The 60,948-nt window shown below is 51.4% G+C and overlaps 2 protein-coding genes and 1 long non-coding RNA gene across 13 annotated transcripts; 2 read left to right on the top strand and 1 right to left on the bottom strand.

The window, feature by feature from the left end:
• The first annotated feature begins 14,541 nt into the window (after positions 1 to 14,541).
• On the top strand, positions 14,542 to 48,789 carry RILPL1 (Rab interacting lysosomal protein like 1). 10 transcript variants are annotated; one of them, XR_014020874.1, is made up of 9 exons: positions 14,543 to 15,307; positions 22,925 to 23,075; positions 30,358 to 30,476; positions 31,055 to 31,276; positions 38,671 to 38,843; positions 40,565 to 40,657; positions 42,379 to 42,430; positions 42,730 to 42,863; positions 42,947 to 46,149. XR_014020874.1 is itself a non-coding variant. In XM_081284547.1 (9 exons), the coding sequence occupies exons 1-8, from the start codon at positions 14,999 to 15,001 to the stop codon at positions 46,431 to 46,433; spliced, it is 1,158 nt and encodes a 385-aa protein (XP_081140673.1). In that variant the 5' UTR covers positions 14,543 to 14,998; the 3' UTR covers positions 46,434 to 46,454; positions 48,299 to 48,414. The 10 variants fall into 10 exon arrangements, 9 of the variants coding, with proteins under 9 accessions (XP_081140668.1, XP_081140670.1, XP_081140669.1 ...); XM_081284547.1 differs by lacking the exons at positions 42,379 to 42,430; positions 42,730 to 42,863 and adding exons at positions 46,431 to 46,454; positions 48,299 to 48,414 and having other exon boundaries at positions 46,060 to 46,147; XM_081284542.1 differs by lacking the exons at positions 42,379 to 42,430; positions 42,730 to 42,863; positions 42,947 to 46,149 and adding exons at positions 46,431 to 46,454; positions 48,299 to 48,789 and having other exon boundaries at positions 14,542 to 15,307.
• On the top strand, positions 32,785 to 38,664 carry LOC308643972. The gene is made up of 3 exons (XR_014020875.1): positions 32,785 to 32,986; positions 33,163 to 33,726; positions 36,678 to 38,664. It is a non-coding gene; the product is annotated as an uncharacterized lncRNA (long non-coding RNA).
• A 3,102-nt stretch (positions 48,790 to 51,891) lies between the features above and the next one.
• On the bottom strand, positions 51,892 to 57,172 carry SNRNP35 (small nuclear ribonucleoprotein U11/U12 subunit 35). 2 transcript variants are annotated; one of them, XM_081284551.1, is made up of 2 exons: positions 55,265 to 55,416; positions 51,892 to 52,698 (listed from the first exon to the last, which is right to left on the bottom strand). In XM_081284551.1, the coding sequence occupies exon 2, from the start codon at positions 52,693 to 52,695 to the stop codon at positions 51,961 to 51,963; it is 735 nt and encodes a 244-aa protein (XP_081140677.1). In that variant the 5' UTR covers positions 52,696 to 52,698; positions 55,265 to 55,416; the 3' UTR covers positions 51,892 to 51,960. The 2 variants fall into 2 exon arrangements, with proteins under 2 accessions (XP_081140677.1, XP_081140678.1); XM_081284552.1 differs by lacking the exon at positions 55,265 to 55,416 and adding an exon at positions 56,873 to 57,172 and having other exon boundaries at positions 51,912 to 52,698.
• Between the last annotated feature and the right edge of the window lie 3,776 nt (positions 57,173 to 60,948).

Here is a 60,948-nt window from a genome sequence, read left to right as displayed (position 1 = left end):
TATTTTTGTTGTTTGTTTTAAGCAGCTTTGTTCAGCTACAGTTCACATCCCCAATGATTCATGGATTAAAAGTGCAATTGAGGGATTTTAGTATGTTCACAGATACATACAGGCTCACCACTAATTCTGAATATTTTCATCATCCTAAACAGAAACTCCCCTAGCAGGTATTCCCTATTTCTTTCCCACTCTCACTTCAGCCCAAGATAAGAACAGATGCACTCTCTGTCCTGGGGCATTTTGCATAAATAGGATGCAAAATAAATGATCCTTTGTGTCCACTCAGTCACTCAACATCAGTTCTCACCGCCCATCAACAGATAAGCAGAAAGAGGTCTATCCAACACAGCAGAATATTCTCATGGAGAGGGAAATCTCACAGAAGTCGATGGTACATGAGAAGTCTAGCTTCAACCCTCTAGAATAAAAATACTTCAAGGGTAGAGTCTCTTATTCCCTGTGTCCAGAAAGTGCCTGGCCCTTGGTACATCCTCAGCAAACACTTAATCAATGCTTAGGACTCACCTGAGAGGCGGTTGCGAGAACTGCTGAGATAATGGCTGAAAAGCATCTATCACGACACCTGGCACATAGAACAGTTTAGTTGATGTCAGCTGATATTGATTGGGCTGCTACAGCATTTAATGTGTTGGGTTATTTAACAGACATCCATTCATTTACCCTTCAGGACAACACATGACCCTGGGACTATGGGGTTCCCGTGTTACAGATGAGGAAACAAGGCACGGAGCAGTGAGCCAGGCAAGGAGGGTGTCCTTGCAAGGAGCCATCCAGAGCCACCTGTGAGGCCCAGGCCATCTCCTCTCATCAGCTCCTGTGCATTGTATTCTCCCTCACCCCAGGTGCCTAACACATTAGGCACTAGTTACAGCCTGAGTCTCAGCTGCTGATGAAAGCTAGGTCTGAAAGACTGCTCAAATCTGGGAACCCTGGGGACAATTCTAAGAGTACTCACAGAGATTACCTCACCTGATGATGCATTCACTAGTAAGTAGAATAAAACCTGAATTACCTGACTCCATGAGTACTTTGTACGTGTTGCAGAAAACATTTAACCCATTGTGTTCCTGAGCCCCATATATAGGACACCTATAAAATTTAAATTGAGAGTTGGGTGCAATGGCATACACCTGTATTCTCAGCAACTCAGGAGGCTGAGGCAGGAGGATTGCATGTTTGAAGCCAGCCTTAGCAACTCCGGGAGGCTCTAAGCAACTTAGTGAGACCCTGTCTGAAAAAATTTAAAAAAAAAAAGAAAAAGAAAAATGAAAAACTGAGTGTTGCTCAATTGAAATTTTTACAAACGTCCTATATATGGGACAAGGGGACATAAAAGGGGCATTAAAATAGTAAAATTATTCACCAGCCCAGTTCTAGAAGGGAGGAATACAGTGATGAACAGGACAGACCAGGACCTGTCCTCCGAGTTTAGTCTAACAATAAATGGTGAGAAGGAATTTGTCAGTTAACACCTTTGGTTGTAGATTTGACCTAAGCTAGGGTACATAAAAAGGACCATAGAGGCTGGAGGTACTGAAAATTCAAGGCATAGACCTTCAACCATCTCCCTACCCTGCTTCCCTCCGGATGCCCTTGAGTCTCAAGGTCCCTGGGATGGCCAGAGGGCTGCCGGCAGGTCTTATTTTCAGTCTCAAGTTCAAGAACAGACCTGAAGAAAGGGCGCAGAAAAATGCCCTTGGCTTTAATTGGGTCAAACGCCCCAGGACCACTCACTGCGCGAGGAGGAACCTGCTGTTCTGATTGGTGGCCCGGGGTTACGCCCCCTCACCTGAGGCAGCAGGACTTGGAGCAAAGCCCAGACTAGGTGCTCTGAGGACCATCGAGGTTCCTTTAAACAGGTGAACGGTTATTTCTGGCAGCGACAACAGAGGACCTTTACAGGGATTAATAAATCGTCACAGATGGAGCACCAACCATTATGTCCCTTACTATGAGAGCAAAGTCCAGAGCGCGTCGTGACAGTCCACAGTCTGAGATCTGGAGAAGCTTCCTTAGAGAAAGGGACCTTTCTGTCCAGAGGATTAGATGAGGTTAGGAAGGTGAAGGTTAGGAGGAGGAAAGGAACGCTCCAGATTCTCAGAACTGAGGGGAGGAGAAGGTTATTAAAATAACCTTCTGTTATTTTAATTGACCCTTTCATTGAGCTATGACTTAGATGCAAAACAGCACATAGATTTTAAGGTACGGTGCTGTGAATTCTTATGTATGCACAGGTCCCTGAATCTGCCACCCAGACTAAGGCATAAAAGACTTGCCGCTGCAGACCTTTGACACCCAAATGCCCCCTGCTGCACTATGTAAGCTGGGTTCAGACACAACAGGACCCCTTGTCTGGTTGATTTGCTTCAATCAGCTTCACTGAGGTTGACCTCACATCACAAAATGTGCCCTTTGGAAGTGTAGGGGTTAATGCATTTTAGCCAGTATGTCCCAGTGGGGTGGCCACACTGTCAATCGGGATAGTTTCCTTGTGCTTCTCTGCAGTCTCCCCTTCAATTTCCTGCTTCACTTTCTGACCCCAGAAGCTTTCTTAGTTTCGTCTGTTGAAATTTTTTGAACAGGATGCACTGTTCACTGGTAGAGTGTGTGTGTAGTATGTGTTAGGTTTCTGGGTTCAATCCCCCCCAAAAAAATCATAACAATGTGTGCTTGTTGGCGGGGGGATGGTACTAGGGATTGAACCCAGGGGCCTTAACCACTGAGCCACATCCCCAGCCATTTTTTTTTTTTTAAATAGAGAGGAGAGAGAGAGAGAGAGAGAGAATTTTTTAATATTTATTTTTTAGTTATCGGCGGACACACAACATCTTTGTTTGTATGTGGTGCTGAGGATCGAACCCGGGCCCCACGCATGCCAGGCGAGCACGCTACCGCTTGAGCCACATCCCCAGCCCCATCCCCAGCCATTTTTGTATTTTATTTAGAGACAGGGTCTCACTGAGTTGCTTAGGGCCCCACCAATTTGCTGAGACTGACTTTGAACTCGAGATCCTCCTGCCTCAGCCTCCTGAACTGCTGGAACTACAGGCAATGTGTGCTTCTTTATATCTGGCTGATTTCTTACAGCTGTACACCTGTGACAAACACTCATGCTGTTGCGTCTAGGAATCGTCTGCGGTCTTTCATCGCTGCATGACATTTCATTGTGAATTTATGATTCATTCTACTGATGACAGACATTCAGTTTATTTCCTGTTTTGGAAGATTTTGAGTAAAGCTGCTCGTGAGCATTTTCTGGTTCCTGTTGGATTTGAACCTTGGAGTGAAATTGCTGGGTCACGGGGTGGGGGGCAGGGGGGAAGTGCACAATTAGACTTGGTTGACACCACTGTTTTCCCAAAGTGGCTTTTCCAGTTGCTTTCCTGTCTGAACAGTGGGGGGGCTTCTGACCTTGTCGAGTCTGAACACTGGAAAAGGGCTCTCAAGGTTGAAATGTGGAGAGCAAAAGATGATGAGGCTGAAGAGGAAGGAGAAGCTAGATTTGTCCCCAGCCCCAGTCCCCAAAGAGCAACAGAAACCACGGAAAACTACGGGAAGGATCTGTCTGAAATCTACATGGTCAAAATTGCATCTACCACTTGAGCCACAACACCAGCCCCTTCCCCTACTTTTCATGAAGTTGAAAAAAAATGAAAATTAAGTGTCAAAATCAAGTGTCCGTTTGCACAGTCATTGTTTAAAAAATCTCAAACCAAGAAACAGCTTGAATGTCTATTAAAGGAAAAATGGTGGGTAAATTGGTAGACCAAAAAACTGTCAATCATAAAAGAATGAGAGAGAAAAAAATGAGGCAGATATTGGCTGATTGGCTGATGGGCTTTTACCCCTCCCTTTCTTTCTTAAGAGTGAGATAGGTTTACCTACACTGAGCTGGAGAAATGATTACAGGGTATATTAAGTGAAAAAAGCAAATAGTGTACTAATATGAGTGTTATGTTCCCATCTTTAAAATAAACATATGTGCTGGGCACAGTGGAGCATGCCTGTAATCACAGCAGCTTGGGAGGCTAAGGCAGGAGGATCCTGAGTTCAAAGCCAGCCTCAGCAAAAGCGAGGCACTAAACAACTCAGTGAGACCCTGTCTCTAAATAAAATACAAAATAGGGCTGGGGATGTGGCTCAGTGGTCAGGTACATGACATCATCGCTGCATGACATTTTGTTGTGTGAATCTATTGATTCATTCTACTGATAACAGACATTCAATTTATTTCTTGTTTTGAAAATTTTTGAGTAAGCTGCTCGTGAGCATTTTCTGGTTCCTTGGTTCCCTCCCCAAAAAATAGATAAATAAAATAAACGTATGTTAGCCAGGCACGATGGCACACACCTGTAGCCCCAGCAGCTCAGGGAACTGAGGCAGGAGGATGGCAGTTTCAAGGCCAGCTTCAGCAACTTAGTAAGTCCCTGTCTCAAAATAAAAAAATAAATAAATAAAAAGGGCTGGGGATGTAGCTTGATGGTACAGTGCCCCTGGGCTCAATCCCCAGCAGTGAGTAAAATAAAATGAAATGAAAGATAAATATGTACACACATATATACATACCAATAATGGTAAATATGAATAATCTCAGAAAAAAAAAAAGGTGAGGCGTGGACCATGCTGTCCATAGTAGTAACCTGGGAGTGGACAGAAGATGGGCCCTCCTAAATTAACATTTTAAAAAATATTTGGGGGCTGGGGATGTGGCTCAAGTGGTAGGTAGCGCGCTCGCCTGGCATGCGTGCGGCCCGGGTTCGATCCTCAGCACCACATACCAACAAAGATGTTGTGTCCGCTGAGAACTAAAAAATAAATATTAAAAATTCTCTCTCTCTCTCCTCTCTCTCCTCTTTCACTCTCTCTTTAAAAAAAAAAAAAAAAATTTGGATTGTGGGAAGGGCAGGCCCAGATCCATTCATTCCGGGGACCTCCCCAGGCCCAGAGCTCAGAGACCAGCCTTGCTTTCTGGCAAGACCAGCATTGGCACAGCTGTTCCCAGGGTCCCAAATCCCTGCCCACTGCCTCAGCGTCTTTGCCCGGGCAGCAGCCCCAGGACTAGAGAGGGTCCACTTGGAAATGGGGAGGCCAGTGCCCCATGGGAAGGGCTGATAGGACTAGCAGGAGCAGGCAGGACAATGTCTCACCTTCCCTCACACGGCCTGCCCACTCCCTCCAAGGACCTCTCTCTCCACTGGAGACCTGTTTTTAAATTCCCTGGTTTCATACAGCCACCCCGAGACATCCCACAGACAGTGCAACCAGCTGGGGTTTGTGCCTGAAGCAGGTCTCACTTGTTTTCTATGTCACCATCACTGCCCTGGCAATACCTTTGCCTCTATTGTTGTTGTTGTTGTTGTTTTCTTTCTTTTCTTTTGTACTTGGGATGGAACCCAGGGGTGCTTAACCACTGCTCCATGTCCTCAGCCCTTTATATATATATATATATATTTTTTTTTTTTTTTCAGACACAGTCTCACCAAATTGTTGAGGCTTGCTTTGAACTCACGATCCTCCTGCCTCAACCTCCAGAGCTGCTGGAATGACATTAAATTTTAAAAAAAAAAATTTATTGTACTTAACAGCTCAGCCAAAGGATCTCCTGAAGCAGGAAAATGGAACTAGGTTGCTACAGCTGTATGGAAACTCCATACAGACGTAGGGTGTGCATGTAATCTCTCTGCAGGAAGAAAGGAGCCCTGTGACTCAGAGTAGAGCATATACTGTAGGGGTCAAATCCTGTTGCTGTCAGGGGCGATAGGGCATGCCCATAATCCCAGCAGTGACATGGAAGGCTGAGGCAGGAGAATTGCAAGTTTGAGATCAGCCTGGGCAATGTATCGAGACTGTATGTCAAAATAAAAACTAGAAAGAGCTGGAGATGTAGCTCTGTGCACAGCACCTCTGGGTTCAGTCCCTGTGAACCCACCCCTCAAAAAATACTGTTTAAGGTGTGATCTTTTGTTTCCCAAGATGAGTTTTTTTAAATTTTTTTTTCAGTTGTGAATGGACAACTGTTTAATTTTTTTATTTATATGCGGTGCTGAGGATCAAACCCAGTGCCTCACACCTGCGAGGCAAGCACTTCCCCCACTGAGCTACAACCCCAGCCCCACCCAAGATGGATTTGGGGAAATCAGATAGCTTCTCTGATGAGATGTCCCCAGGTGGCAGGGGGTGTGATAACCAAGCAGAAGTCAGTGCAGATGACCAGGAGTCTTGAGTGACATTTCTTCCATTTAAAGTGATGATGTCAACATGACCCATGGCCCCCGACCACGTTGAATAGGAGGAGCGGGAGATGGAGGAGAAAAGGCAAATCCAAAGCAGTGACTGTGGAAAGCAGAGGCAGTGCGGGTGGATGGGTGTGTAAGCTGTGAGGCTGTTTCATATTCTCAGCCCCTGGGATCTGTCCACGGGACCAGCCAGGGCAGCAGACGGAGGAGTGCTGGGCAAGCTCACTGCCAGCTGCCCCCGGGTGCCCCCAGTTTCCTCTCCAGCCCTGGTGCGGTTTCCCAGGCCCTGTGGCCTCATTTTCCAGGAAGCAGTGACTCCTCCTTCCACAGAATCACTGCTTCTGTCTGCCATGTGCCCAGCCCTGGCTCACAGGGTGAGGAACAGCATGTCAGCTGCCTGCAGCTCTTCCTGCTACCCTCACTATGGGGACCCCCAGAACGAGTCCCAGATCCGCCTCCCAACACTCTGAGAAAATTAAATCTGCCATGTGGATGCTCTCTCTGCCTAAGACGGGGTTCTGGGATTGACAGGCAAGGTTTTATAGAGGACTTAAAGGACCAGCAGTGCCTGGTTTCTGTTCTCTAGTTAAACTGGGCTAACTGGGCTGCACGAAATAGCCACAGAAGAGACACAAATACCTTTTTCTTTGGGGTTGCTGTGACGGCTCCTCTGACCTTAAGGGTCTGCAGAAAGAGAGCGAGAGCACGCGCTGACCCCTTTTATTGAGGAGAAGCTATTCAAATGAGCAAGGGGTCAGGTTTCAGGGGGCTGAGTCTATCTTCATGATGTCCACTGTCAGCAGGTTGACTGACACCTGGGTAGGCCACACCCAAGGGCACAGTAAGAGGAGGGGACACACACAAGGCACTTCCATGGAAGATTCTATCCTAAATGGGGCAAGGGGTTATATTACAAAGGAACAGGTGAGCATAGCTTCACCCATAGGGCTGTACAAGACACACCCATTTCTGTGACTGAGCACCTCAGCACCCAGCTGGGGAGTGTAACTCAGTCACCCGTGAGGTTGGCCTCCCACACAGCAGGGTGCCCGGTGCTTAGAGAGTGGGGAAACAGTGCTAAGCACTTCACATATTTTAACTCACTCAATCCCCACAAAAATCCTGGGGAGAGGTGTTGATTGAGATGATTCCCATTTTATGAATGAAACAAATTGAAACACAGAAGGATTCTCTGACTTGGCCCAAGGGGAGCTTCTGATTCTCTTTCCTGTCATTGCCCCCTCCCATGGCCCCAGACTGTGGACTTGCACACACAGAGTGGGTTCTGCCCTGAGCCTCAGGCCTGCCATCTGTGGCCTCTCCCCTTCTTTCTGTGCCACCAGGCCTCCCTCCGGCAAGAAGCCGTCCCTGACCATGCCACACAGGTTGGTGTAAGACTGGACGTGGTGTTGGCTTGCAGGGTTGGTCATTGTCTGTGTATCACTTCTGTATTCTGGGGAGAGTCAAACCTGGCTTATGTCTGGCAATGATTTACATTCCTCTGTATATTGTCCTATATCCTCTTGTGACATTTTCTTTTCTAAACAGCTATGTGTTTTACCATATATATATATATATATATATATATATATATATATATATATATGTTTGTTTATTTAGTTAGTTGTAGATGAACACACAGTATCTTTATGTATTTCTATTTGGTGCTGAGGATTGAAACCAGTGCCTCACACATGTGAGGCAAGTACTTTACCACTGAGCTACAGCCTCAGCCCAGGTGTGTGTTTTACTTTAAAAAATTTTAAAAGATGTCTGGCACTTTCTCCCTCTCTCACTCTCGCGCTCTCCCTCTCTCTCTTTTTATTTTTATTTTTCTTTCTTTTTGGTACTGGCGATTTAACTCAGGGGCACTCCACCACTGAGCCACATCCCCAGCCCAATTTGTATTTTATTTAGAGACAGGGTCTCACTGAGTTGCTGAGCCGCTCATATTTGCTGAGGCTGGCTGTGAGCTCACATCCTCCTGCTTCAGCCTCTGGAGCCACTGGGATTATAAGTGTGTGCCACTGTGCCTGGCTCATTTTTTTTTTTTTTTTAATTTTGAGACAAGATCTCACTAAATTGCTGAGGCTGGACTCAAATTTGTGATCCTCTGGCCTCAGCCTCCAGAGTTGCAGGTATTACAGGCCTAAGCTTATTAAAAATACTGTTTATTAAAGAGGTGATCTTTGGGCTGGGATTGTGGCTCAGTGGTAGAGCACTTTCCTAGCATGTGTAAAGCCCTGGGTTTGATCCTCAGCATCACATAAAAATAAATAAATAAAAATAAAGATTATTGTGTCCAACAACAACTAAATACTTAAAAAAATAAAAAGGCGATCTTTAATCATTTAAGTAGCAGCTTCATACAGAAGGGCATAGTGGCCCATGCCCATAATCTCAGCAACTCTGGACACTAGGGCTGAGGCAGAGAATCAAGTGTTCGAGGTCAGCCTGGGCAACTCAGTGAGACCCTCCATCTCAAAAAAGAAGAAAGTAGCACCTTCAAGATTGTTGCCATATCCAGGTTCCATGTCTCCTATTATTTATGTAACATATGAATTTAAGTTGATTCACTTTCTCGCTTAATTTCCTTTTTTAAAATGCTAGGCAAATGGGGCTGGGGTTGTGGCTCAGCAGTAGAGCGCTCACCTTACACATGCGAGACCCTGGGTTCGATTTTCAGCACCACATACAAAAATAAACAAGTAAAATAAAGTTATTGGGTCCAACTACAACTAAAAAAATAAATATTAAAAAAATGCTAGGCAAATAAGAAGCACAGTGCCATGCCACTTCACAGCCACAGAGATGGTTACAGTCCAGAGGACAGACAATGCAAGAGCTGGTGAGACATGGAGAAGTTGGGATGTTTGGGCATCACTGGGGGGAGGGAGAAGGCGCAGCCCCTCTGTAAAGCAGTCTGGCAGGTCCCCAAAAGGTTAAGTAGAGACGTTAATTCCCATGTGACCAGAGATTTAGTCCTGGGCCCAGTGTCCCTTCTAAGAGAAATGAAAATGTCCACCCACACAAAACTGCCATGGTCACACAAACATCCACCATGATTCATAATAGCCAAAAGGGGGAAGATGGTGGGAACGCCCACCCACTGATGAACCGCTAACAAGATGTGGTATAGTCCTGCCATAGAATATTCTTCAACCATAAAAAGGAATAAAGTACTGAGACCGGCTACAACGTGGATGACCTTTAAAGACAGGATGCTCAGCCAAAGAAGCCACACATGTTAACTCCACGTGTTGTATGACTCCGTGCCCAGGACACGTTCAAAATAGCATTCCACAGAGACGGGAAGCAGGTTAGTAGTTACCTAGGGTCCGGAGCAGGGGAGAATGGAAAGTGAGGATTCATGATCACTATCAAGGTTTTCTTTTGAAGCAGGGGTGGGGGGGGTAATGAAAATCAGAAACCAGAGAGAAATGTTGTCTGTGCATCCTGGTAAAACAACAGGAATCATCTAACAAGAATCATCTAACCTCCCTTTTAGGAGGTTAGGGGGCTGGAGCTGTGGCTCAGGGATAAACCACTTGCCTGGTACCTGCGAGGCCCTGGTTTCGGTCCTCAGCACCACAGATAAATAAATAAAATAAAAGATCCATTGACAACTAAAAAATATCCTTAAAAAATTATATAAAAAAGGAGGAGGTTAGCATCACTCCTGATTTATATTGAAATAAGAAAACATAAAACGGGGGCCTGGGGCTGCAGTTTAGCAGTAGAACGCTCTCCTGGCACATTCCAGACCCTGGGTTCGATCCTCAGCACCACATAAAAATAAATAAGTGAAATAAAGGTATTGCGTCCAACTACAACTAAAAAAATAAATAAATAAATATTTTTTAAAAAGCATAATTATGGATTCCTCCTCCAAAAGAAGAGAAAAAAAGAAATGGTAGAACACAAGACCACCAAATAAATTTAATTAAAATCCAATCAAAGCTGAACAAGGTGGCTCATGCCTATAATCCCCAGTGAGTTAGGAGGCTGAGGCAGGAGGATCGCAAATTCCAGGCCAGCCTCAGCAACGTAGCCAGGCTCTATCTCAAAATTTTTAAAAATAAATAAATAAATAAAAATGGCTGGGGGTGTAACTCAGTGATAGAGCGACCCTGAGTTCCATCTCCAGGAACAGAGAGACAGAGACAGAGACACACTAAGGGCAAAGAGAGACTAATTATAATAAGTAGATATTATTTGGATTTTTTTCATGGGAATTGAATTCAGGGATGCTCTACCACTGAGCTCATTCCCTAGCCCTTTTTATTTTTTATTTTTTTGTATTTTGAGACAGGGTCCCACTAAATTGTTGAGGGCCTCACTAAATTGCTGAGGCTGGCCTTGAATTTTCAATCTTCCTGCCTCAGCCTCCTGAGTGGCTAGGATGACAGGTGTGAGCCACCACACTCAGCTCACATCTGTCTACAGTTCTGAGATACACGTCTACATTTGTATCTACATCCAGAGAATCCCTCCAGATTTCTTTTCTTTTCTTCTCTTTTCTCTCTCTCTCTCTCTCTCTCTCTCTCTCTTTCTTTCTTTTTTGTATCAGGGATTGAACCCAGGGGCACATACCCACTGAACCACATCCCCAGCTCTTTTAATTTCTGATTTTTTATTTTTATTTTTTTTAGAGACAGGTTCTCACCAAGTTGCTTAGGGCCTCACTAAGTTGCTGAGGCTGGCTTTGAACTTGTGATCCTCCTACATCAGCCTCCTCTACCAAGGATGTGCGCCACAACACCCAACAACTCCTACAGATTTCGAGAATAATAATATTAGATTTTCATAGCATTTTGTATGGCTGGTACGGATGTGATTTATTTAATAATAACATTTACCCTCTCAATAGGTACATCCCACTGTATAGGAGGGAAAGGTGAGGTGCTGAGAGGTCACATCACCTGCCCTAGGTCACATACCTGGTCAGTGGCAGTGCTAACCGGAATGTGAATAGTGGCTCTGGAGTTTCCCAGCTGGGCCCAACAGCTTCTGTCTACTTTTTTTAAATTTCTTTTTATTTTTTTTTTAATTTTTATTAGTTATTGATGGACCTTTATTTGTTTGTTTGTTTATATGTGGTGCTGAGAATTGAACCCAGTACCTCACACAGACTAGGCAAGTGCTCAACACTGAGCCCCAGCCCCAGCCCAGCTTCTGTGTACATCTAATTCTTCTCTAAGAACTCAGGTCACCATCTGGGGTCATCTCTAACTCTTACCTCCCCATCTTTTTATTTGTGGGAGGGCAGGTACCAGGGATTGAACTCAGGGGCACCTCCCCAGCCCTATTTTGTATTTTATATAGAGTTTGCACCCGGCTTGCCTCCCCTTGGTTTGCACCCCCTGGTTCTTTTCCTGCTCCCATCCTGAGGGACAGGCTGCCGGCTGGCACAGCGGCTCCTGAATCCTTGTCCTGTCCCAGCCGACTCAGTGATCTTTGCTGCCTTGAGGCAAAGCTGCCCCGACTCAGGTGCTCAGGACTCTTCCACTGACCCCGGGCAAAACTGGGTTCAGTTCCCAGTGCTGTGGGACAGGTTACTGGATCTGCTGTAGTGACGGACCATGAGCATCTCCTCCCCTTAACAGGGGGTAACCTTCTTATAATGCCTGGAACCTGTGACGCGGTGGCCTTGTTTGACAAAAGGCCTTGGCAGATGGATGGATGAAGGACCTTGAGATGAGAAGCTCATCTGGCTACCCAGGTGGGCCCTGAAGCCAGTGGCTGGTACCTGGCAGGAGCCAGAGGAGACATGCAGAGGAAGGTCAAGTGGGAAGAGGCAGAGTGATGTGGCCACAGAACCCCCAAGCGCCTGGAGCCGCCAGAACTCCAAGGACTCGGGGGAGGGGGCACCGCTGCAGCCTTGGTGGGGAATGTGGCCTTGATGACCCTTCATTTTTTGGAGAGGCACCAGGGATTGAACTCAGGGGCACTCGATCACTGAGCCACTTCCCAGCCCTATTCTGTATTTTATTTAGAGACAGGGTCTCACTGAGTTGCTTAGAGCCTCGCTTTTGCTGAGGCTGGCTTTGAACTTGCAATCCTCCTGCCTCAGCCTCTAGAGCCTCAGGGATCACAGGCGTGCACCACCATGACTGGGGGATACTTCCATTTTTTTGACTGGTTACCAGAACTGCGAGAGAATAAGTTTCTAAGACGTGAACTTTGAGGCAACTTGTTGCTGTGGAGATAGCTTCCCCTTACCTCCTGGCCTTGGCCTTGGGCAGTGCCATGCCCACCTTGCCCGGGTTGCTCTGAACACAGGTGGCACCGGCTTGGTGGGGCTGGAGGAAGGAGGGGTGTTCTGCACACCCCCAGCCCACACCCCTCAGGCCTACCCTGACTTGCAAGCAGCCTGGCCTCAGTGAGCTGCTAACTGCTGGGAGCCTGAGCTTCCTCACTGGTACACAGGGGTCATAACCCCTCCTCTAGGGTGCTTTAAGGCAGCAGTTCCTTAGCTCTCTGGTGTCAGGACTCCTTTATGCTCCTGAGAACTGTTGAAGAGGCTGGAGGGGCGCTCAGAGGTCCTGTGCCAAACAAACAAACAAAAAATCAAACTGAAGGCCCTAAAAAGCTTTTGTTAGGTAGATTATACATAAAGTTTAATATATATATATATATATATATATATATATATATGTATATATATATATATGTATGTGTATATATATATGTGTGTGTGTGTGTGTAATATATATACATTTGTTCAAGGGATTGAATCCAGGGGCACTCTACCACTGCGCTACATCCCGGCCCTTTTGATTTTGTATTTTGACAGGGTCTCACTAAATTGCTGAGGCTGGCCTCAAGCTTGTGATCCTCCTGCCTCAGCCTCCTGATTTGCTGTGATTATAGGCAGGCTCCACCATGTCCAGCATGTTTTATGTTTTCTACAAGACTGTACCAGGTCCAGCTCATCAGGAGGGCACTGGACCCTTGGGTCTGCTCTGGCATCCTGTCTGCTGGGCTCTGTTTGGTATTTATCTACATGAAGAACATCCAGCCTCAGGAAGTTATCTGCTGGGAAAAGGGACAACTTCATTGAGACCTTTGGCTACTGTGGACCCCTGGCAGGCCTCGAGCCACAATGAGAACCCATAGAATAAGGATTTAACAAGGTGACATCTGTATAGCACAGAATAATGCTTGGCACATGGTAAATATTATATATATATATATATATATATATATATATATATATGTATATATATATATATGTATGTATATATATACGCATATATATTATTTAGCACTACATATTTTTTTAGCTAAATGTAAAGCAAATACTCAATAAGTTTTAAACTTTAAAACATTATCTTTTTTTTTTTTTTTTTACATTTTTCAGTGCTGGGGATTGAACTAGGGTCTCGCACATACTTGTGATCTTGAGCCACACCCCCCCACACACCTTTTAAAATCTTTTTCCTAATAAATATGTGCCAGGTTGGGGTGGGCTTTATGGCTATAGGGTCTTGAGATTTCTGTTCTCAAGGACTAAGGACCCCTCGGCCTGAGCGTGAGGGCTAATCTGTAGCCAGAGTGTCACAACTCCGGATTCTGAGAGCAATTTACATGGGGGCCGGATGGCGGGATTCCACGGGCCCTTATATAACCAAGCGTGTTCAGAAAGGGCTCTCCCGGTGGGTTGGGGTCTGATGGACAAGTGTACTTAGCAAGGCCCAAAGGAGAGGCGACTTGGGACAAGAAATCTCTGCTCTCAGATTCAAACCCCGGCCTCTCCTTCACGGTGGAGTGGTGTCTCTGTCACCAGGAGCCGCTAATGGTGTGGATCGGCGGGCGGGGCAGCCCCGTGGCCTTGGGGACAGAGGACCCAGCGCTCCACTGCCCCTCTCCGGGGTCAGTCGACTGGAGCGCGGAACGGCGCCGCCGGGTCCTGCTGGCGACGGAGCAGCGGGAGGGTCTGCGGCCGGGGTCCGCACTTTCTTTCCCGGCTGAGCCGCATCCCGGAGCCCACCTTCTGACTCCGCCGCTCCTCCCCAAGGCGGACGTCCCCCGCCCTCCAGCAGCGAGTCGGGCCCGAGACAGGCGGCGCCCGCCACCCGCTCTCCTCCGGGCCAGCCTCGACCCCTCCCGGCGGCGGGTGGAGGAGAAGCCAGGGCCGCGCCGGAGAAGCGAGCGGCGCGTCCGGGCGCGGGGGCTGCGGCGGGGCTGCCGGGGGGGGGCGGCTTAGCGCGGGGAGGTTCGGGGAGGCTCGGCGCCGGAGGCGCGGGGAGGCGCGGGCCCGCGGCGCGCCCGGGGCGCAGGAGGGCGGCGCGCCCCTCGCCAGGCCGGGGCCGGGGCGGGGCTCGCGGCATCCCGAGGGGAGCGGCCACCCGGCAGCGCCCGCGCCGCCAAAGTTTCCCGGAGGGGCCGCGCCGCCCTTCCTCCGGGCGCGGGCGGGGGCGCGCCGCGGGACCCGCGCCTCCATTGCCCAACTCGCTTCCCAACTTGGGAGGCGCCGGCCTGCGCACGCGCGCGCCTTCCTCCTCCTCGTCCTCGTCCTCCTCCCGCGGGAGCCGGCCGCGCGGCGCCCAGACCCGCCGCCGGGCGCTGACCTCGGGCTCGCGCGGCCCCCGCCCGCGCCCGCCGCGCCCCCGGGGCGCCCTGGCCGCTGGCCCCTGCGCGCGGCCGGCTCGGCGCGGGGTGGGCCCGGCCGGCGCTGCCCGCGATCGCCGCAAGTTTGCGAGTTGCACTAGTTGGCGGGCGGAGAGGCCCGAACGGCCATGGAGGAGGAGCGGGGGTCGCCGCTGGCGGCCGAGTCGGCGCTGGAGAAGAACGTGGCCGAGCTGACCGTCATGGACGTGTACGACATCGCGTCGCTCGTGGGCCATGAGTTCGAGAGGGTCATTGACCAGCACGGCTGCGAGGCCATCGCGCGCCTCATGCCCAAGGTCGTGAGGGTCCTGGAGATCCTGGAGGTGCTGGTCAGTCGCCACCACGTCGCGCCCGAGCTGGACGAGCTGCGCCTCGAGCTGGACCGCCTGCGCCTGGAGAGGATGGACCGCATCGAGAAGGAGCGCAAGCATCAGAAGGTGGGCAGTGGCCTCAGTCTGCCCACCTGGGCAGTGGGGCTCTGGGACCCAAGGACCCTTCAGCCTCGGGCAACTGCAGGTGGCCGTGGATGTGTATGTGTGACAGAGACTAGAGTAAGGAAAGGCAGTTTCCTTTCATTCTTAGTCTGAAGGGTCTGCCAGGAGCGTCCAGGGCTGAGGTTATGGCAGGAAACTTCCAGTCCGTCCTGGATGAGGGAGGGAGGCCCCTGACCCTCTCTGCCCAGTCATGGGCAGTCGGCATGTACCACCAGTAGGTTAAGAGCACTTCTCTAGAGTCAGACCTGAGTTCCAGTGCCACCTTCACCTGCTTAATACCTCTGTGACCTTGGGTAAGTTGCTGAACTTCTCTGTGCTTTGTTGCCTCATCTGTCAAATAATAATCAAAATAGAATCCACCATTCTTATTAAATGTGATGATGTAGATAAAGTGCTTGGATATTATTCTCTTCCACAAATTAATAAGTCCCCTGCCCTTCAGTGTGACCCTAGAAGACCTTACACCAGTCATACCAGGCCCTTTTTTTGTTCTACCTCAAGTTCCCCCAGAGCAGAGATGTGTGACCTCTTAACCACTAAGCCCTCAGCCTCTGGGCTTATATTTGCAACTTTCTTCCCAGCGTTCCCTTAGTTTATTAACCTGTATTCCGAAGTGCTCTCCCTGCCTTGATTTTATCTTGAATCCTCACAGAACTCTATGAGGTAGGACTTCATTTTACAGATGAGGAAACAGAGGGTCAGAGTGCAGGATGGATTTGTCCCGTTAGCCATGAGAGAGTCCCAGGCCTAGAGGAGGTAATCCCAGTGTCTCTTCCCCACTCTGCTGGAATTGGGGGAAGGGCATGCTCCAAGGTCTAGCCTCTGCCCTGGGAGCTGAAGCTTTTTAAATCGGGGCCTCCCCACTGTCCAGACGAGGTGCCTGAGGAAAAGGAAGTGGGAGACATGTGGTTTCCTGCCCTAACCTCAGGCCTGGAGCGCCTGGCAGACCCTTCATACCGAGGAAATGGGAGGAAACCGCCTTTCCCTGGGGGATCAGGATCTGGGTGCCTAGCAGGCTCTGGCTTGCTGAGTGGCCTCAGGAAGTTCAGTTGGCCTCTCTGAACCTCTCTGGCAGGCCATCATCTCTTCTATGCTGTGGTGAATCTGTGTGTTTTCAAGGAAAATGGCCACAGCTGGGTGTGCTGCCTAGACCTGAGGGCAGGTCCGCTGGTGGGTGAAGACCCCTTGCTCCAGGGCTCACCGTTTCTGTCCTTGGGGATCCTATACTCTGGGGCCAGGAAGAAACTGGAGCTTCTAAGAGTTGGGTGACCAAGGTCACACTGGGAACTTGGACAGGCCCAACTCCTATAATTAATTTCAAGATTCCTAGGAGCGGGAACTTTGGAGCTAGATAGCCGGTTTCAAATCCCAGCACTCACAGGCTATGTGAGCGTGGGCAAACCCCCTAGCCACTTTGGGCCTCAGTTTCCTCAGCTGCGAAGTGGGGGTAACCATGGCCCCCAGCCTGTAGGTGGGGGTTAATATGCACAGAGGGCTAGGGCCGGAGCCTGCCCAGGAGGGGCTAGGCAGTGGGAGCTTCAGGTCTGAACCCTCGCCTAGGTGCCCACGGGATGATATCGGGGACCCCCGACCCCAGACACCTCTGCTCCTGCCCCGGCACCTCCTCTCTGCCAGGGCCTGGGAGGGAAGGGACTGGCCATCTCCCAGGAAGTTGGCTTTATTTTCAGGGCCTGCAGGGCTCAGCCCAGGTCCCACAGAAGTCCTGGGGCGCCTCCGCCCCCACCCCAGCTCTTTGGTTCTGCCCCTGCTGGCCTGGGAGGCAGGCACACGGAGGTCACCAGGCCACCTGCACTTGTTGCTTCTGGAATGCGGTCAGCGCCCCAGCTCTGGGCGTCCAGGGCCCGGCTTGTTTGTAAACAGGGAGTCACAGCTGCCCGCCTGCCCAGCCCAGGCCTCTGCACTTGCTATTCTTGTAGGAGGGAGAGACTCCTCTGATGTTTCTTTTGCAGCTTTGATGATTCTTCAAGGTGCTGTTTCCACAAGAATTTTGTTAGTGATCGTTGGTATGTCCTGTCCTCCCCCCTCCTCCTTTCCTTCCCTCCCCCGACCAGCCAGCCAGTCTGACTGCAGGGAAGCCTGCGCCCCTCCACCCACAGACACCTGGGCTCACTCAGTCAGCCCAGGCCACAGACCTGTTCTCTCCTTACTCAGTCTGCAACACTGTTGATGGGCCACGGGTGCTCTCATCAGTGATGCAGAAAGAAAAACTGGGTCTCACGTCAGGCAGCAGGAGGGTGATGGGGATGACAGAAGACAGGGGAAACAGGCCGTCTTTAGAAAACAGTGGCTGTGTGGATGCAAAGGCACAGACATGAGCAATGCCTGCCCTCATTCAACACAGGTGTTTCTTGAGCACCTACTATGAGCCAGGCACTGTTCTGGGCACTGGGGAGGCTGCAGTGACCATGACAGATGAGGGTTTAGTCTGGTGGCCCTAGCCTTTTAGCTCATAGAAATAGAATGTGGCAGCCAGGCAGGGGGGTGCACACCTGTGATCCCAGCAACTTGGGAAGCTGAGGCACGAAGATTGCAAGTTGGAGGCCAGCCTTAGCAACTTAGTGAGGTCCTAAGCAACTCAGTGAGACCCTGTCTCAAAATAAAAATAAAAAGAACTGTGGAGGGGGGGAGGCTCCGGCTTTAGCTCAGTGGCTGAGCACTTGCCTACCACATGTGAAGCCCTGGGTTTGATCCTTAGCATCACATAAAAATAAAGAAAATAAATATAAAGACAGGCTGTCCATCTGTAACTACCAGAAAAAAAAAAATGGGGACTTGGGACAGAGCTCCATGGTGAAGCACCCCTGGGCTCCATCCTCAGTACCAAAAAAAAAAAAAGAAAGACAGAATTTGGCAGATGGGGATGTGGCTCCGTGGTAGAGCACTTGCCTGGCGTGCATGAGGCCCTGGGTTTGGTTTTCAGCACCATTAAAAAAAAAAAAAAAAAAAAAAAGGAAAGAAAGAAGGATATAGTCTGTGGTAGTAGAAAGAGACGAGGTGAAATTTGATGCACCTTCTAGAGCCTGGTATATCCGGATTATTTTCATGCCGACATATATTCAGTGTGAAAGTTGTTCATGAGATACTTCTGCGATCTATTCTTCCTGTGCCTTGTTGAAATCTGATGTGTGCTTGACCCCCACTGCGTGTTTCAGTACAGATCAGCCACATCTCGAGGCTCCATGGCCACAGAGGCCTGTGGCTACTCTGTGAGATGGTACAGTTTTAACGTGAGAAGGTGGATTTTTTTAAATTTTATTTTTGGTACTGTGGATGGAACCCAGGGGCACTTACCACTCAGCTCCATTCCCAGCCCTTTTTATTTTGAGACAGGGTCTTACTAAGTTACCCTAGCTGGTCCCAAACCTGTGATCCTCCTGCCTTGGCCTCCTGAGTAGATGGGGTTATAGGAGAGTGGCACTTGGCTAAGAAGTACATTTTTTTTTGGGGGGGGGGGAGAGAGAGAGAGAGAGAGAGAGAGAGAATGAATTTATTTATTTATTTTAGTTCTCGGCGGACACAACATCTTTGTTTGTATGTGGTGCTGAGGATCGAACCCAGGCCGCGCTCATGCCAGGCGAGCGCGCTACCGCTTGAGCCACATCCCCAGCCCCAGAAGTACATTTTTTTAATATATTTTTTTTTTAGTTGTCAATGGATCTTTATTTATTTTTATATACGGTGCTGAGATTCAAACCCAGCACCTCACACATACTAGGCAAGTGTTATACCACTGAGCTATAACCCCAGCCCAGGAAGTAAATTAAAAAGAAAATCAGGTTGTGATTAAGTGACACACAGAAAATAAAACAAGGAGACGTGAAAGGGACTGACTGGTGGAGGTCTACCAGCTGGGGAGACAGGAAGTCTTCTCCAAGGAGGTGCCCTCTGAACTGAGATCCAAGTGCAGTGTAGGAGCCAGCCACAGAGAGCTCTGGGGGAAGCTTCCAGGTTGAAGACATGGCAAGTGCCAAGGTCCTGAGGTAGGAGTGCATGTGGCTCTGCAAGGAGCACAAATAAGACCAGTGTGGAGGAACAGAGGGAGTGGGAAATGGGAATGGGAGAGGAGGTAGGGAGGTGCTGGCCCTCGTAGGCTGGAGAAGGGGTTTCAGGATGGTTGGGGCTGAGAGAAGTCCAAGAACTTCATGAGTCAGCAGTAACTCCCTGCAGCAGCCTTTTCCGCTGTGTGAGGCAGGATTAAATTCCCCCTGGTCCGCCCAGAGGCAAGAACCTGCTCTCTAACACTGACCTCAGCTCACTGGGAGAAGGGAGCAGAAGAAGAGAACGTTGAAATCTGTCTTCATCTCTGGTGGGCAGGAGGAGGGTCTCAAAATAAAAAAGGCTGCAGATGTGGCTCAGTGGTAAAGCACCTCCGGTTCAATCCCTGATACCACAAAATAAAAATAAACACCGCAGCTAACCCCTCCCCCAAAAAACCAGCCTAAATTTATTATGCGCTGCTGGACTGAGCCATCTTATGAACACACGTGGATACAATGTGATACAGTGTTGTGGATCCCCACTATACTGTCCATGTGGATAGTTCTGGATACAGTTCTGCAGTGGGGAAGTCAGGATTGGGCTTCACTGGGTTGAGATCCAGGAGTCAGGGCCCAGGGCGCGGCTCAGGGGTAGAGCGCACGCTTAGCCCGAGCCAGGCCTGGGTTTTTTTTTTTTTTTTAAGAGAGAGTGAGAGAGGAGAGAGAGAGAATTTTTAATATTTATTTTTTTTTTAGTTCTCGGCGGACACAACATCCTTGTTGGTATGTGGTGCTGAGGATCGAACCCGGGCCGCATGCATGCCAGGCGAGCGCGCTACCGCTTGAGCCACATCCCCAGCCCCCAGGCCTGGGTTTGATGCCCGACACCACATGCACAAAAATGATGATGATAAAGTAAAACCAAGGCATAAGAAGGCTGCCTTCCTCTGGGAGGTTCTGGAGGCCAATTCTCTCCTTTACCATGTCTAGTCTCAGGACCCCGGCTGCACACACCCCGTCTTCACAGCCAGCATGGCAGCATCTTCTGATCTAACTCAGATCTCTGTTTCGAGGCTGTGTGGCCTCTAACTCTGACCCCGGCTCCCCTTCCTCCCTCTTATGAAGACCCTGTGATTTCACAGGCCCACCCTGATCATGCAGGACCATCCCCCCAATCCTAAAACCCTTAACTTTGCTGGGCACAGTGGCGCCCACCTGTAATCCCAGTGGCTCGGGAGGCTGAGGCAGGAGGATCACAAGTTTAAAGCCAGCCTCAGCAACTTAGTGAGGCCCTAAGCAACCTAGTGAGACCCTGTCTCTAAATAAATATAAAAAGGGCTGGGGGTGTGGCTCAGTGGTGAAGTGCCCCAGGGTTCAATTCCCAGTACCAAAAAAAAAAATCCTTGACTTAATCATAGCTGCCAAGTCCCTTTTGCCACGTAAGGAAACCTTGTCAGATTCTGGGGAATAGGGTGTGGTCACCTTTGGGGACCATTGCTTTCTTGTCCTAGCCAGTTACACAGAACACTCTGATTCACGAAGCCTGCTGTATGCCCAGCCTGTGCCAGGTGGGGGCAGAGGCTCAGGGCTGCCGAATCCTGTTCAGCTTCCAGGCTGCACCTGTCCATCCTTCCTCCACCCCAGCCCCTGGCCTTCATCTGAGGGTCTTCAACCAGCTACTCTCGTCTCCCCAGTGCCAAGGCTTTCCAAGGGAGGAGATGGGACTGGGGAGCACGTCTGGGCCTTGTGTGGCTTGTGACTGATGGCAGGGGGACCAGGGTCATCAGGACCTGCTGGGGCAAGGCACTGTTTCCAGCCTCTGCAGGGAGTGACCACTTAATCCTCACGAGAACCTGTCTCCAGGGCACCCAAGGGTTAGATTGCCCATGACCAGCTAGTGAGTAGCAGAAACAGGACTCAAACTTGAGCGACAGACCCCAGGATCTGAGCCCCTAACCACACTTGCATCTGACAGCTGCAAGGGTGCTTTGTGACTAGTTTATGCTTTTACCAAACTCCTCTTTTTTGAAGCTTTATTGAGTGTGATCCACATACAACTCACCTATTGAAAGTGCACCACTCAGAGGTCGCCAGCGTGTTCAGAGCTGTGCACGTCATTACAGTCAATTTTAGAACATTTTCATCACCCCAAAAAGAAAGCACACACCCATGACAGTCACTCCTCATCCCGCATCCCCAGAGCTGTGCCTTCCGACTTTGGGAATCTACTTGTTCTGGATATTTCATAGAAATAAGACCATGAAAGCCTATTGTGGTGGCCCACACCTATAATCCCAGCACCTTGGGAGGCTGAGGCAGGAGGATTGCAAGTTTGAGGCCAGCCTCAGCAACTTGGCAAAACCCTGTCTCAAAAAATAAAAGGAGCTGGGGATGTGGCTCATGATATAGTGCCCCTGGGGTCAGTCCCCAGTATCAAAAGAACAGAAAGACAGGAGCTCGTGTAGCACAAGGCCTGTTTATGTCCATGCAGTATTTCGTGTTTGAATACACCCCATTTCTTTTTAACCTGCTGATCAGTTGATGGACAGAGGTTGTTTCTACCTCAGGCTGCCACGCATGTCCACACCCATGTATGTTAGTGTGGACGTGTGTCTTCGTGGCTCCTGGGGCAGCTGGGGCCCCTCTGTGTTGGCTGTGCTGGGAGCAGCCAGGCTTGCTATTCCTGTCCCATCAGCCACGTGTCTGAGCTCCCATTTCACATCCTTGTTACCATTTGCGATTATCTGTGGTTTTGGTTACAGTCATCCACAAAATACTCTTTTTGTTGTTATTTGAGGTTATGGGGATTGAACTCGGCCACTTTACTGCTGAGCCACATCCCTCAGCCCTTTTATATTATTTTTATGTGTGTGTGTGTGTACTTTTTTAATGATTTTTTTAAATTGTAGATGGACACAATACCTTTATTTTATTTATTTATTTTTATGGGATACTTAGAATCAAACCCAGCCCCTCACGCTTGCTAGGCAAGCGCTCTACCACTGAGCCACACCCCAGCCCCCATTTTTAGTTTAAGACAGTTACACAGAATATTCTCTGGTTCACGGAGCCCGATGTATGCCTGCTAAGTTGCAGAGGCTGGCCTCTAACTGTGATCCTCTTGCCTCAGCCTCCTGAGTAGCTGGGATACAGGCACATGCAGTTGTGCCCGGCCACAGAATCCTTTTAATGGACTGATCTTGTTTCTCCTCACATCTGCCTGTATGTTTTGGTTCCCAAATGAGAGAATTGGCGCCTCTGAGTGGCTTATTGAGTTGCTCCAGAGGCCTGAAGAGACACTCTGGGCCAGACCCTCCCCAGGGTCTCCCCCCACCCCAGAAGTGGTTGGGACCTGTGGCCCCCTGTGATCACTGAAGAGCAGTCTCAGCTGGGCCCAGGAGCCAGGTGCCTGTGGGGAGTGGCTGCGGCCTTTCCCATCCTTCTGCCCAAGGCCGAAGGGTGGCCCAGAGCCCCAGCCACCTGAAATGCTCCCTGTGGGCAGCGGGGGTGAGGCCACTGCCCTGGGCACGCTGTGACTGCACCACCGTCCCTGCTCTGGCAGGAGCTGGAGCTGGTGGAGGACGTGTGGCGGGGGGAGGCACAGGACCTGCTGTCCCAGATCGCCCAGCTGCAGGAGGAGAACAAGCAGCTCATGACCAACCTCTCCCACAAGGACGTCAGCTTCTCTGAGGAGGAGTTCCAGAAGCATGAAGGTAAGAGGGCCGCCCGGGCGAGGGGGACTGTCCTGCGGCGCTGCTGCCCGCGTCCTGGTGCCACATTGACTCTCACCCCTGCTCTGCGAGAAGCTGGGGAGCCCGGGTTGGCAGATGGTGACACAGGTTTGCTTAGCAGGCTGCCCCCGGTTCCCTCCCTGCCCTGGGACACCTTAGACAGGACAGAGACCCTGCCCTCCTGAAGGAGGAGATGGTTGATGAGCACATGGACCGACAGTGGCTTGGTTCCAGAGGCCAGCAGCACCACAGAGGAGCGGACCAGGGTGCAGGTAGTGACCTGAGGCTTCTTTAGAGAAGGAGGCTGTCACAGTTGAGCCTAGTGAGGTGACAGTGTGAGCCCTGCAAGTACCTAACGCAAGAAGCAAGTAGCATAGAGGCCCCGGGGCAAGAGTGAGAGACCCGGGAGGCTGGGGTGGGGTACAAGAAGACCCAGGCCAGGGTGGCTGAAGATGAGGTCAGGGTCAGCAGGGGTCAGATCACATGGCCCCTTAGACAAAGCTGTGGTCTCTGGAAAGAGATTTGAGGCTCTTATAGGGGGCAACTAGGGACAGCAGCCCAGGCCTGACTGGCACTGGGTCCACTCCACTGTCACATCCTATGAACAACTACCCAGAACCTTCACGCCAGCCCTCTGCTGCTGTTGGGATACAAGGACGGACAGTGGGTCTGAGCTGGGCCTCCTCAGCCCCCTCTGTCCTGTACTGGCCAACGGCTCTTCCCCTGCAAATCAGAGCTGCCTCTTGCCTCCCACCTTGAGGGATCTCAGAATCATCTCTTTAGCCTGAGAAAATCCTTGGGGTCAGCCGGCACAGGTCTGTAATCCCAGCTGTTTGGGAGACTGAGACAGAAGGATCAAAATTTCAAGGCCAGCTTCAGCAACTTAGTGGGACCCTAAGCAACTAGCAAGACCCTGTCTCAAAATAAAAGATAAAAGGTGCTGGGGATACAGCTCAGTGGTGAATGCCCCTGGGTTCGATCCCCAGTACCAAAAATGTGTGGTGGCTCCGTGGTGGAGTGCATGCCTGGCGTGGGTGAGGTCCTGGGTTTCGTCCCCAGTGACTCACACACACAAAGACATGGATTTTATCAGTTACAGAGATTGAGTAAAAAGCTGGGAAATGACACTCCAAGGGAAAGCCGTGGAGCTGTATGAATGTAAGAAAAATTTATTTGGGAGCTGGGGTTGTGGCTCAGTGATAGAGTGCTTGCCGTGCACGGGTGAGGCACTGGGTGCCATCCTCAGCACCACATAAAAATAAATCAATAAAATAAAGGTATTGTCCATCTACAATTTAAAAAAATTTAAAAAAGAAAAGAAAAATGTATTTTAAGGCAAAAACACTATTAAAGGGTTACTTCAATGATGATAAAAAATTCAGTGTTCTAGGACGATCTGGTGATTTCCAAATTTGCATGCACTTAATAATTCATCCTAAAAGCATATTTTTAGCCAGGTATGGTGGCTGTGCCTGTAATCCCAGCTTCTTAGGAGGCTGAGACAGCAGGATCACAAGTTCAGAGCCAGCCTTAGCAATTTAAAGAGACCCTAAGCAACCTATTGAGACCCTGTCTCAAAATAAAAAATAAGGGTTGGACTGGGGCTCAGCAGTAGCATGCTTGCCTGGCACGTGGGAGGCACTGGGTTCGATTCTCAGCACCACATACAAACAAATAAAATAAAGGTCTATCAACAAGCAAAATATATATAAATACAAGCAGTCAAATTAACATATATTTTTTAAAGAAATAAAAATAAAAAGGATTGAGGATGTGGCTCAGTAGTTAAGCAATCCTGGGTTCAATTCCCAGAAACAAAAAATATATATGCACATACCTACATACATATCCATATTTAAAAGTGAATAGAAGTATGTCCAAAGCAGGCCGATTCATTAAGACTAAGACTGGTGGAGAGCAGAGGGGGGTGGCTGCCGGCGGGTTTGGCATTCTGGAGTTAGTATGGCGCTGCTCTCTCTGTGTCCGTGGATCTGTCTCTTCCGGAACTTTGCATAGGGGGGTCACCCTGCGTGGTCCTCTGTCTGCCTCCTTTTACTTGGGTCATGTTTTCCAGCTTTGCCCCTTTTTGAGCAGGTGTCAGTAGCTACTTTGTTCCTTTTTATGGCTGAGTCGTTTTCCATTTTGCAGATGGAGCGGTTTGTTTGGACTCTGGGGCTGTCCCCCCTTGCCACCCTGCCATGTGCCTCTGTACACAAGTCTTTCTGTGTGTTCTCAAATCCGCAGGCAGGTGCCTCAGCAGGGGATGCTGGGCTATGCGGGAACTAAGTTGTACTTATCCAAGGGACCTGATGCCTTATTCTTGCCTGTGACATTTCTGAGGGCACACAGAGGCCTCTGCCGATGACCTGGGAACTGTCCTGCCTGCCCCACTGAAGCCGCAGAGGCGCGAGGGCCTGGGCCAGGGGCCTGAAAGCATAGTTCTGAGCTGCCCCTTGGCTGGGTTCCATCTGCTGCAGTGTGGGGAGCTTCGCTGTGTCCCCACAGCCTCCTGTCCCTGTGGCCTCCTGTCCCCTGCTGGGCTTGTCAGGAAGCAGCTGGAGTGTGGATCCCAGCTGGAGTGGGTCCCAGTGGGGACCCTGGGCTCCTGCCAGGCTGCAGCCCTGAGTGGAGAGGCCCCATGCAAGTGCTGGGCCGGTGGTCTTCCTCCCGCTGCTGAAGTCCCTCAGAGAAGGAACAGGGAGACCATCGGGCTGCACCTTGTGCCAGCTGTGACTCTGGGCAGAGGCTTGGGCACGCTGACGATTTAGGGGTGCAGCTGTCTGAATCCTGGGGAGGTGGGGGGTTCTCAGGGGAGCCTTCCAGGGCAGCCAGCATGGCTTTCTCAGCTCCTAGCATGGGGTGCCCCGTTTCTCAGAGCTACCTGGGGGGTCTTCTCTCTCCCACTCTCTGGAAGCATCCAGATGATAGAACACTTCCTTCCTGTGATCCCAGCTTCTCAGGAGGCTGAGGCAGGAGGATTGCAAGTTCAGGACCAGCCTGGGTAACTTAGTGAGACCCTGTCTCAAAACAGGCTGGGGATGTAGCTCAGTGGTGGAACACCCGGGGTTCAGTTTCCGCTGTAAAAAAAAAAAAAAACAAAAAACAAAACAAGAAAGCTATTTCTTAGCCGGGCACAGTGGTGCAGACCTGTAATCCCAGCTGCTCAGGAGGCTGAGGCAGGAGGAGGATCACCAACTCAAAGCCAGCCTCAGCAATTTAGCGAGGCCCTAAACAACCCGGTGACACCCTGTTTGTAAATAAAATACAAGAAAGGGCTGGGGATGTGGCTCAGTGGTTAAGCACCCCTGGGTTCCATCCCCAGTACCAAAAAAGAAAAAAGAAAGCACTTCTTTGCCTGTTTTTTGGAATCCATCTTGTCATTTAGAAAGCAGGGAGTAGAAATGACTCGTCAGCACCCAGGGAGTGAATTACAGATCTCCAAGCCATTGGACCCGGGAGACAGGTGTGAAGAGACACTCTCGGGTCTGCGGAAAGTCCTTGGGCAGTGCAGGAACAGCTTAGGCGTCGGGAGTGGAGGAAAACCACCAGTGCAGACGTCTCTGCCGAGCAGTAGTATTAGTTCTTGGGATTTTTCTCATCGGCACATGAGAGAAAAGTGAAAGGGAACAGGAGAAGGGAATTTCGATATCATATTCAGTTAAACCCCGCAGATCCCAAACACTGCCCTGCAACGCGAATCAACGTGAAGATGATCCGTGGGGTGTTTTGCATTTTTTTCCTACTAAGTCTTGGGGCGGGGGCAGGGTGGTTGTGAAAATACGTGCAACATAAAGTATACCACCTTGGCTGCTGCCAAGTGCATGGCGATGAGCACACTCAGAGCACTTGCTGCCACCGTCAGTCACCCTCCGAGTCTTCATCTCGCAACACTGAGACTCTATACCACGCAGGTGTGGAGGCTGCTGATCCGACTCCAGTCCCAGCCTCGCCTCTACCGCCTGGGTCATTTGGGGAAGGTCACTTAGTAGTCCAACCCTCAAGTTATTTCCAGGGTCAGTGCTCAGTAAAAGATGTCCCCAAGGGCGTCTTTTCCTCCGCGTTGAACCAAGTCTCGTTCAGTATGAACTTCAGCTCAGTGAAATCACGTGCGCACCCTCTCTGGGCCTTTCTCTGACGTCTACTGTCTCCAGGGGCTGCCGTGACCCATTGCTGCAGGAAACTGGGTGCTTATGACAGCAACACATGTCCCCTCACAGCTCTGCAGGCAGGGGTCCAAAATCTGTGTGCCAGCAGGGCCAGGGGCTCTGAGGGGAGATGGCTCTGCTTCAGTCAGCTTTTCCTTGCTGGACCTGGGAAGGACGAGGCCAAGGAGAAGTTTACTTTGGCCCACGGTTTCAGTCTGTGATCTGCGACCGCCACAGCGAGGGCGGAGGTCAGGCAGAGCACCTTGGTGCAAGGGCGTTGGTGTAGAAAGCTGCTCAGGGCACGGCAATCAGGACGCAGAGAGAGCTCGGCTCACTGGGACAAAACATAGACCCCAAGGCACACCCCAGCGACCTGCTCCTCCAGCCACACCCTGCTGCCTACGCTTAGCACCCACTTCATCCCTATCAGTGGATGGGAGGCTCCTGGGGTTGAACCCAGGGTGCTTAACCCCCAAACCCCATTCCCAGCTCTTTTCATTTTGTTATTTTGAGACAGTGCCTCACAGACTTGCTTAGGGTCTCCCTAAATTGCTGAGGCTGGCCTTGAATTTGGGATCTTCCTGCCTTGGCTTCAAGTTGCTGGGATTGCAGGTGTGTGCTATCATGCCCAATAGGTGAAGCTCTCTTAACCCAATGATGTCACCTCTGACATACAGGAGTGTTTTGGGGACACCTCAAATCCAAACCATAGCACCTCCCTGGCCCCTTTCAGCTCACCTCACGCCTCTTGCCCTGTGGCGCTGCCATTGGAATCTCTGCCTCCTGCTCCCGTGGCCGCCTCCTCTGGGTCTGTCTGATGTCCACCCCTTTCTCTTTTAAGGATACCAGTCACTGGGTTTAAGGTCCACCTCCCCTCATCTACCATGAGTCCCTCTTAGCTAACTGCATCTCCAGAGATTCTATTTCTTTTTTTTTTCTTTCTTTCTTTTCTTTCTGGGGTCCAGCTGAACTTTCTGCACCTTGGGGCCTCCCAGTCCCTGCCCTCGGGGTCTTTCCTCCCTGACTGTCCCCTCCTGGCCTCTTTGGCTCGGCCCACTGCCTGGCCCTCTGGCCTCTGGTCTGGGCTTGTTCCGGCTCAAGCCTGCATCTCCTGGTGGCCTCTACTTTGCAGCCTGGTGTTGCCCTTGGACTCCGGGTACCACTTCCAGTCCTGGGCCTGCCCACCTGCTGGTGCCTGCCGGGGACATGGCCTCATCACTTGGCCTCTTTCTCTTCTGTCCTCTGGGCTCAGTGTAAATGTGCCTGGCCCCAGAGGCGGCTTCCCACACCCACAGTCCACGCTGGGTCTCTGTGTCACCTGTTCTTGTCTGCCTGACATCTGGAAGCCCGTGAGAGCAAAGCCCAGTCTCACTGTCGACCGTGGTGTCCCCATGACTAGTTCAGTATCACGTATGCAATAGGTGCTCAGTGAGTAGTTGAAGGATGGACATCTGGTGTGCACGTGTGTGCATGTACAGAAAGCTGAGCGCCGCTTCAAGCAGGTAGTCCTGTCTGGGAGAGTGGACTGGTGTCTGGCCCTGGTGACATGGTCTGCTGACCTCAAGGGAGCCTCTGAGTCTGGGTGAGGACAGGAAGACCAGGGTTTGAGTGCCAACACTGCAAGTTCCTGGCTGAGCAACCCTGAACCTTGGGCCTCATTTTTCCATACCTGCAAAATGAGGCCAATAGGGTCCAGGTATCCTTCCCGGGCCTCTCAGGAGGAAGTTGCATTTTGGGATCCTGGAGGAGGAATCTGCCCCCATTCCCTGGCAGCCTTGAGTGCAGACCCCATGTGAAGCCTGGAATGGCAGGATGGCTCCCCTTCAGGAATGTCACTCTGCAATCCTGGGCTCTGTAGGGCAGAACCTGGCGCACCTAGTCTGGTGACCGGGTGTCACACACTGTAATACACACACCTGGGAGGATGGTTATTGTTGTAGGTGAAACCTGCTGGGGAATATCCCTGCTGGGAGAGAGGAGGTCTGTGGGAAGACCTGGATGGGACCGAGCTACCAAGTTTGCGGATCATTTGTTACAGCAGCCGCAGGAAACTCATACAGCCCCTGTCCTTACCGTTCAGCAAACTCACCATGTAGCTTGACCTGCTATCTGCAGGCACCGTGGAGGCCCGGGCAGTGTGACAGGGAGGGGTCAGCTGAAGCCTTGTCCCCCCTGTGGCCCATGGTCTGCCTGGGACTGGGGCAGGGTGGGGGTGAATGGACCATGAGGAAGCCAGCCCTGGGTGGCAGTCCCTGACCTCCCACTGGTGCCAGGCGTCAGATGATGCAGGTCTTCAGTGTCACTTGGTTCAGCCTCTCAGCAGCCCTGGGGGAGGTACAGCCACCTCCCCACTTTATAGATAAGGAAACTGAGGCTCAAAGAGCAGAGCCCAGAGCCACATGGCCATCAGGTAGGATGGCCAGCCCTGGAGCCAGAGCTTGGCCTGGGGGTCTCTGTGCTCTGCCACCCTCCCTTCAGTGACAGAATTACGGGAGTTGTAAAAAGTGCTGAAAGGGGGCTGGGGATGTGGCTCAAGCGGTAGTGCGCTCGCCTCGCATGCGTGCGGCCCGGGTTCCATCCTCAGCACCACATACCAACAAAGATGTTGTGTCCGCCGAGAACTAAGAAATAAATATTAAAAATTCTCTCTCTCTCTCTCTCTCTCTCTCTCTCCCTCCCCTCTCTCACTCTCTCTTTAAAAAAATAATAATTTAAAAAAAAATTCTCTCTCTCTCTCTCTCTCTCTCTCTCTCTGTCCCCCTCTCTCTCTCACTCTCTCTTAAAAAAAAAAAAGTGCTGAAAGGTGAAGCGGGAGAAGGGGGGACTGCTGGGCGGCTGGGGTGGTGGCAGCTTGGCAGGGGTCAGGGAGGGAGCCTGTGTGCAGAGGTGGCTGGATGGAGGCTCACCTGGAGGCTGCAGGGGAGGTCGGGAGGTCTGGGCAGAGGGGACAGGAGGGCAAAGGCTCTGAGGCGGATGGGCTGGGAGGGGTGGGGACAGAGCAGGTGCCAGTGGTCGGCTGCAGCTGGTGCAAGGCTGGGGGAGGCCGGGTCTGGGTGGAGGAGCTGCGGGGCGGCCACGCAAGGGGGCAAGTGGAGTCACGGGCTGGTGTCCCCACCCAGGCATGTCGGAACGGGAGCGGCAGGTGATGAAGAAGCTGAAGGAGGTGGTGGACAAGCAGCGTGACGAGATCCGGGCCAAGGACAGGGAGCTGGGCCTCAAGAACGAGGACGTGGAGGCTGTGAGTGGCGGGCAGACCTCCTCCCGAGTGCTGGCTCCAGCCAGAGACCGGACGCTCTACTTGGGAGCTTCCCATCTCGTTCTCTGGGCTCCGAAGGTTGGGCATCCTCGGAGGCTCGGCCTCGAATCGGGGCTGGCGGAGGAGTCTCAGCAGAGTCTCCACTGCAGGCGCAGGAGTCCCCTTTGCTGTGACCCTGGGGCTTCCTCCAGCCCACCGCTCTGTTCCCCTGTGAGGCCAGGCCCCACGGGCCCCGTGCTGCCCCAGGAACCTGCAGTGTCTCCACCTGAATCAAAAATGACGCCTCTTTATTGAGGCCTGTTATTTCCATCTGCTGGAAAATTGTCGTGATGCATTGATTCTAACAAGACACTTGGCTTCCATCTGCCATAAAGTGACCTCAGTAAGTGTACTAATGCCCATCTCTGCTGTCAACAGAGTCATAAGAACATGAACAACTTCCAAGCAAGTAAAGATCTGTAATATGCCTGGTGAACCTGAAGGGGATTTGCCCCCGTGCGGTGCCCATCCAGAGCTACCGTACCTGGCAGCCCTACACAATGACCTCCCTCTTTCTACAGCTACAACAGCAGCAGACTCGGCTGATGAAGATCAATCACGACCTCCGACACCGTGTCACCGTGGTAGAGGCCCAGGGGAAGGCCCTGATCGAACAGAAGGTGGAGCTGGAGGCAGATCTGCAGACTAAGGAGCAGGAGATGGGCAGCCTAAGGGCAGAACTTGGGAAGCTTCGAGAAAGGCTGCAGGGAGAGTTCAGCCAGAACGGGGAGGAGGAGCCAGAGGTAAGCAGAAACTGGTGCGGAGGTGTGCACGAGGTGTGCGGGAGGGTAAGTCTGAGCTGGCTGGAGGTAGGCAGAGTTGCCTTGTTTTCTCCATTGTACTTAAGACAATGGGAGGAACAGAGAGAACCAGCTACTGGCCTGAAGACACACAGCAGAACAGAGGCAGAGCTGGGCCTAGAACTCCCAGCATTCCAGCCCAGTGTGTTCAGGTCAGTGGTGGTCACCAGGCACCTGCCTTGCATGTTCATTCAAATAATTGGCATCCATGTGGCAGACACAGGGGAGGACACATGGGCAAAACAGACCCCGTCCCTATCCACGTGGAGCTCACAGTTGAGCAGGGGAGACAGACATTGGCCAGGGTCACACACCATGTGACCCAGCAATGCCTTCTAGACACACCTGGAGAGCTGCAAATGAGCGTCCACATGGAGACCCACTCATAGATGTTCATAGCAGTGTGATCCTTCAGTGGACTAATGGGCCTTCCATTCAGGAGGACTCAGCCCTAGAGCCCAAAGCCGGGGCCTGTGATCCCAGTGACTGGGGAGGCTGAGACAGGAGGACCATGAGTTCAAAGCCAGCCTCAGAAACTTAGTGATACCCTAAGCAACTCAGTGAGACCCTGTCTCTAAATAAAATACAAAACAGAGCTGGGAACGTGGCTCAGTGGTTGGTTGAGTGCCCCTGAGCTTGATCCTTTACCAAAAAAAAGGCAGGCTAGGGTGGGTGGTGTGCAGGGTAGGAGAGACAGGGAGGCTGAGGGAGGTTGGCTGAATGAGGTCAGAGAGGCCTGTGGGGCCAGGCGGGGCCCCAGCAGCCACCTGGGCTGGGGAGAGGACTCCCAGTGATGAGGGGTGTCTTAGTTGGGGTCCCTCACAGCACAGCTTGGGAGCAGGACTTGGCTGGAGGAGATCCTGTTAATCAGGCGAGTGAGAGGGAAGGAGGAGAAGGGAATTGGAGGGTGTGGCATGGAGGTCACGCCCCAGGCCTGGAAGCTCTAGGAAGCACTTAGAGCACCTCCCAGAACCCACTTTCTGCAGGTTGGTCCCCAGGTGGCTAAGGGTGGCCTGAGATGTCATCTCCCCCACATCCTGAGCAGGTCCTGGGGCAGAAATGGAGAGGCAGACGCTGCACCCTGAGTGCGTGGAGGGGACTATCAGTTAGGCTCAGGTGATGGTGGGCACCAGGTGAGTGGGCACTAGCATGTCCAGCACACAGTGAGCCCCAGGGTGCGCCAGGAGCGCAGGGCAGGACAGCTGGCCGCAGGTGGTGATGGGGGCTTCGTGAGGAGCCTCCTCTAGCTGGAGGCCAGAGCCTATGCCAAGGTCTACCATAGGAAGTGCGGGAGGTGGATTGCTGCTTGAGAAGAGCAGAGTGAACCGGGGAGTGGCGCTGCCCTACCCCTCCTGCAGAGGTTTGTTGCAGTCACTGCCGGGCACCTGGCCACAGTGTGCTGGGTCAGGGGGGTCGAGACCCAAGAGGAGCCTGTGCCTGGGGCCGGTTGCTGATCTGTGGTCCCAGGGCCTTGTGCTCTCTAGGCCACCAAGCTCCACCCCTCGTCCCAGCCCTTTTTGTTTAGAGACAAGGTCTTGCTAACTTGCCAGGCTGGCTTCAAACTTGTGGTCCTCTTGCCCCAACCTCCTGAATAGCTGAGAGTGCAGGTGTGGCCACGACACACAGGCTGCGGGGAAGTCTGTAAAGAAACAGGTTAGGGCTGGGGATGTGGCTCAAGCGGTAGCGCCCTCGCCTGGCATGCGTGCCGCCCGGTGTGATCCTCAGCACCACATACCAACAAAGATGTTGTGTCCGCCGAGAACTAAAAAAAATAAATATTAAAAATTCTCTCTCTAAAAAAAAAAAGTATTTAAAAAAAAAAGAAACAGGTTAGGGCCCTGCTTTTAGCTAAACCTAAATTAAATGGTTGCCGTGATCTGGGCAGGCAGAAGGTGAGGGCGGGACGAGCCGTGGCAGCGATGGAGGGAAGGAAGCCAGCGCCAGGACAGGGCCACGGGCCACGCTCTGGGTGGCCCTGCCCACCGTGGGTCCCTCGGAGCTCAGGCCTGTCTCCTGGCCAGGCAGTCCTGGTCCAAACTGTGTCCCGAGGACACCACCCCAGCCACAGCTCCTGGCCCCGCCCCAGATCTCTGGGGAGGAGGACAGGACAGGGACATTCCACACCTCCCAGCGCCTGCTGGTTTTGGCTTCCCTTTCTGGCAGCCAAGGGGTGGGGAGTGGGGGGCAGGGACAGCAGTGGGGACAGCAGCAGGCTGCAGCATTCGCTCCTGCTCCCACTCTTGTCCCTGGGAGCTCTGCTGAGTTGAGGTTGTCAGTCGTTGGAGGAGCCCGGGCTCTATGGCCTCACCGCCGGCTCTGTGTGGCCTCTCTAGGGTGGTCAGGGGCCAGCGTCCTCCATGGACAGATGAGCAGAGTGACCCGGACGGGATCCAGTAGGCTCACCCCAGCAGCGGGGAGGGAAGATGGGGGCGCAGGAAGTGGGGAGGCAGGGGAGGGCAGCGGCCTTCAGGGCAGCACTGGGCCTAGGGCGCCTCCCCAGGGTTCTGGCCTCATGGGGTGGGTGGGTTTCCAGTGGAATGTGGGGCAGGCTGTTGCAGGCAGGGGGACCGTGTGAGCTGCATGTGACTGGGGTGGGGCCCATCCTGGAGCACATCTGGGGTGGGAGGCTGGTGCTGTGGGGGATCCCACAGCCAGGACTCTTCTGGTTTTCCCCAATTCCCATGATCCCTTCGGAGCTGCCTCAGTGCTACTCAGTGTGAGCTGCAGGCGACTCCCCCCACCCCTCCCGTGTTTTCACATCCTCCTTGCTGAGGTATGACCGTATGCCGCACAGTTCAGCCGTCTAAGGTATCCAGTTCAGTCGGCTGGGGCACGTCTGTAATCCCACTACCCAGGAGGCTGAGGCAGGAGGATTGCAAGTTTGAGGCCAGCCTCAGCAATTTAGCGAGGCCCTCAGCAACTTTTGAGACACTGTCTCAAAATAACAAAATAAAAACGGCTGGGGGTGTAGCTCAGTGGTAGAGCCCTCAGTTCAATCCTCAGTACTGCAAAAAAGGAAGAATAATAAATAAGTAAAATTTTAAGACTGGTGGGTGGCTTGTGACAGAGCCGGTGCCTGGACTCAGGTGTACAGTCCTGTGGGTTTTAATGGCTCACTGCACTGCGTGGACAACAGCTCTGGGCCGTTTCTGTCAACCAGAGAGGAGCCCCCAGGAGCAGCAGGCCCTGCCCCTCCACCTCCAGCCCTGTGCTGGCATCTCCTGTGGGCAGAATCCAGCTTCCTCAGAGGTGTCCTTGAGAGCGGAGGTAGGCTCCTTGCAGAGGTCCCACAGGACAGCTCCACAGGAGATGCAAGTCCACCCTGCCCTCTCGGATTCGCCACCTACCAGTTTTGATTGCTAACTGTCCTAAAAACAGGGCCTGGTGGCTGGTATGCAGAACAGGGTTTGAAGGGGTCTAGCCTGGAAGGCACAGGGGTCCAGAGTGTGACCAGAGCACTGTCGTCCCCTCTGCTGGGCCAGGGACTGCTCTGAAATATGTTCATGGGCACCTCCACAGCCTGGCAGCGGGAACACTCCTGGGAGGCCAGGCCTCTGAACGGAGGCCCTGATCCAAGGTGCTGCCTCCTGGAGGCCCCTGGACAGGCCCTGCTGGCCAGCCGTCCCCTGGGCCTCCCTATAAAGCAGCTGAAGCCTCCAGGTGTCTCTGTCCCTCTAGCTGTGCCCAGAGAGCCTCCAGGGACCCGTGAACAAGGCAGAGGCCTGGCTTATCCAAGATAAGCAGAGCCACCTCTGTGGTTCCTCGTGGGAAAAGCCTAGAAGGCTTATCGGGCTGGCCCGATTGCCATCGTGGGAAGAGCCTCTCAGGCTCTGGTCAGGACAGGGCTGCCCATGGTGCTGGGGTCACCACCTGGGCCTCTGGAAAAGCAGAGCCCCAGGCCTGCCTCCCCCACGCTGGCCACCTTGGTGCCCGAGTCAGGGCCTGCGCACCTGCCTGGGGATCCCCTCGGCATTGGGGGGTCAGGGCCTCATCCCCTCAAAACTGCCTTCTGTGCTGCGGTGAGCTTAGACCCTCTGTGCCCCGAGGACCCTGGCGTGTGTAGCGGGGACCTGGTCATCAGTGCTAAGGGAAATGAAGGCCGGTGAGGAGCTGGTGGCTTGCACGAAGCCCTCCTGGGTGCTGAGGAGTGAATAGTCCCTCTAAAGGCTCTGTCCCTGCCCCACGGGCCTCCAGAGACAGGGCAGGCCCTGTGTCTCCTGGGGAGGGAGGGGCTGAAGCTGTGGTGCAGCATCCAGGCTGTGAAGGAAAAAGGGAGGCTAAGGGTCAGCCACTGCTGCTCCTCACCAGCCCAGGGTGGCTCTGGGCAGCCGAGCCCAGGGTGGCTGGGTCCTCAGATGCTTTTTCTAAAAGGAAGTCTCGAACCCTGACTTCAGCGTGCAATCTCCCGACCCTTCGCCTTTGGTAACTGGCTCGATCGTCCTAGAACACAGCGAGGGCCCCACCAAGCAGTGGGGGTCTGGAGGCCCCTGGTTTGCGATCTCTGGTCCACGCCCTGATGTGCAGAGTCCATGGCAAACTCCTCACATTTGTCAGGACCCCACGCACAGAGACCACCTCCAGCCCAGGACCTTCCCAGATCGTTGCCAGTTGGAGTTTGGTGTCTCCGTTCCTCTTTTATTGTGTCAGCTGGTCAGTTTCTGTGTGTCTGCCTGCATCTGTCCCCAGGAGTGAGCTCAGTGACACCAAGACACAGAGTTAGTGCTCAGTCAGGGCTGGATGAATGCCAGACCAGGTTGACTCCGTGGGGAGCCCAGGCAGGGCGGGAGCCTGCGGGTGGCAATCACTTGCTGAAGGTGTCCTTCAGGAGGGTGCTGTCGGAGTACGTGGCTGTGGTGGTGTGAGAGTAGCCCTGGAGTCTCCTGCCAACACAGCCCACCTGAACCTGTCGCACCAGCAGACCCTGCGGACCCTCTGGGGCGTGGACTCCTGGGAGTTTGTCCTGCTAGCTCTCGGGTGGGAAGAGGCCCATTTGCTGGAGTTTGGGGGCACATGTGACAGGTTAGGGTTTCCTGTGCTGGAGATGCCTCCCTGCTGCCCACCCACCCCATTCTGAGGCTGGTGTGGTCAGAACCCCTCTCCCCCCAGCACCCGCTGTCATCTGAGCTGCCCTGTGGGTGGTGTCTCCTTTCACGTGTCCTTCCCCAGAACAGCCTGTCCTAGACTCTCGGGATGTGAAGCATTGCAGCTCAGCCTTCGGGAGTCCTTGGCCTCTCGGCCCTGTGCCACCACCCTGGCTCGAGTCCCATTTTCCCTGGGCTGCTGTGGAGTTCCTTTTGGAGTGGGTGGGTGGGCTGACTGTGTGCATCCCCCTTCCCTGTTCCAGGGTCTCCACTGATGTCCCGGCCTTTGTCCATTTCTTCTGAGGGACTGTGGAACACTGGAGGTGCAAGACTGTCAGATACTTCCCCACCTGGACAGGATAGGCCACCTGTAGATTGGCTAGGTGACTTGGGGACAGCTTGCAATACCTCCCAAATGGAAAATGGCTGGGTGCTGTGACACATGCCTGTAATCCCAGCAACTGGGGAGGCTGAGGCAGGAGGATCACAAGTTTGAGGCCAGCCTCAGCAACTTAGTGAGACTCTGTCTCAAAATAAAAAGGACTGGGGATCCCTACTTACACCCACACAGGAAGTAACAAGAGTTGGCCAGAATGTGGAAAGACTGGAACCTTGTGCTTTGCTGGTGGGAATGTGAAGTCGGCAGCCACTGCAGGGGACAGGTTGGCATGGAAAACCCAGCTCAGTTAGACATAGGGTCACAGAAGATCCAGCAGTTCACACCTAGGTGTGTATCCAAAAGAGGGGAAATGGCAGTTCAGGTAGGTACTTGGACAGGAAGTATGTTAACATCACCATTCCCAGTAGCCATGAGGTGGAAACAGCCCAGCGCCCCTCAACTGGACTGAGTGTGGTCTATGCCCACAAAGGAGTATCACCCACAAACAGGGGAACTGAGCTGGTTTCTGCTCTGGACTGAACCCAGAGTCTTTGCATGAGCACCCTAGCCCTGAGCTCTGTCCCCAGCCTTTTTCATTTTATTTTGAGACAGTCCTGCTAAGTGGCCCTGGGCTGGCCTCAAACTTAGAATCCTCCTGCCTTGGCCTCCTGAGTAGCATCCAGAACAGGCACAGCCAGAGGCAGCAAGATGGCTGGTGGCCACTGGGGCTGGGGTGATGGAGGAATGGCAGTGATTGCTTGATGAGTGTGGGGCTTCCTTTTGGGGCAAGGAGAATGTTCTGGGATTAGAGGTGAGAGTTGTAGGTGAAAGCTACTTTAAGAATACTTTAAGAAAGATCTCATGGAGGGCTGGGGACATAGCTCAATTGGTAAGAGTGCTTGTCTTGCATGCACAAGACCCTGGGTTCAATCCCCAACACCACACACACACAAAAAAAAGAGAGAGAGATAACGGGCTGGGCGCAGTGGCACATGCCTGTAATCCCAGTGGCTCAGGAGGCTGAGACAGGAGGATCATGAGTTCCAAGCCATCCTCAGCAACTTAGTGAGGCTCTAAGCAACTCAGTGAGACCCTGTCTCTAAATAAAGATAAAAAGGGCTGGGATGTGGCTCAGTGGTTAAGTGCCCCTGAACTCAATCCCAACGGGCACAAAGAAAGAAAAAAAGGTAAAATGGAGCTGGAGGTGTCTAGTGTGTGCAATACCAAGTTTGGTCCCCAGCATTGCAAAAAAAAAAAGGGGGGGGATGGTAAAATTTATGTCGTGTATATTTTACTATGATTTGAAGGAAAAAGGCCCCTTGCTCTGGAAGAAGGTGGGAAGACAGGGTCTGACCCAGGATAGCGACTTAGCAAAACACTGGGATCCACGTGGGCCTTTGTGGAAGAGAAATGCCCACGTGTGCACCCCTGCTGGGGCAAACTGCCGAGGAGGCCCTTGGCAGAGGGGGAAATGAATGGAAGGAGGCGTAGGCTGCGATAACCACCACATTGGCCATATCAGCAAAGGTCTTAGTGGGGTGTGAGTGGAGAACCTGGAAGGGAAGCACTGGCAGATGCAGGAGGGTGGTGGTGTTGGAGGCGGGGGCTTCTCGAACCTTCTTTCTAACAGAACCCTGAGTGGGGAGGCGCGGGGATGCGAGTCGGCTACTGAGGGGGCACAATGAACAGGTGGCCTGCAGCTTCCATCTCCAGGGGAGACCGTACAGAACGGTAGCAGAGGCCGCCCTCGGGGGCTTAAAATAGCGCCCTTGGCAAGCTGCTCCTACCCAGGAGGTGGGAACTTCAAGCTGCATTAGGACGCAGAGTGGGTGCTGGTGGCGGCTGCCAGGAATTCATGAGCCTTTCTCCTCCTCCAGACAGAGCCGGGCGGGGAGGAGTGTGTCTCAGATACGGAGAAGATGGCCATGGATCTCAAGGACCCCAACCGCCCCCGGTTCACACTGCAGGAGCTGAGGGATGTGCTGCACGAGAGGAACGAGCTCAAGTCCAAGGTCTTCTTGTTGCAGGAGGAGCTGGCCTACTACAAGAGGTGAGTATCCCTGAGAACTGCAGGGCTGGCCTGGCCTGGACAGCCCCAGCGCCTCCTTTCTGGAGTTGCTGGAGTTCCGGTGCGGTTGCCTCCAGGAGACGGCATCCGTCTGTGTCTTCAAGGAACCCCTTTCGGGCCCAGAGCCTTACGCACAAGCTCATCCTCTGTGCAGCTCGGCCGGAGCACTGGCTCATTCACAGCTTTTCTGCTGTTAGGAGGAACACGGCAGCGAGACTTGGGGTAGTACCCCAAAACCACGCACCTTACTTAATATTTTTGCAGCCAACATAAGAGCATTCGTAGTAAATGAAGATTACAAGCAGTCTCATAGCCATAGCCATACATTTCGGCTGTTGCCACCAAATGAGTTACCAAAAAAAAAAAAAAAAAGAAAGAAAGAAAGACATATTCTTGGCTTTTGTGCTGCACCTGACTTGAGTCTCCGTCTGGGACCATCCCCCTCAGAGACTCCTGGCTTCATATACACTGCTCTGCTTTTTTGTTACTCAAAATACACCAGGCTGTGGGCTGGGAATGAAGCTCGGTGGTAGAACACCTGCCTCGCATGTGCAAGCCCTGGATTGATTCCTCCAAGCACTGCAAAAAAACAAAGAAAAAGAAAATCCCACCTTACTTGTTCCTGCCTCAGAATATTTGAACGTGCTGCTCCTGCTGTTAGGAAGGGATTCACTTGGCTTTCCCCATGGTTGACTTCTCATTATCCAGAGATCAGTCAAGTCTCACCTCCTCCTCACCCCCGTCCAAGGGAGTGCCCTCCTGGGTGCAGTAGCACATGCCTGGAGTCCCAGCAACCCTGGAAGCTGAGACAGGAAGATTGTAAGTTTGAAGCCAGCCTTAGCAACTTAGTGAGGGCCCGTCTCAACATAAAAAAAGAAAAGGGCTGGCGCTCAGTGTTGGAGTGCCCTGGGTTCAGTCCCTGGCATTGATAAAACCATGGAGCAGCCTGGTGCGCTCATGCCTTGCCCGATTCTGCTTGCTTCACGGCCCTTCCCCCCACCCCCTGTTCTTTAATGTGCTTGTTTTCCGTGGCAGACTATAAGCTATCTCACCAGGTGGACCAGAGGCCTGGTTGGTCTTGCCCCTGGCTATGTTCCCAGTTCCCAGCATTTAGAATGGAGCTTAGCACACAGTAGGTGCATAACACATATCTGTTGGTGGGAAAGCCAGAAGGAAGAACAGATGGGCTGGGATTGTGGCTCAGTGGTAGAGCGCTTGCCTGGCACGTGGGAGGCACTGGGTTCAATCCTCAGCATCACATATAAATAAATAAAGTTATTAAAAAAATAAAATATAAGCTAATACTGGGAGATTTATGACTTCGCTGTGGGTTCAGAGATGGGTGGGATCATCTGGGTGAGACTGGAAGGCTTCGTGGAGGCAGCATTTGGACTGGGCCTGCCTTGCAGGTAGGGTAGTTCCAGGTCTGGGACTTCCGAGGTGTGGACCACTAGCCTCAGGCGGAAGAAACCCAGAGATGTAGCAGGTTTTTGTAATGACAGGGAACAGGGAGCAGTTCTGTTTGGCTAGAGTCTGGGGAAATTGAAAATCAGGAGGCAAGATCCTTTCCCGAAATTCCTTATTCTCACTCCCTGACCCCCAAAATGTGTGCCTCTCAAGACTGTCACGCAGGAACTTCTGGAATGTTCCACTTCTGCCAGAATTCTTGACTCATTGATCTCGTACCTCTCAACTCTTTCCAGTGAAGAAATGGAAGAGGAGAATCGGATACCCCCACCTCCACCCATTGCACACCCAAGAATGTCCCCCCAGCCGGAATCTGGCATTAGGAGACTGTAAGTGATACCCCTGGGCACATGGGGCTCTCTGCACATTGCTCGTCATGAGGTCCATGGGTATCTGGACTCCCACCCTCAGGCACTGCTCTGGGGCCGGGCATGTCAATAACCACATCCTGCTGACATGTGCTTAACCCCTGGTCCGGCTCCCAATCTCGGGTTCCTCTCCCTGCCTGGACGCTGAGCTCCCTTGGGGGTCTCTAGGCAGAGAGGTCGGGCAGCACCAGGTCTTGGGGAGGCTTGGGCCTGATGCTGAAGCTCAGGCACTTGCTTGAGTGTGTCAGATGGGGCGGGATGTGGCTCAGCCTTCAAGACCAGAGAATAGGCCGGGGTGGGGGCTGGAGCATCTCAAGGGCTTGACCCTGGCTATGAGGCATCTGTGGGGCCTGGTCTGCCCTGACCATGCATTTCAGCAATGACTCATCAATTTAGCCCTGTCCCTCCACTAGGTATTCAGTGGTGCCAAATACATGCAGTGTCAGGCCTTGGTTGTTTGGGAGATACATAAAAAAGAGAGCAACCTGTCCCCGCCCTCAGCTAGACTTGAGGCCACTTAGATGGTTCTTGGCATCGCAGGGTCCATTTGAGATTCTGATGAAAGCTGACGGATCTTTTCCTTGGGAAAGACAGACGTGAAATGTTGTGTGCCATTTCAGGAGGTTTGTGGACCCCTGAGGCCCTGGAGCTAGAGGTCTGTAGGGTGGCCTGTGCCAGCTGTATCTTGTAGGGGCCTCAGAGACCTCGCCGAAGGCTGGGAGGTAGAGCTCTATCCTGCCCATTTTGTGGCTAAGGAAACTGAGTCCCCTGCTTAGGGTTTTGTGGCTGATAAGAGGCAGAGCTGGGGTTTGAACCCCAACCTGGCCCTCTCCCCCTAGAGGGCCTTCCTGGGCCTGGGCCTTCCAGCTTTTCCTCCAGCAGGAGAGGCCTCAGCTCTGTCCCTGAGCCCCAGCGGTAGTTTTGAGAAGGCAGGTGGTTGGATGTGCAGAGAGGAAGCCCAGCATCGGCATGTGTCTCCTCCTTCACGCTCCGGTCACCTGGGGAATTCTTGGCTGGTTCTTAGCTGGTGGGTTGACCTAATGCAGGGCGTGTGCGGGTTTGTGACAGCTGGACGTCTGCCTAGAACACAGTGCCCTGTTCAAGTTCCAGGCCCTGGTGGGCATGGGAGTAGGGGATGGCTTCTTGGGGTATCTGGGTTAACACCGGCTCCCTTCTTCCCAGCTACATGTAGCTTATTAGCTTGGCCCTAGATCCCTGCTGGATTCGAAGGTGGTATTGGTCCCTAGTTCTGGTTACAGATCAATATTTCCTAGGAATGAAGCATGGAGCCAGAAAATCTTCCTCTGAATTCCCCAACTGTTCTGACCATTTGATAATTTGTGATCTTCCATATTTATAACTGAAATTCAAGTAACTGAAGAAAAAGAATTTGACTAAGTAACCACAATTTCCCAGCTTGCTCCAGCTTCAGATTCAGCTGGATCCAGGCCTTTGACTTAGCGTCCTCTCTCTGGGCTCCCCCAGAAGGCAAGGTAGCAGCCATTGGTTCAGGTTCTCTTTCCAGAAGTTCCATAGAAATCACAGAACCAAGCCTCACTGGCTCTGGCTGGTCACATGATCGTCCCTAAACCAATCACAGGGCAGCACATGGATTGCCAGGCCTGCACCCCCTTCTCCTCCCTGAAGCATAGAGTAGCTTTAACTCCATTCTGTTTGTATAGACCAAGATTGGGAAGAACCAGGTCCCCAACAGGATCAGAGTGCTAGACAGAGGTACGACTGTCCACTGTGGCTTCTCCTTGGGCACTGGGAGGCCTTCAGTCTTGGTTCTGTGTTCTTGGTGCCAGGAGAACTTTTGCTGCTTGCAGGGGTTCTTATAAGTCTTGGCTTAAGCTCTGGTGTCTGTGCCAGCCCCACTCGAGTGAGGACAGGCAGAGCCTATCCTATGTGCTTCAGTGGCCACAGCTTCTGGGTATCCCCTAGGGACTTTGCCAGATGGTTCAGGAGACCCATCGCTGCCTAGGCTGAGGGAGGGGAGACCGGGTTCTGCATCCTTCCGTCATTCATCCCAGGTCTTTAAGGATCAGACCTCTCCAGCATCTCCAGGGCCTGTGCACTGCCCTCTGGGGAGCCTCTGGCCCACAAATCTCAGAATTCCTTTCAGCTGGGCTTTTCTACTCCAGCACACCCCCACCCCTCCCAACAGGTAATGAAGAGTTGACTTTTGCCAGCCTCAAACTAGGTGAAATCCTGTTATCAGAATCACCCTGTGAACCTTCTTTCCATTAGCTCTTCTACCCGCGCCTGACCAGGCTGCCTGGCTGCCCTTCCCTTCCACTTGGCTTCATCCCTCGGAGCCCCTGTTCCTTTAGCTTATCCTCTGGTGCTGCGAGCTGCCTGGGGAGGCAACTGGAATTGGGAGCCCAAGAGAAGACAGACAGGAATGACCTTGCACCGTGGGGTGCAGGTGGCCAGTCCCATGGCAGCCCCTGCCTTCTTGGGGTCACTGGGGGAGCCAGCTGGCACAAAAGGCTTTTGACCAGCCCAGCCAAGACACTGGTAGCCTTTGTCCTCCTCAAGGGACTGAGAGCTGCGGCCTGTGAGACCAGAGGTTGGGAGGAGCCTGGGGCAGGGAGGGATCTTCCCTGGGGTGGGGAACAGCAGTTCTTAAGATGGTTCTTAGCTGATGGCCTTTACCTCCCCCTCTACACTCATCTGGGCCTGGAAACTCTGCTGTCCTTGCCTTGCCATATTCCTGCAGCTGTTGAGTGGACTTCACAGCTGGGTTCCAGCCCAGTCTAGTGCCCCTGGCCCAGTGTTCCCCACCTTTCACTCCCAGCTGTTGAGTAATGATCACCAAGGAGGCTATGAGACCTCACCAGCTAAGACCACTTGAACTAAAGTAGCCTCCACCCTGCCAGAGGCCCAGAGCCGGGACAGTTCTACCCATTTCTCAGATGAGGAAGGCAAGGCCCAGGGAAAGTGTGGAAGTCCATTAGATCATGTTGCCACCGAGGCTTGGAGTCGGGCTGCTGAACCCCTGGCTTTTGTCTGTGCAAGCCCCTCCCACATCCAGCTGTGGGCTGCCTGCCCAGGTCCCTTATCAAATATGCCATGAGTCAGAGACGGCAGACTCGACATTTCTGGGCTGAACATAATAGGGGAACCAGAAACTCTGCTGCCAGTCAACAGCATGCCTGAAGATGGTCCAAGAAGAGCTTGTGACTGAGCAGCCACTGGCTGGAGGGGACGTTGGCACTGGTCAGGAAGGTCACGCGGGAGCCCCTGGTGACTTCAGACTCAGCCCCAGAGAGCGTGGCAGCAGCGCCCCCTTGGTGTGGTCCCAGCCTCCGGTTCCTGCCCCAGGCACAGGGCTGCTCTGCACTGGGGTAGGCCTCAGGCTGCCCTGGAGCAGGGTGCAGCAGCCGCATGGGGACCCCAGGGAAGTGAGGGCTCAGAACTAGCCCTGTGGAGCGGAAAGGCCGGCCTGGGAGCAGGTGGCCACACAGTCTTAAACAGGAGGGGAAGCAGCGCATTTTGTCCCTTTCCTCCCACCCGCCACCCCTCCTCGTTCCAGCCAGAAATAGCTGCTTCTCAGCCGCCCATTGTACCGCCTAAATGCCACCCTTAGAGCTGCATTTGGTTTGAGTCTTCCAGAATTATCTGGGGGGTGGGGGTGGAAAGCAGTTAAAACCAGCCACACCATGTCCAAGACACCTCCCTCTCAAGGTGGAGGCTTCTGCAGGGCAGTGCCTGGAATACTGCAGACAGGGGCTCCAGATAGCTGTCCCAGTAGCCATACAGACAGGAACTCAGCCAGGACCCTTCAGGGGACCAGAGCCCCTTGACCAGGCCCCAAATGAGCCCAACATTTCCAGGTGGTCAGACAAACATCCACCTGGTGTCAGGGACACCTGCCACGTGTGTCCAGGGGGTGCCTGCTTGGGGCTCCCTGGCACAGATGGGCGCAGAGTGGTATGTCCCAGAGCCACCTGTGTTGGGCAGCCTTGCTTCTCAGAATTGGGAGCATTTCTTTAGGCAAAGGTGTCCTCTGTTTTTGGTGTCATTGTGAAAAATTATCCAGGTATTCTGCGACTGCCTGCTCCTCAGAGATGGCCTTCAAGCCCATCCAGACATACAGGAGTCCCCAGACAGCACTGGACAGAACTCTTTTATGTCTTTTCTCAGCCACCTTAAAAAAAAAAAATCACCCTGGGCATGGTGGCACCCACCTGTGATCCCAATGACTCCTGAAGCTGAGGCAGGAGGATCCAAGCTTGAAGCCAGCCCCAGCAATTTAGGGAGACCGTGTCTCAAAAAATATGGAGACATAAATTTTTTTGGTACCAGGGATTGAATCCAGGGCTGCTTAACCAATGAGCCACATCCCCAGCCCCTTTTGAATGTTTTATTTATAGATAGGGCCTCTCTGAACTGCAGTTGCTGAGGCTGGCTTCGAACTCACAATCTTCCTGCCTCAGCCTCCTGAGCCACTGGGATTACAGGTGCGCAGCACTGCACCCAGCCTGTCTCAAAAATTTTACAAAAGGTCTGGGGAAGTATTTCAATGACAGAGCACCCCTGGGCTCCTGGCTGCCCCAAAAAGGAAAAAAAAAAATTATAGCTTTTCACAATAAGCTCTGGAGGCCTGGAGTTGTCTTCATTTCTATGCCCCAGCTGAGGGACAGATGAGCATTGGCTGTGGCAGTGGCCCACCCAGACGGGAAGACCCCCTAGGGTGGCACAGCTGCCTTGGCCCTCATCCTGCCGGCCAGCCTAGGAGCAGGGAGCCTGCAGCTCGCTGTGCTGGGGGAGGCTGGAAGCACCTTCGGCTCCCCCCACTCCCAGGCCTTCTGTCCCTCCCTGGAGGGACACTCTGTTCCCTCGGTGGCTATCATATACCATGTTTTGTTGGGCTGCTGTAACAAAGTGCCACAGACGGGGTGGGGGGCTCAAATGATCGGCTCTCAGGTGTGTTCAAGCCAGAGCCCAAGATCAGGGTGTCAGCAGGCTGGCTCATGAGGACAGTCCAGGCTCCCTTCCCCTCTGTGGTCTGCTGGCCTCTCTGGCCGGCCATGGCATATACAGCCTGTGGTCACCCAGGGCTCGGCCTCCGAGACCACACGACAGCCCCTTGCTCAGGCTCGCATCCAAGTCGCTGCCTTTGAGGAGAACATTTGGGTTGGCCCGTCCTCCTGCAGTGCTGCCTTGCCCTACCTGGTGACATCCACCAGGGACCCCGTTTCTATATGAGGGTACATTCTGAGGTGCTGGGGAGCAGACGTCCACAGCTGGAGTGGGAAGGGGACACAGTTCACCCCTGACACAGAGGCGTGCGGCCCCGGGCCCGGCTGTCGCTCCCTGTTCATCTTCTCCGTGTCTGTCTGTACTTCTCTGACCAGGATCTTTACAGCCATCATGCCTATGGTGGCAGCTGGACTGATTCTAGATGACCCCACGCTGCAGCCTGTGCGACGCCTCGTTTCCCTTGTAGGCACTGTGTGTGTTTGGGGTTCCATTTGACCTGTGCCTTGGGGGTGTGCTGAGGCTACTGCTGGGGCTGGCCTGTGTCCTCGGGTCACTTGAGCTGCATGGCCGTCACCTGTGCGATGGCATCTGAAGTGGCCATCGAGCTACTGCTCTCTTGCCCCACCTGCACGCTGCCACCCTGGAGTCTCGGCTCGATCACCCTTAATTCTTTTTATCTTTTCTGTTTTTGTTCTAAAAAAAAAACAAAACCAAAAAACACAAAACCACCTTGCCCACGATGCAGTAAAGAAGGTCCTTTGACTGACGGGTCAGTAAGCACCTCCCACTGCCATCTCCGAGTGCCACTAACCCGTGTTCTCCCTCCTCGTGGTGCCACGCTTCCTAAACCTCTTTGTTGTGCTGAGCCACGGGCAGCCACTGTTTGATCTTGTGACAGAAAGGAAAGCAGGGGGGCGGCTGCGGGGACCATGCTGAGTGGCTTTCCTGCTTGCTTCCGTCGGCAGAGGCCAACGACAGGGTCACGCTGCGTTTCCGACAGCTCATTGCTGCAGTCCCCCGTGGAGTGGGACCACACACTCACGTGTCCTTGTGGAGAAGGGAGCCCCTGTTTGCTAGGGAGAACATCCTGGGATACACTCGGGGTCCCCAGCTTTCTGATGAAAGAATACTTGATTCCTGGTAGAGGGGGCCCGGAGCACCCGGTGAACACAGACGAGTACAGGTATTTTCACCTGGACGTGGTTCAAACAGAGCCCCACAGGTGACTGCGCTAAAAGAAGGGATGGGTGAACCTAGGCAGGAACTAAATATAGCTTCTCTGAAGGTGTGAAGTCCCCATGGTTTGAGTCCTCTTCCTGCCCCCAGGAAACGTAAGACAGCTGTTATATTCTCTCTCACGGAGTTCAGAAAGGCGAGTAAGAACTTGCTGGCAACAGGAGGAATCCCGTTAGAGCTTGAAGTATTGATAGAGACCCAGGAGCTTAGAGCTTTGGGGATCCTCAAAAGGGGCCAGGTTCACGGGCCTGGGTCCTAGTCGCTGTTCATGCAATCTCGAAGCAGACTAATAGGTCTCTCCGCGAGCTCTGTGCTCTCTTCTGCCTCTGTCTCTCAGGTTCACTGTGATCCATATGCAGGAGTCACAGCCAGAGCTGGGCAGAGTGGCATATGCCTGTAATCCAGTGACCCAGGAGGCTGAGACACGAGGACCACGAGTTCCAGGCCAACCTGGGAAACTTAGGGAGACGGGAGACCCTGAATCGGGGGAAAAAAACACAAAAACAAAAACTGGGATACAATTTGGTTTAAAGCACCCTTGGATCAATCCCCAGTACTGGGGGCGGGAAAAGAAAGAAAGAAAGAAAAAGAAAGACAAACTTCTTGGGCCGAGGTTGTGTCTGCCTTGCATGCTCAGGCCCTGGACTCCATCCCCAGCACTGCAAGGGGAAGACCCTGGGCCTGTGGTACTTGTCGTGCTGTAGCTGGTTATAGCAACACATCCCCATGGCCCATTTTTGAAAGTCCAAACCGATGTTTCCCGAATTTCTTTCACCTACTATATTCACACTGTGTTTCTAACCAGAGAACTCTGTGCCAAGATGTACTTAACACATTTTATTAGTCTAATTTTTCTGGAATACCTACATGAGCCTCATCCTAAGCAGTAAAATCTATGAAATCTGGGCTTTCAATGTGCGACTTCCATAGTCTCCCGATTGACATCACATAAACCCATAACTACTTCAATTAGGAGCACTCGCGGTGTACATCAGAATCACCTTAAATTCCACACACTTCAGGGACTCCTTTTAGGGCAGAGCGCTTGCCTGGCATGAGCAGGGCCTGGGTTCCACTCCTGGCACTAAAGAACAGAACCGAGATGTGTTCCCATAACTCTCAGTGTCCCCTGGTCCCCAGAAGGATCTCCCACATTTCACATGTGCATGCCTTGCTCAAGCGGCCTCCAAGGTCCTGGGGCTGAATGCCATGCAGACGCCCCTGCTGCTTTCTAGAATCCTCTGACCTACCCTGTGACTTCTTCCTTACGTGGATTTGCCCCCATGTTTGCTGTGTGTCCCTGGCATTGCCAACAAAAAAAAGACCACGTGCGGCAAAGGGCCGGCTCTCATTTCTGTCTCATTTCCCTTCCAAAAGGTTTAGCTTCTTCTCCAGAGATAAGAAGCGCCTGGCCAACACGCAGAGGAGCATGCACATCCACGAGTCCTTCGGCCAGTGGGCCAACACCCAGCGGGACGACGGGTACACAGAGCAAGGACAGGAAGCCCTGCAGCACCTGTGACTGTCGCCCCTCCACCTGAGGGCCACAGACGTCCGAAGGCCACACTGGCTACCGAACTGAAGGGAGCCCACTGAACCCCAGCCAGGGGCCGCTGGCCTACGCCCCAGTGCAGACAAGCCCTCAAAATGAACCCCTCAGACAAACTGTGTGCTTTGGGGGTGGACATTGAAAAACTGATGCCAAACCCTAAAGAAATGTCTATTTATATCCAGGGCTTTTGCCGTTTATAATAGATGACTTTGACCCCTTAGGATATATATTTAATATTCCCGTGGACTGAGACCAGACTTTGCGTTAACCTTAGTAACAAGCTTCTTTAAGCCAAATACATCACTTGCCATTGTAACTGCTGTTTGCTTTGCCTTATATGAAATTCTAGGTGTAGAGGATTTATCATCACTTTTGTGGGAGGCAGTAAGAGGCGGCTCGTGTTATCATGAGACCGTCGTGGTGATAAAAGATTGCAGAGAGCATACTGACTGGACAGCCAGCCTGATGTCCCCGGGTGAGCTGCCCAGCTCAGACACAAAGCAACAGGACAATTTTGCAAGAGCCGGCAGTTGCTCCTCCTAAGTCCAGAGCATGGGGCCACATCCAAGGCCACGCACCTTGAGCCCGCTGTCCTAACTCAACAGTTGCTAAGGATGAGGTGCTAGAACATCTCATGTGCGGGTTTTTTTTTTCCCCCTTCCTTTTAATGGCATCTTTTTTTTTTTTTAATGGCATCCTGCAACGAAAGCAAATGTCTCCAGACTGGGAGCAGGATGCAGTAGCCTAGGCAATGCAGGAAGACAGGTGGGGTAGCAGAGGAAGGCTGAGGGGGGGAAGGGGCAGGTGGCTTGGGACTGCACACCTGGCTCACAGCTGCAGTGGCCAGCTGCCCTGGCTGCCCCTGAGCAGATGGGCTGGCTCACATGGCTTTTCTCCACCTGTGGAACACCTGGTGTGCAGGGCGAGGTGTTCAGGGATCCAGAAAGGCAGCACTTCCTAAGAGCATTCAAGGATATCTGACAGGTGGGGCCACATTCTGTGCATTCAGTAGAGTCTCTGTGAGGTGGATCTGCAGGATCTAAAGAGCCTCTGCTGTGGAAATGATTTGGATGGGATATGTAGTTGCTTTAGAGCAGTGGTTCTCAAACTGGCCTGCACCTTAGAACAGTTAGTGTTTATTCTCAAAGAGTGTAGGAGCATGGCCAGGTGCAGTACTGTAATCCCAGCAGCTCAGGAGGCTGAGGCAGGAGGATCACAACAAGTTGGAGGCCAGCCCCAGCAGCTTAGCAAGATCCTATCATCTCAAAATAGAACAAAAGAGGCTGGGGATGTGACTCAGGACCAAAAAAAGGAGGGCTTGGGGATGTGGCTCAATGATAAAATACCCCTGAGTTAAATTTTGGTTAACACGCATTTTTTTTTTCTTTGCGTAACACATATACACACCTTGGGATGAATTTGTAACTCTAGTGTTAAATTATTTATGTTGGATGAAACCTCTTGAATTTCAAGAACCTAAACTCTCAGAGATACAGCCATAAGTAAAAATGCTAAATGTCACTTTTTTCAAAATTATGTGAGCGGTATGGTATTTATTTAAGTCCACAGAAATTAAGGCCAGTATATCTAGCTCTCAAACCCACCAAAGGCCAAATAATCAGAAAAGGGAGATTCAGCCCATTAGAACAAACCACAGTGCCTTCGCTGATCCTGACCCCTGTGTTCTTCACTTCATCTGTGTAGCTTGACCTTTCAGAGAGCCATGAGACTGCCACAGATCACAGCCCCACAGTGCTGGGGCTTAATTTTAAATGCCAACCAGAAGAAAACATAGGGTCAGCAGTTTGTGCTAGAATTTACCTTTGAGAATGCCCAGATGTTTGGACCGGTGTTAGTATTAAGTCCACGCATCCTCTGCAGCTGGCACTCTCCCATCCCTTTGAGCATCTTACGTGTGTTACTAGGGACTGGACCAGAGTTCACTCCCACTGAGCCACGTCTCCAGCCTGGTTTGTCTTTTGTTTGAGACAGGATCTTGCTAAATTTGCAGTCCTGTCACAGGCTCATTGGGAGTCATTGGGAGCCACCATGCCCAGCTCTATCCTACTTTTAATTCAATTCAACCAACACTTGGGCTATGGATAAAAAAACAGAAAAGGACCAGGAGTGGTGGAGAACGCCTGTGATCCCAGTTACCAGCAAGGCTGAAGGAAGCAGGAGGATCGCAAGTTGGAGGCCAGGCTCAACAACTTAGTGAGGCCCTGTCTCAAAATACACTGGAATGTGACTTAAAAAGGACTGTGATATGGCTTAGCAGTAAATGCCCCTGGGACTCAATCCACAGTACTGAGGAAAAAATAAAAAAGGATATAATTTATTCTGACCAGATCAGGGTCCCAGAGTCTCAGATCAATGTGAAGGACTGTGAGCCATGCCCTCCTTTTGCCCCACACTCAAGATCATTTCAGAGGGACTGGGGCTGCAGCTCAGTGGTGGAGCTTTTTTTTTTTTTTTTTCATTTTTCAGCTCTCGGTGGACACAACATCTTTATTTTATTTGTATGTGGTGCTGAGGATCGAACCCAGCGCTGCGCACATGCCAGGCAAGCGCACTACCGCTTGAGCCACATCCCCAGCCCAGTGGTGGAGCTTTTGCCTAGCATGTGTAAGGCACTGGGTTCAATCTGGCACCTCATTAAAAAATAATAATAATAATAATGATAATAAATAAATAAAATAAAATGAAAGTATTGTGTCCATCTACTACTAAAACAATTTTAAAAATTAAAAAATAAATAAATAAACAAAAGTACTGTGCCCATCTACAACCAAAAATTAAAAAAAAAAAAACAAACACCAAACTCAGGGCTGGGGCTGGGGCTCAGCCATAGAGTACTCACCGAGCACATGGAGGGTGCTGGGTTCAATCCTCAGCACCATATAAAAATAGAGATATTGTGTCCAACTATAACTATAAAATAACATTTTAAAAAAGAAATTTCAAAGAGAAAATCAAGACAAATTCTCTACAGGCAAATGAAAGCTCAAAGAGCCTGCTGTACAAATATGACCAGCAGCAGAACTGCTTCTCCATCCTGTTAAATAACAATGATTGGTGGGGATATGGCTCAGGGTAAAGTGTTTGCCCAGCAGGTACCAGGCCTTGGGTCCCATTCTCAGCACTGCCAAAGACAAGACAAAACTCTGTGTCTTTAGAAAGAGGTGGTGAAGGGCTGGGGCTGGGGCTCAGTGGTCAAGAACTTGCCTAGCAAGTGTGTGAGGCACTGGGTTCCTTACCACATATAAATAAATGAATAAAATAAAGGTCCATCAACAACTAAAATATATATATTTTTTAAAATAGGCAGACTAAAGAGGTGGTGAAGGTGACAGGTTCAGAACACCACCTTGAACCTCGGCTCCGGCCTGGAAATACCCGGGCTCCAAACCCCATCATCAATAAGCTTTATTCGTGCTTTATTGAGTACAGCCTGCCCCTGTCCCGTGCCCCGTCCCCCGCCGGGCCTCTACTTGCTTCGATCCCTCTTCTCCCTCCCCCTGGGCCTGTCCTCCCTGGGGTCCCGCTCCCAGTCGTTCTCAGGCCACGCCCTGGCTGGCTCTCTCTCGGGCCACCTCTTTTCCCGGCCCCTGTCGTGGTCCCGGTCCCTGGCCCTGGACTCCCAGTGTCGCTCCCGGGACCGGGACCGCTCCCTCCGGTCCCGCTTGCCCTCTCGGTAGAGGTCGCCCTTGACCACCGGCAGGTTGATGGGCTTCCGGAAGGGCCGGTCGCGCCCCCCGAAGCGCAGCTGCCCCGACTCCTTCTTGCCGCCCAGGCCGCCGCCCAGCCGCCGAGGCACCCAGCCCCGCAGCGTGCGCTCCAGCTCGTAGTCCACGAAGAGCTCGCGCTGGTCCACCAGCAGCCCGTCCGCGTCACGGTAGGCCTTGAGCAGGGCGCGCTCCTCCCGGAACTCGATGAAGGCGTAGCCCTTGGAGAAGCCGGTCACCAGGTCCCTCACCAGCCGCAGCCGTCGGATGTCGCCGTAGCGCGAGAACACCTCCCTCAGCTTGTCCTCCTTGGTCTGCAGGTTCAGCCGGGCCACAAACAGGGTGAGCAGCGGGTCCCCCGTGACGCCCTTGTTGGGGACGTACCGGGCCAGCATGGCCCTCCACACAGCGCGGTCGTGCGGGTCCTCGTCCGTGCCGTCGATGCTGCCCGCCTTGAGCGGGTCATACTCCTTGGCGATGGGCATCCAGTCGTTCATGATCTGGGGGAGACAGGCGGTGAGGGCCATGGAACCCCGGGCAGCGAGAGCCGCCAGTCCCCCACCCAGTCAGAGCCCAGGGCGTGAGCCTGGTTCCCCCACAGCAGGGCACTGACGCTGCTCCGCCACGGTCCCAGACCCTCCACTGCCAGGGACTGGGTGAGAGGGCAGGCAAGATGGCCCACGCCTGAAATCCCAGCGCCCAGGAGGCTGAGGCAGGAGGATCGAGCTCAAGGCCACCCTGGGAAACTCAGTGGTAAAGTAACCCTAGGACTTGCATTTATTTATTTATTTATTTATTTTAATTAAAATAAATCAATTTACAAGGTGGCCACAGGAGGCTGAAAGGGCAGCTCAGGAGTAGCCCAGATGGCAGGCTCCTCTGCTCCCCAGGAACCTGGGATCTCCTCTCGACTCTATTATCCCAGGAGCCCCGGAACTGACTACAGGGAACTTTCACTGGTGGGCACATGGCAGTTGTCAGTCACTCTGATGGGTGACAACTGACTCTTGGGATGCCTGCTGTAATCCTAAGGTCAGACCCGGCTAACACTCACATAATCCCCTCCTCCAAAACCAGGACTCTGTGGCCTGTCCATGGTCATTCATCCTGATGGCATCTTTCCATAATATTAAAATGATGTCTATAAAGTTTCTCCTCTTACTCAAGTTTTCCTCAAGAATCTTTTTGCTTTGCTTGTTCAGTTGATGGGGTGAGTAGGGGCAGTGACCAGTTGCTAATGGGGTACACTGTGGAACTGCTCCCCCAGTAAAAAGCTGAACACCCACAGAATAAACTCAAAGCCAAGGGCATTGCACTTGAGGCCTCTGGCCTGGCTCACACTCTCACCAAACCCCATTACAAAGCCTCTGCACACCTAGAAGGCTTGCTCCTGGATGCACCCTAGTCCTCAGCTCCTCTCTGCCCTGCGCAGCTGCCCTGCAGGGAATATTTCCTTCCTTTCTGCCTCCCACACATCCACTTTTAGAAATCCCACTGATCCTTCCAAGTCCAGCTTCAAATTCCCCCCACAGAGCAAATGTGCCTCCCCTGGCTCCCGGGACCCCTCCTGAACTGACTGTTCTGCCCCACGCACAGTGAACACCCTTAAGTTTATTATCTCCAGGTCCTAGGACACTTCCTGTTGAACACTGGGGAACTGAACTAACCGCCTTCCAAGTTAAACAAAAGGACCCATCACTGAGAATGGAGAGGGAGCACACTGTGCCACACACCACCAGGCGGTGGAAGGAGGAGGGTCCCGCCTGTCGTCATCAACAAGCAAGTGGAAGACAAGCAAGTGGAAGTGTTAGAAAGGGCACCCTGACCACATCACAGGACATGCTTGAGCAAACTGGGATCATAAGCGGGAACAGGGAGGAAACACAATGTAAACCTGTGAGATTTATGAGTTTTTCGGGAACCTATAGTGAAAAACAAGTTTACCATAGTGAAAAACAAGTTTACCCTTTAAGTGACGTGTATGCTGGATTCAAAAACATCTGTTATTGTACTAGGTGGAAAACAACTCCTTTTTCCCTATAAAAGATCTGTACCCCAAAGCCCGGTGTGCCAGTTCACCAAAGCTTCGGCTGAGGTTTTGCTGTGCACCCGCAGGCGCCTGTGTATTAATAAACTTGCCTCTTGCTTTTGCAGCCAGCGTGACGCTAGTTCTCTTTTGGACGGGGGATTTGAGGGTCCGGGGGTCTTTCAGAAGCCAGGTACTGTGGCCACGCTGCCAATCCCACCACTGGGTAGAGTGGGGCAGGAGGATCGAAAGTTCAAGACCACCCTCAACAATTCATCGAGGCCCTATGTCAAAATACAAGGAACTGGGGATGTAAGCTCAGTGGTTAAGTGCCACTGGGTTCCCAGCACTGAAAAAAATTTAAAAAGTCAAGCAACTTTGGAGAAGATGCTTCTCTGGTATCTTAAGCAGTAAAGGATGATAGACCATGAGGGCATCAGAAGGCACAGAGGACATGAGTGAGACATTTGCAGTCCTGTTCTGGCTCTGGCTCACTGTCTTTTCTCTCATGGATAGAATTTCTCCACGTGAAAACAGAAGAGATGGAGCTATGGTATTTTGGTCCCGATATTCTGGTATTTGGTCTACAGAGACCCCTTATCTACTGGGCCTGATATTCCTGGAGTTTAGTCTTATTCCCCATTCCATCACAGGGTTGCAGGAAAAAACTATGATGATTACAGATTAGTCCAACACTTAACAGGTGCCAAGCACTGTGCTAAACCCTCCTCTCAGCTCTCAGCAACAGCATGTAGGTAGGCACCGCTGTCACCATCCTGTCAGATGAGAAGAGCTGGACACAACCAGGCACCCTGGCACACACCTGTGATCCCAGCAGCTGGGGAGGCTGAGGCAGGAGGATCACAAATTCAAAGCCAGCCTCAGCAACTTAGTGAGGCCCTGAACAACTTAGTGAGCCGTGTCTCTAAATAAAATATAAAATAGGAGTGGGGGACGTGACTCAGTGGTTAAGCAGTGCCCCTGGGTTGAATCCCTAGTACTAAAAAAAAAAAAAAAAAAAAAAGAATAAAGACTCTTACCCCAAGACATAAAGCTAAGTGGTGGCCCAGTGAGGGGATCTGAACCAGGAGCTTTGAACCAGGAGCTGTGTTGAACTCCAGAGCTTGAGCTCTTGACCATTTGCTCAGGGGGCTTTCATGAAAGATAAGGCTTTGGAGATTGGAATGAAGAAAATCCATCAGGATTCTGGGTGTTGGAGACTGAGATCCATGATCCGATTCCAACCCCAGGAGGAAAAGAACCCCTCCTCATGCAATATTAAAAAAAACATGTCCATGGGCTGGGATTCTTATAGCTCAATTGATAAAGTGCTTGCCTTGCATGCACAAGGCCCTGGGTTCAATCCCCAACACTACACACACAAAAAAAAGACACAAGGATCCACCAACTAAACTTACATTATTGGGGTTGGGGATGTGGCTCGGTGGTATAGCGCTAGTCTAGCACGTGTGGGGCCCTGGGTTTGATCCTCACCTCAGCACCATATAAAAATAAATAAAATAAAGGTACTGTGGCCAACTATTCCTAAAAAATATTTTTTTAAAAAACTTACATTATCGTACATAGTGACAGCTCCTGTTCCAAGCTTTAAAATTACTTAAAATTAAAATCTAAAGAATGGGGCTGGGGACGTGGCTCAATCGGTAGTGCGCTCACCTGGCATGTGTGCGGCCCGGGTTCGACCCTCAGCACCACATACAAACAAAGATGTTGTGTCCGCCGAAAACTAAGAATATTCTCTCTCTCTCTCTCTCTCTCTCTCTTTAAAAAAAAAATCTAAAGAATGATAAAGAATTAAGCACAAGATTTGTTCTGTCTCATCTGCATGTTTTTATCAATACAACAGCAACCTGCACTGTTCATAATATAATACGATATTTCTAATTGTATCTGCAGCATCACAGCATTATATTGAGATCTCCTGCAACAATCTCCTTGGATTTTTACATTCTGGTCAGGGGAGAGATTTGAGAGAGGAATGATGGGGTGGAGGTGGATGGGGCAATTAACCGTCAAAGGCAAAAATATGGGAAAAAGACAAAGAGCACTAGGTCGGAAGTCAGACTCTCAAGGCTGAAGACCCAGTTCTACCATGTGGTGCCAAAACTTAAAATTTATTTAAAAATTTGAGAATCGGAATTATTATCTATAAAACGCGTCTACAAGCTACGTCACTGGGTTTTTGCGGACTGGATGGTATCAAAGAAAGTGCTTGTTTATAAGTTATCATAACACAAATAAAAGTTTTGTTCTATACCACGGTCGTGGGATGAGCCAAAGCCCCGCTCCCGCCGACAGCTCCGGGCATGCGCAATGGCGCTGGGGAAAGCACGGGCGGAAGTCGGAGTGGGATGGCCTGCGCCACACTGCCAGCGCCCGCATTCCCTCAGCCACCACCTCAGCCTGGCTGGGTCCTCCGACCCCTCACCTCCTGAATGGGCGCAAGGAGGAAAGGGCCACCTTTCCGTTCCAGTTCTCGCCCCTCTGGCCCGCAACGCAGCTTCTGAACTGTCCCCCTTTGCCAGGTTTCAACATGGCGCCGCGCACCTCGGCGGCCACAGCATCCCCACAGAGTCCCTCTTCTTTCCCTCGGGCGCGGGCCCGTCCCTTCAGATGCTCCCACTCACCTCGGCACAGCTCCGGCTCGCGGAGACCTTCCCAGACACCGAGATAGATAGGCCCCGACTCCGGGCAAGGGAAGCTTCCTGATGCCGGCCTCGACCAGACGTCTACGTTGCTATCCGCAGATTCGTCAGATGCTGTTTTCCTTTTGCCGTTTTAAGACGTCCCGTCACCTGCATTGAACCTCAGGGGCGGGTATCTTCCGAAGAGAGTGCGCTTTCATTTGTTTCTTTTTTCTTTTCTTTTCTTTTTTTTTTTTTTACACGAAAACAAAAAATGCTAAATTGACCAGTTGCTATAGCACCGAATGTGCAGTTAGTTTTTTCTGGGAACGGCTTAGGCTCACATGTGGTTATGATGATTTTTAATGAGCCCCGTTGGCATGAAATTTTATACACGGTCCCAGAGGTTTCATAATCCCTGTGTTACAGAAAGCTCGGTCCTTGTCCCCATGCCAATCCAATAAGGAGGATACGGTTTTGAGAAACAGGAAAAAGAAGGTTTATTGCTTTGCTAGCAAAGAAGAAACCCCAGGACTCCTGTCCCAAAGGCTGGGATTCTCCGATCAGCAAGAACAGGGGTCTTTTAAAGAGGTGACTCAGAGAAAATGAGATTAGGGAGGAGGTCAGGGAGAAGATTGTTGGGAAAAAGAAAAAACATGTAAGTTTCAAAGCATCTGGTGAACCCCTGTTACACTTGGACTTAATAAGTTCACTTTCCACACAAGTAGAACAGTATTTTTTTTTCTTTTTCCTTAAACCAGGAAGGGCTCTACCACTGAGTTACATCCCCAAATCTTTCTATTTTTATTTTTATCAATTATTTACTTACTTATTTTTGGTACTGGGGACAGACCCCAGGAACTCTTTACCATTAAAATACCGCCCTAGCCTTTTTAATTTTTTATTTTGAGTCAGGATCTGGCTGAGTTGCTAAGGCTAGTCTCCAACTTGTGATTCTCCTGCCTCAACCTTCCCACGTCTTTTGAGATTACAAGCATGCCACAGTGCCGGGCTCCCTGATGATTTTTGTAAGAGCCCAGAAAACCCCTGCAGTAAGAAGCCCAGTTTAATAAATATATACAATTATGTGTCAAGTTAAAAATTTAAAAATTGGGGGGCTGGGGATGTGGCTCAAGCGGTAGTGCGCTCGCCTGGCATGCGTGTGGCTCGGGTTCGATCCTCAGCACCACATACAAAGATGTTGTGTCCGCCGAAAATATTAAAAAAATTCTCTCTCTCTCTCTCTCTCTCTCTCTCTCTCTCTCTCTCTCTCAAAAGAAAAAAATTAAAAATTGTATTTAAAAAGGAAGGAGGAGCTAAATTTAAAACCCAGGGTGAGAGGGAGTAGATATAATTAATATCTAGGTGGGCTGGGGTTGTGGCTCAAAGATAGAGCACTTGCCTAGCATGTGTGAGGCACTAGGTTCGATTCTCAGCACCACTTATAAGTAAATGAATAAAATAAAGGTTCATCAATAACTGAAATATATTTTTTAAAAATAATTAATATCTTGGGACTGAGGTTGTAGCTCAGCAGTAAAGTGCTTGCCTCGCACCTGAGAGACCCTGGTTTCAATCCTCAGCTTCACATAAAAAAAAATAAGTGGAATAAAGGTATTGTGTCCAACTACAACTAAAATATAAATATTAAAAAATAATAATATCTACAAATTATTAGAAATAATATCATTAAATATTTTTAAAATCTATTTTTAAAAATCTACAAATCTATTTTTATTTTTTTTTTATTTTTTTTAGATGTTGATGGACCTTTATTTTATTCATTTATTTATATGTGGTGCTCAGAATCGAACCCAGGGCCTCACACATGCTAGGCAGTGCTCTACCACCAAGCCACAACTCCAGCCCCTACAAATCTATTTTTAAATACTACAAATATCTACAAATTATTAGAAATAATATATTATAATTAATTATTTTTAAAAAATAGCACACAGTGATGGGATTTGTTGTTACATATTCGTACATGAACACAATATAAAAATATGGTTTGGTGAATATCCTTCCCTAGCCCTTCCGCTTCCTCCCTTTGTCCCACCCCTGGTCCCTTTCCTCTGCTGACCTCCCTTGGATTTTCACAATGGATAGGTCTTATATCAGTTATGCTGTTTCTTTTTCTTATTTTTTGAGAGCTGGGGACCAAACCCTATACCTTACACCTGCTAGGCAAGCATTTTTCACATCCCCTGCCCATCTACACTTAATTTTTCCACATTATTTTATTGTGCATAATAGTACACAGTGATAGGGACTAGGGTTGTAGCTCAGTGGTAGAGCACTTGCCTAGCCAGTGAGGCACTGGGTTCGATCCTCAGCACCACATAAAAATACAATATCTTTATATCCACCTAAAACTAAAAAATAAATATTAAAAAAAGGGAAGCACTCTACCCTCTGAGCGATATCCCCAGCCCATGATGAACATTTTTTCATGTATTTGATGATAATTTATATTTCTTTCTTTCTTTAAAGAGAGAGAGAGAAAGAGAATTTTAATATTTATTTTTTAGTTCTCGGCGGACACAACATCTTTGTTGGTATGTGGTGCTGAGGATTGAACCTGGGCCGCACGCATGCCAGGCGAGCGCGCTACCGCTTGAGCCACATCCCCAGCCCCTATATTTCTTTTTTGAGGAGTGTTTGTTTGTTTAATTCATTTGCCCACTTCTTAACTGGGTTATTTTATTTTATTTATTTTTTATGTTAAATTTTTTGAATTCTTTCTATATTCTAGATATTAATCCTCAGTCAGAAGAGTAGCTAGCAAAAATTTCTCTCCCATTCTGTATGCTCTCTCTTCACATTCCTAATTGTTTCCTTTGCTGTGCAGACTTTTTTTTTTCCATTTATTTTATTTGTTTATTTTTATGTAGTACTAAGGATCAAGCCCAATGTCAAATCAGGCAAGATAGGGCAGGGCCAAAGGAGACAGATTTAAAAAGCCCCAGGAATGAGGCTTTATTGAGATGTCACTCCTGGCGGAGAGTGGACAGGAGAAGGGTCTGAGGAGAAACCACGTGGAAGCTCGACCAGACTGGACTTTTAAGGGGCTTACAGCAGGAAGGGAAGGGCTTGGGACAGGAAAAAGTGTTTTTAGAGTCCCTTGTCCCAAGGAGTTCAGAGGAGCTGGCTGAACTCCAGGATTGGCCAGCGGGTCCTGCTGATTGATAGGCGTTAGTAGGAGATCCCACGGATTGACAGGCGTTTCCATCGGTGCCTGATTGATGTTTCTTTCCCATGTGGGCTGCTTTGTTCTAAGTCACCGCCACTGGCCTGACACCCAGGGCCTCACTTGTGCTGGTGGAGTGCTCTACCGCTAAGCCACAACCCCAGCCCAAGCCCCAGACCTTTTTATATTTTATGAGGCTGGCCTCCAATTTGCAGTTCTCCTGCCTCCACCTCTCAAAACGCTGGGATTACAGACCTGTGTTACCACACCCGGCAAAATAAAAAATATATTTTTTAACTGCAGGGGATGCAGCTAGGTGGTAAACAGCTTGCCTAGCAAGTGCAAGGCCCTGAGCTCAGCCAGTCCCCAGAACCCAAAACAAACAAAACAAAAACCCCTTGGGAGATGTGCTTGCATTCCGGTGGTGGAGAAAGGGCGGGTTTGGGGGGCGAGGCAGACATTTAGTCCCTTCACCAAATGCTCCTCCCACCCACCATCCTGAATAAACACATCTCAGCAGCTAAAAGCAAAAGAAAAAAAAAAAGGAAGTGTTCTCTTATTCACATAAGTAAACAGTCTCAAAACAAGTGCCCTGGAGGCCACCTTTCCTGCTAAACAGATTCTTTTCAAGTTAACCTAGTTCGTCACTGTGGTGCAGGCCTGTAATCCCAATGACTGAGAAGCCCCTGGGCCCTGGCAGGAAGATCACAACTTCAAGGCCAGCCTCAGTAATTTTGGGGGCCCTAAGCAACTTGGGAGACCCTGTTTCAAAATGGAAAATAAGGGGCTGGGGGTGTGGCTCAAGCGGTATCGCGCTGGCCTGGCATGCGTGCGGCCCGGGTTCGATCCTCAGCACCACATACAAACAAAGATGTTGTGTCCGCCGAAA

The sequence above is a fragment of the Spermophilus citellus genome, assembly GCF_964194105.1.
Source record: "Spermophilus citellus genome assembly, chromosome: 3".
NCBI classification, from domain to species: Eukaryota; Metazoa; Chordata; class Mammalia; order Rodentia; family Sciuridae; genus Spermophilus; species Spermophilus citellus.
The sequence above is the reverse complement of the archived record's forward strand: the minus strand, read 5'-3'. Positions and strand labels throughout refer to the sequence as shown.

Excerpts from the sequence above, each read along its gene's own strand:
- SNRNP35 (XM_081284552.1), bottom strand. The coding sequence starts at position 52,695 with ATGAACGACTGGATGCCCATCGCCAAGGAGTATGACCCGCTCAAGGCG.
- RILPL1 (XM_081284542.1), top strand. The coding sequence starts at position 14,999 with ATGGAGGAGGAGCGGGGGTCGCCGCTGGCGGCCGAGTCGGCGCTGGAG. Across the intron at positions 15,308-22,924 it reads AGGAGCGCAAGCATCAGAAG|GAGCTGGAGCTGGTGGAGGA; the intron begins GTGGGCAGTGGC and ends CTGCTCTGGCAG. Across the intron at positions 40,658-46,430 it reads GAATCTGGCATTAGGAGACT|TAAAGAAGGTCCTTTGACTG; the intron begins GTAAGTGATACC and ends CCCACGATGCAG.